This window comes from Amphiura filiformis, chromosome 10, assembly GCF_039555335.1.
Source record: "Amphiura filiformis chromosome 10, Afil_fr2py, whole genome shotgun sequence".
NCBI lineage: Eukaryota > Metazoa > Echinodermata > Ophiuroidea > Amphilepidida > Amphiuridae > Amphiura > Amphiura filiformis.
The window spans coordinates 33,454,440-33,526,528 of NC_092637.1; the positions used below are offsets into that span (position 1 = coordinate 33,454,440).

The 72,089-nt window shown below is 35.8% G+C and overlaps 1 protein-coding gene and 1 non-coding gene across 2 annotated transcripts; one reads left to right on the top strand and one right to left on the bottom strand.

Annotated features, from left to right (window-relative positions):
- Positions 1 to 324: 324 nt before the first annotated feature.
- Positions 325 to 30,005, bottom strand: LOC140161810 (uncharacterized). The gene is made up of 13 exons (XM_072185107.1): positions 29,906 to 30,005; positions 28,678 to 28,854; positions 24,847 to 24,951; positions 18,403 to 18,798; positions 12,237 to 12,436; positions 10,658 to 10,836; positions 9,043 to 9,155; positions 7,045 to 7,388; positions 6,220 to 6,337; positions 3,179 to 3,201; positions 2,282 to 2,402; positions 1,388 to 1,452; positions 325 to 627 (listed from the first exon to the last, which is right to left on the bottom strand). Exons 1-13 carry the CDS (start codon positions 30,003 to 30,005, stop codon positions 325 to 327), a joined length of 2,244 nt encoding a protein of 747 aa, XP_072041208.1.
- Positions 30,006 to 45,985: 15,980 nt separating this feature from the next.
- Trnat-cgu (transfer RNA threonine (anticodon CGU)) lies at positions 45,986 to 46,059 on the top strand. Its single transcript has one exon. It is a non-coding gene; the product is annotated as a tRNA-Thr (tRNA).
- The last annotated feature ends 26,030 nt before the right edge of the window (positions 46,060 to 72,089 follow it).

A 72,089-nucleotide genomic window follows, 5' to 3' on the forward strand; every position in this document is an offset into this window, starting at 1 on the left:
TGTGGCCTTCAAGTGAAGTTCTCGGTTGTGCAGCTATGGTTCCATGTTTGATATAAAATTGGATCAAATGAGCCTATATTTACACATAATAATGGTTGCAATTGGATCTGTTTGTTCATGTGAGACCAGCTTTATAATTTTCAGCCTATTTTTAAGTTCACCTCAAATGACCGTTGACATGCGTGTGACCATGCATATCAACAATAAATGTAATACCCATAATGCAGCTATGAATCAAGTTTGGTTGAAATATGATTTAAACTGTTCATATGAGACAAAATTTTAGCCAAAAAATCTTACATAATGTTATTTTACAAGTTGACCTCAAATGACCGCTTGACCTCTATATATAAACTGCCCACCACCGATACATGTAAGATCCCATATAGTAGAATTTACACATTGGTGAGTACCACTCAGATTTGACACCCTTACACACGACCTGTGATGCCATAAGTTATCTTCCTTCTGACGACCTAAAATAAGTACAGTTTCCTCACCAGCTTCTTTGCTCCGTGCTACCTTTCTCTTCTCTATGCCATAGCAGGTAACCTCAATCTCCTGTTGGAGGAGCACGCTGCTTCTAACATCTGCAACCTGCCTCTTGCCTTCTTCAAATATCTCCTCCTCAGAGAGAAAATGGATCACTCTCTTGCAGGATTTTCAACATGTCTTCTTTCCTCTGGAAAGCAGCATTTGTTTATCTGAAGTATGCTTTCTTGCTTCAGAGAAAAGAAGGGTTGTTCCTGTCAAAGAGAGATAACCTGTCGCTTGGCGATGTTGTGTGGTGCCGAGATTTACTTTCTTTCAACCTTTGTGCTACAAAGAAAAACTCGGCGGCACTGCCAGTGTCAGTTTCATCTGAGAGATCGAATTACCTGGAATAAGAAATATAAAGTTCATCTGCTACTTTATTTGCAAGCTTTTTTCAACTGATTTTTGCAAAGTTATATTGTTGTATAGATATTGATGAAACACACAGGTCAGATCAACCATGATATACTTGGTGATTGAAAATATCACTTGTACTTAACAATATTTTATCACTGTGAATCTATCAGTCAAATCTTGCAAATGTTACAGCATTTTGAGAGCGCTCATATCATTGCTATAGTTACATAATGTCATCAGGGGCATAGCCTGCTTTCTTGGTCAAGGGAGCAAAATAAAATGTTGAGGAAAAAATCCTGGTAGCATCATCCTGATTCGGTAATATCTGCCAGTTAAATATTTATATGATGTTCCAAAGAGACTGTTACATGTTAAGTCTTTGAGCTTTCAGATAAGAATTTCATTTGGACAATGTGCATATGTAGCAAGCCAAAATTGGGTTTTATACTATTTGGCCATGCTTTGGGTAAATTTTGGTGAACAACAGACTCCTTACCCCTTCATTTTCCTTTCCGATTTTCTCTTTCATTGCCAGAATGTCACTTTCTCTTTCCTCTCTTGCTATATGTCAAGCATTCAAGATCTTGGCACCAGTTGGGGGCCAAAAGTGTGTAAAAAGTATTTAAGTATGAAAACAGTGATAAAGTTGGGTTAGGGAGTAAAGTGTAGATGCATTATTTGGAACTATAAACCAGACATCTCATGTGTTTTGAGGAAAACATTTTGGGTCTTTTGGCCAAAAATGGGGTTTATTTGGTGACAATTTTCCCCAGTAGATTTCAAATATGTTATTGCACCTATTAAACCTTTAAACATTGTTTATTTAATGATTTAAATTTTTTGGACAATAATAGGGTTATTCCGTTAAAACAATCACTTTAAGTATACATATAACTTGATAAATATTTTCGTAATGTTTACCCAAAATTTGGGAGTCCCTGTGACAAATGATTCTCTGAAAATTGGCCAGTTATGGTAAAATTCCAGGTTCTGACATTCATAAAATTTAATATGCTGTGCTGGTATTAAATTTAAACTAACTAGTTTCATCATTTTTTAGGTTATCAACTAAAATGTGTCCCTACACTTCTTAATTTTTGGAGGCATGTAAAAAGTATTGGTACATGTATTTGGCAAAAAAGAAAATCAAACTCAAAAAACCAAACAAGCTTTTGAGATGAAAATGCAAATTTGTTGTGTCCAAAATAGTTGCTTAATAAGTTCATCTTCAATTTTGCCTGAATGGTAATGTATTTGATTACAGATTCATAATCTGCATAAAATTTCACCATAGAAAAAGTTCCTTTGTCCATAGTATCAGTAACTTAATGTTCAAACCATTTTGGCTCCCAAATGGTAGCAAGATCTTGAACGCCGTCATATCAATTACCTTTGGCTATATTGACAATGTCAGCATGCCAACTTTCAATATCTGTCCTGCTGTATCTGTTTCCATTGGCAGCCCAAAATTCCTCCCACTGCTGCTCAGCTTTATCCATTCCTTTTTCCACCTGAGTATTCAATTAAAACAATAACACCAAAAACAAATTTGGCACATTAACACCTCACCAACATGACTAGTTAGTTAACAGCACATACTACGGTACTAGTTAAAGTAGTCTTCTATGATAAAGTTTATGTGAATTTTACCAATGCCTTAAATAAGACACAATTTCATATTTGAGTAAATTCAACTTCATTGTGTACCATTGTTTTACCATATTATATTGCTTAATAATTAACCCTGGAATTATGGAAACGTTGGGGTCTTATAACTTCCAAATTGTTGGTCTAAAGTATATAAAAGTATACATTATTTAGAATGGATATGACTTGCTGCATGAATCCAACTGTGAGGTCAGATTTGGGCAAATATGCTCATTTTTTGGCAAAAATCACCCCAAACAGGTTTTTTTGCCCAAATTTCTTCAGTCACCGTAACAAAAAAATTCTTGAGTTAATTTTTTTTGAATTTTGAGTAATTTTTTTAAATAATTTTAACTTCACCAAAAATATTTGTAATTTGGGTAAAAATCAGGCTTTTTATGGTTTTGTAGGCAAAACTGAGCATTTTCTAACCATTTTTGGTACAGATTTCTCAAGCATTACTTGAACTTGAACTCAAACATAACTTGCCTATAATATCTGTTTACTCATGGACATGTGTACAAGTTACATCATAAAGAAATGAGAGCAATTGAAATATGCTTTTACCGGTTAGTCAGTGTCTACATGAACATTCATTCAGACAACACAACAACCAGGATATTCTTGGGATAAAACCCACTGGACCAGGCTGAGCCATCTGGCCTGGTAATAATAATAATAAAATCCCAAGGAGTTGGATATTTCTTCCCTAATTTCTACTTAATTCTTTGTTTATTTAGGTGATATGTATTAAAGGAAGTTCCGTTAATCACAACATTATCCATATATGTTAGAAAAATAATTATCAAGCACATTCACATGGTTTTATTTAAAGCAAACTCATATTGACCATAAAATGAATGAAAACCAACTGTTCAAGCAACCTGTAATATTCAAAATTCCCCATCGAAGTTTTCTAGTGGCATGGTTATTTGTGCTCAATTGTTGCCAGCCTTCATTGTATTACTGGGACGTCATTGCACTAGATTCGGTGCCCGGAAATTTTGAATATCGCGTGTTGAGAGACGGGTGTATTAATTCATTTTTATGGTCAATATGAGCAATTGTTTCAAATAAAACCATGCAATTTGTGCTTGATAATTAACTTGCTAACATATAAGGCATAATGTTGTGTTTGCCGTAGTGTTCCTTTAATTCCTTGATTCACCCACCCAGAAAAAAGAGAAGTATTCCTAATAATTGAATATATGAATACAAAACCCACCCAAGTCCATGCTGTGGCCAAATTGAGTTAAGCATGGGAAATTGTTGCTATACATAGGCCTGTCAAATGTAAAAAAAACAACTCAAATTCATCCTCTGTGTCTATTGGGCATGTGAAAAATAGCATGTATGAAAGAATCACCCAAGTCCATGATTTGAGTCTTGTAACACTTTGATTGAAATCCAGTATGTATAAAAGTCTGCTTGTAACACATTCATTGCTGGAGAGTGACTTCTGAAGAAAAAAATGGGTTTAATAAAGGAAAGTGTGGTTTATATTACACGGCAGAATGCTTATCAACATTATACATACCTGTGTGCTTTATTTTGAATTATCTTACTAGTGGTAATCTCATTCCAACAGTGTTGTCTTTGTATATGATTAAAAAACCACCCAAGTCCAGAATTTAAAATGAACCCCACAAAGTCCCTCAAATGCTAATCGTCATACTTAATACAGTTTAACCCACTCATTTGCAGGTAAAACTTACCATATTGACCAGGTAAATACAACTGAAGGAATTAAAATGATACACAGGTTTTTCTCTCAAAATCACCTCCCACGGACTTGGGTGGGTTTTGTATTCATATATTCAGTTGTACCAGTCATTTTTTTTCATTTAATTGGGCATTTTACACCTTTGACACATAATACTCTGTCAATATGCACTTGCCCATGATTGGTCACATTTGTTAACCACCTTATTGAGAGCAAGTTTTACAACTGTGCACTGTCAGATTTGCAATTAAAACCATCTGTCTATGAGGAAAAATTAAAAAAAAATCTTGAATGACATCTAATCAAATAAAACATTTATTATCATTATCAATATCAACACTTACATCTATGTGCTTGTTTGCACAACTGTGCTGACATTATTAAGATCTTTCTTGTATTCCAGAAAATACATGTTCTGTTATGGTATCGACTCTGACAGTGGAGGAAAAAAATAAATAACAAGGAAACAAATAAAAAACTGATAATTAAAAACTGGGGTTTTGGATGCGAGTCTATATCCGACAGTGACAAATAACATTCTATGGACAAAAAAATGCAATTCTATTTCTTATGGAAATATTACAATATATGGCTTTAAGAAACCAATTGTTTTTCTCCTTTTCTGGTAAACTAAATGTCCTGATCCAGATAATCAGTAAATACTTCAGATTGATGAAAATTCTTCACTTTGCATTGGGTGTCATCTGCATAGCAATAAAACAACAATGGGGTTTGATCCCATTGTTTGGTACATATAATTACTTTCTGTACATGACTTCCATCATTACAGGTAGTCACAAATCAAGAACAACGAGACACCCATTGGTGCACCTGGAACTTTTCATAACATAACATATGGTGCTATAAACACATCTGTGTACTTTTTAACAACAGTAGCACCAAAATTGTGTACAATTAATTGAAAACCATAAATATAGAATGGGCTTGAGTCATACAATCCTGAAAAATGGAGTTATCAGTTTCTGCTACCAGAGGGCAATTGACAAAACTCTGTACAAGTTTCATAGTGAAATAATGGGATTTGAAACTGCAAAGATAAAATATCATCCTTGATCTTAAAATATGTGACCATAAAAACATTCTTTTAGCCATTTATCTAAATTCTTAATTACATAAACTGATACTGCTGTAGGCATATCTTGTTCTTTCACATGGAGTGTCATCTTAGAAGTAGAGTAAGCATACCATTTGGATGATTTTGCAAGCAGTATGTAGGTGTAAAGTAATATAACATTGCACAATCTGCATTTTTTCATTCCTTCCAACCCCTTTGCTCTTGTATTTTGCATGGTGATGGAAAATACATAATGCATAATTATGTGTAGTTATTTGATAGGCAATTTTGTTATTGTGTTGTTTAACAATGTTAAATGGATATGTTAGGATTGTCCAAATGTGAGTAAAAATTTCTTCCCATGGCAGCACTAATATCTTGAAATATTATTTTTTATATGAAAATACTATTGGTGGTAGCACAACCAATAGTATGTATAGGGGAGTCATGTGACATACTGGTTCATGTCTTTACCTTTGGTGCAAGCAGTCTTTGCTTCAATTCCCTGTAGGACAAAAAAAAAATTATCAGCTCTCCCTGAGGCTCATCTGATAAAGGCCAGGCAGAAGATCCATGATGAAAGACCTTTTTACAATCGGCTCCGATCAGGGTAATAAGCCTGATTGTTGGCTACACTCGCCTGTCCCGTAAAAATACCCCAATCAGCTACCTACAACAGGAATATGTTAGGCCCGTGTGTTGTGTTCAAAATGTGAAATCACAACTTTTTTTGATACAGCCCTGCTCAAACATATTTTAAATAAAAAGCACCCAACAATATGGGCAGTTTTTCATGTAATAAACTTAAAATACATGTAGATGTATAAAAAGGCTCAGAGAATTATGCAGTAGGTTGAACTTTATTAAAACAGTATGCACTTACTTGCAGCAGACATGTTCTTTGTCGTAGAATTCAACCTTGATAAGTAGCTGAATAGCTGTTCCATTTCTTCACCTGTGCCCATGCCTGCATCTTCTTGGTATCGGCCACCCCATTTGACCTGTTGGGTAGCAAGAACATAAATTGATAAGTGTCCTTTAAAAGGCAAAATTTAGAACACTAATTGTCATTTCACCAGGAAATTGTTCATTTCAATACAAATATAAATTTAAGAAGTATTTAATGTGATGTACATTATATAAATTTATCACTTAAACAACACAATGACTTGTAACATTTCTATTTGATATTTAAAAAAAAATGTGTTTCTTCTTATGGGTGCCTGTTACCGTTAAAACTCTATAACTGAGCAAATCATCGATACACATATACGAACAGGTAAACCTGCAAATGTTTGGTCTCAACCCCATTAGCTCAATTGGTAAAGCGCCGGACTTTGGTACAATTTCATGTTTTCAAAAGCGCTTGATAGTAAGCACATAATTATGCTAATCATCAAGTGTTTATGAAACATTTACCTTGTCTCAAGCAAAACACTGAACACACTGGTTTTAACCCATGAACAAGAGGACCTACTGATCTGTGTAGGCCTACTCTTTGATGATGCTCTCATTTGTTTATCTCAACTATTTCTATTCATGTATACATTTCAATAACTACCTAGTAATAAGTGCTTGTTGGTGGGGTAATAAAGAAAAATAATATGTCCACCTCTTAAGGTCTTACCCCAAAATAAGACCTGGCAATATACTGCAAGTTTCAATTATAGTGTCAGACATTGTCACCACGTGGAGTAAGTTAACTCACCTGACAGTCCCAGGCATGTGCTTTCGCATGCATGACTGAGAGGGCAGGCTTCATTGCTGTTGTCCCCCTGGCATACTCTGGTTTCTGTTGTTGCTTTTTAGCCCACGGCCAATATTTACAGATTACATCCTGCCACATGAACTGCACTCCTTCTTGCAGCATGAAGCTGGTGTGTAGAAAATGAGGATAGCCATACATTTCACCGCGGAACATATTTACTGCCTTTTGGGCCAATGTATGGCGACATCCGGCAACAGCCAAGCCTGTTTCATCCTGTTTAGCTTTGGTAGTGTTCTGTGCCCGCGCAGCTTTCCACACGTATCCCCACACTTGTTGTCTGCTAACTATTTATAGACATAACAAAATAGAGAGTAAAATATTAAACAACTAGCAACACCTTTCTTTGCAGTACACTGGCGCACATGTTACAGTGAAGTAATATTTCATCTATGACTGATGGCTTCACCCGATTTCAAGCATCTAGCATTCCCTATAAGTTTGGTCTGAATTTAATTATTCATATTAAAATTAATAAACAATAAACACTGTTCCAAAGAGCATGCACAGTGGATATAACAATGGCCAGATATTTAGCTTTAGCACAAAATATTGGTGTCATGAACAAATTAAAACACTATGTTCCAGAACATATTTTACAACTATGGAATACTTATTTGGGGAAGTACCTGTAAAACTTATCTTGATAAACTTGTTGTTAAATTACGAAAGTGGGCAATTAGAACAGTGTCATATAGTCATTACAGAAGTCATTCAGGACCCTTATTTGCAAAATATAACCTACTAACTGTTAAGATAAGTACTCACCCGAACTGGGCGTATTTATGTATAGATATTCTATGAATGATTTGCTTGATTTATTTAATGGTTATTTTACAAAGCACTCTGACATACACGGCTACCAGACAATACATGTAAATGATCTCAACTTGACAAATAATCTGATCATTCCATCCGAGCTACTGGGCCCACTTTTTGAAACAGTATATATAAAAAAGCAAAGACTTGCAAATCAGTTAAACATTTTCGTAATCAGCTTAAACGAACTATGATTTCAGTTTATGAATAACTTTTTTTCTTTCATTTTTTTCTGGGTACTGTCTGTCTTGTCTTATTGGCCTTGCATGTTAGATCTCATGTGATGATTTGTTTTTGTTATTTTTGCAACAAATTTTGTTTAGGGGTTGGTTTATTCAGGCCTCATTGGCCTTCCGGTCAACTCCTCCATATTGTCTCTTTTGTTTGCTGTTTGTTTTGGTGTACAATTTTTATATTTTGAAATAAATAAATTTGATTTGATTTTGTGCCCTATTTAGCAATGATCTTATCAATTGACATCCATCATGTGACCTGTACATGACCTCTGCCCTTACTTATGCTGACATCTTTTATGTGCCAATACACCCAAAGGCCATTGTGTCGAAGAGATCGACATTCACTGAAGCAGTGTATCCTTCGTATAAGAGAACACCAAACAAATCCCAACTCTAATCCTAACCCTAATCCTACCCTAACCCTTACCCTAACCCTATATCCTAACCCTAACTCTAATCCTATTAGTATTCAGTTCTCTCTTACACTAAGGACAAAGCATGCTTAAGAAATTATGTAGCATTACCCTTACTGCACAAATATAAAAAAAACTTATACTAAGTCAACCCTCACCCAATGTTTACTCTATGCATCTATGCAGTAAAATCATTGGGCCATTTGGGCTCTTGGATCTGACATTTTCAGGGCCTGTGTAACTGCCCAAAAAGTTGAAATATTTGAATAATAATGAAGATTTTCATGCAGTGGGCCCAGACTGAATTTCTTTGGCTGTGGGCCCTTGGGCCCTGACTCCATGTACCAAGTCAGTAAAAGAAATATCTGTTGCTCTTTCGTCAAATCCAGTATTAAAGTTTTGTAAACAAATTACATATTTTATAAATAAAATAACATATTTTACAAATAATGGTCACTTAAATTTCTTAGTACACAAATTTGGAATGCATCTTACTTGTCCTGGTGAGTAAACATCTTTCATGTGCAAATCGACATCTTCATCAGGTACGACAAACACTCCATCATGTAGAGAAGTTCGTGCACCTCTATTAAAGAGAGAAAACAAATGTCAACAAAACTTGAGAAATCTTGGATAAGTTCAATGTATAACATGGTTATGGTTTACATGTACAAGGTGTCCCATAAAAAGGTTACATGTAGAAAATGAACCGCATATTATATGGTACATGTACAACAAAACAATATCATTTTTTCAGTTTTATTTCTTAACTTATGAACCCAAAATGACAGGGGCGTCTAGCAAGAGTGACTATCTGGCTAACCATGAAAATATCGCTCAATGAAAGTTGAACACAACAAGTACACCTTTATTTTGTGATTTATTTTTCTTTATTACTTTGTATGTTTCTCTTATTTTTCATTGTTGCACTTATTGCACAAAAGAAACAAATTGAAAAATTTAATATTATGCAATGAAAATAAATCAGTTTTAGAGCTTCTTGACTCTTGGTGGTAACAAATAAAGGCAGATGGTCATTACATAAGAAAAGCAGTTCTGCACGCTGTACCTCATGTTATCATAGTAAATTGAATAACAATCTTTTGCATTTAGACCTTGCTTGGATTTTGTTGACTTGAAATCGCCCCTGTCTGTTTTTACATTTCTGACTGAACTCTTGCAATAAAACTAAAGGTTTTATTCTTTGTTTATCAGAATAAAATACTGCATCTGCCATGCTATGACTGGGCCTACCCAAGTGCCCTGCCAAATGCAGTGGCTGTGACAGTGATATGAACCTTGTGTTGCATTATGTCACATAAAGAGCTTGGTCAGATGGTAAATATATGCACCAGTGCAAACAGATTATTGTAAATTGACCACTAACCTCATGGATGTAATTATACAAGGGTCATACTAATGCAGGGTAACCAATAATGTCATCAAAATGGGACACAGTTGACAAAGGGATGAATTTGGGCATGTAGCTTCTTATAACATGTGATCTATTTTTTTAATAGACCAGGAATCAACAACCAAACAAACAATACACACAAATGGAAAGTGCTTATATTGTGTTAAAAATACCCAATTCATAATAATTCAGCAAGGTACATATATATCTGTGACGTACTGTTTGAAGTTATAGGAAAAAAACATCAAAAGTCAAAATTTTGACTCTACATGAGTCAAAAATTTAAATTGCTCTCATTTTGCTAAGATGGTCTTCACTTGTTATTTGATAAATTAAGCTGACCAATGACCCACAGGGTCTTCATTCCCAGTGTTGTAATTTAATGAACTCTGTCCCCATAATTGTTTACCTCATGAGCTCCTGTGTAGTTTAATGCAATAATGTGAAATCAAGAGTTGAGTTTCAGAGTACAAACTACAATTTACATGTTGCAAGGTACCTGGATACATAAGCAGGTATATCATGCATGCAAAAACAAGATGTTTCACCAAAACCAGTATACCCCATTCCTTCCAGTTCTGTCAATGACATCAGTGCATATTTCACTTGGCACAGCTTTAATACATGCAAGGAGCAAAACTAGAGAGAAATAAGTGAGAGTGCTGTCAAATTACCTTGGCACTTTCTTGTATCTGTATAGCTTAAAATTCCCATCAACATGTGCCGAGTGTTGATACTTGGCGCATGGGGGACATTTCATGGCATCAAATTGCCTTGCCTGGTCGAGGCGCCTCATGGAGTACCTGTACTCGCGCAGCACCTTTGCTAATACAGTCCGGTTTATGGGCAAGTCCTGTAAGGAGCAGAAAAATACTTCATGTTAAGTCAAGAAAGAGGAAGAAAGTTCTAAGTAACTGCAGCTATATTGTATTGAAAAAGTTCAATAGCAGATGGATACCCTTAAGCAGAAGACAAACTATACTCGATATATCTACCTCCAGTCACTGGCACTAGCTTTGAAATTCAGCTTGTTCTGAATTAGCTTAGCGTTACTTGGTGCGTGTACATGTATGATGTACATACTTTTACCACGCGATTAAGGTGCCGCATATGTACACGTAAGAAACCACGCTAAAGCCAATGCAGCACACGCTGAACTTCAAAGCTAGTACCGGTGACTTGACGTAGATATATAGAATATACTAAGTAATTAAACTTCTAAGTAATCCATTATGTGGAGGAGTATCAGAGCGTATCGCTAGAACACTTAAAGAGTTACAGGATTTGTGGAAATTTATCTACCCCCCCCTACTATAGTCAAAGTATAGATTTTCTGAAGCAAAATTTGATGAGTAATCTAAATATGGTCTTCCTTTTTATGTATGGGTTAGGGGCAAAATGTTTCAGTTCAAAATATGTTGAATTGTAAAAAAATTCCAACATACTTTGGGACACCCTGTATTCCGAGATTACCAAACAGCTGTGATTTTGTTTTTTTACAAAGTCAGTGAACTCCCCCTATCCTCTAACCATATGAATGTTGTTTACTTCCAGTTTATTACTGCAAGTTGGTAATAAGCAATGCATTAAGTAACCCATTTTTATCCGAATCTTTTTATTCCACCCTGTATAACTTAAAGATCATCCTGTATAATGAGTTGAAATGTATATATTTGAATTGCTTATGCCTTCAGCTTTCCAAATATGTATACTTTTGCTAGTTTAGGATTAATAATTGTGGAGATAATCTAATTAGAAACTCGATTGGTGTAAAAATTCACAATATTGTGACGTAACGCTAAGGGTGGTGAGTTCAGGACACAAGGCCCTAATATAATGCATTTATGAGAGTGCACAGTGTGCCACGATCAATGATTCTGGCATAGTGATAGTGTCCCCTTGAGAGTCAATTCCACAGATATATCACAATGTTAACAAGTGACATTTTGAAAATACCCGTAGGCCTAAACAAGGAAAAATACAATAATGGCATTGCCCACATGATGATTACAGTGGATAACAGAAAAGACAGAAAGGGAAAAAATAGATCAAGACTATGTAGTACACACAACTAGTAAAAATCATGACCAAGTGTAAAAATGAAACACATTACACAAAATGGCATTCGTCTCACCTGCAGTCCTGCACATACACATAGAAACAGGAAAACATAAAAAAAAACATCTGAAACATTCAAACAGATGTAATACAGTATCTTGTTTTACTTTATGTTTCAAATTTGTATGATCTTACCCATGGTCCAAAAGCTTGTAAGGCTTGGGCAAAAGCACTAAGAGAGGTTCCAGGCATATATTTGCAGAGAGTGTCAAACCATCGTATTAGGTCCATTTGAAACACATACTTGGTGTCTTTAATAGATCCAGGCCATAGGCCACTCCAAAGCAGATCTTCCAGCTCATGATTGTCATCTGGCCCACATGTGGGCAGAGCAGCTTTAATCCATGCAATTCATATAATAATAATAATATTTACATAAAAAATTAATAATAATAATAATAATAATAATAATAATAATAATAATAATAATAATAAATAATAATAATAATATGATAACTGGCATAGCTTCTCAATTTTGTGCATGATCCATTAGTCATTTTAAAATGCTGCAAGAAACCGGAGTAAAAATACACAGTGGCTCTGAGAGATTTCTCATGAAAATATAGCTTAATTTTGATAGATTGAATTCTCAGAAAGCCTACCAAGCAGTAATTTTTAAAATATAAAATTGGAAATAAGAGACACATTGTGAAGCATTGGGTTTAGCTTTATCTCCAATTGAAATTTGTGGGGAATGTCTGAATCCAAGAATAGTAGATAACATTTTTCATAAAATACACTAATTAAAGCTATTGCAGATGCTAATTAGGGGCTTTGCAATAATTATGAGCCAGGTGGTAAAATTTACAAGCAGCGTATCAAAAATTGCTTCCCCCCTCTTGGCCCACCCAAAAATTGTTTGTCTCCCCCTCCAGGCCTGCAAAAAAAATTCCCCAATTGCACATGCCAAATATTTAGGATCCCAATTTGCAAACCTAAAATGGTCTAGACATATATTGCGAGCACATATACATGTATATTTAATTGTTTTCCTCAGCCATTTTAGAGAGTTTTATTTAAAAGGGGCTACAACCAAAACAATACTTGCCCCCACCCATTTGACCCTCCCCATAACTATACAGCCTATTAGTACTGAGTACATGCTAAAACTAAAATTAAGTGCACAATTTGTGTGAAATCTCATAATGCCCAGTTAAGAGCCTAAGTTTTGTTTTACACACAAAATGTACATATCTGCTATGACATCTAATAGAACAAACTATTTCCCAACTGGTATAGATGATTAGATGGTATTCCTAAGTTGATTAAAACATAATTTCTTCCCCAAATAATTCATAATTTTGTTTAGCATTCTGTATAGCAAAAGATTTAAGCCCAATTGTTAAAGTAGAATTATCTTTCCATGACTTCAATTGGACAAGTTGTAAATGCAGTAGGCCCTATGTGTGCCTGAAAATATCATGTTTGTCATAGATTTGTTATCAATATCATTGTTTGTTATTATTATTATTATTATTATTATTATTATTATATATTATTATTATTATTACTATTTTATAGGAAACATACTATATTAACACGGTCGTTGATGACACCTGTGCATGTATGTAACATTATGATTCTCAATTCCTGGACATATTAAATAAGCATGTAACATTTTTGCGGATCTTGATTTTCCTTCTTGAACTGCTACCCTAAAAAAGGGTAATACAGAACAAAATATATAAAAATTATTTAGCAACATATTGAAAACATGATGACAGTGTAAATGTATCTTTGAAGATACATGGAAATGGAAATTAATTGCAAGTCACATGTACTGTTGATGATCAGCGACAACTGCATTCCGCCCACCTTATCTACAGGGACCATAACTCTTGATTTTTAAACTTTGAAGACAGTTGAATGCTTTAGATTTGATTTGATTTGAGTTTATTTATGCATATCATTTACAGAGTCACATTATAAAAACATAGAATATAAAAGACAATAAAATTACATTTAAAATTACAATATACAATACAATTGCAGATATGCATAGGATAACCCTTTAAGCCCTAAAAGGGCTTATTTCCAAAGGGTCCTTTAAAGCTTTTAAACATTGAACTCATTAACATCAAAAATATCAAAAAATTAATAGGATAACATCAAAATCAAAAAAATTTTATTGCACAAATTTTAAATCATAAAGTTAAATATGTGTACATCCATATCAAAACGATGCACCCACCGGCCCCCACATGTGTTCCACTTCACAAAACAGCCAGGAATGAACACCAGACCCACCCCCAAAGCGGAGGCCACACCAAACCATCCCCAGTCACACAATTTAGGAATACAAAGGACATTCCCCAACTATGTGACTCCGGGACAGCCCAAAGCGACCCCCAACCCGGAAACAAGTCCGGCATCCATTGCCATTACGTGAAATGAGACACATGCAGCAGCCAACAAGCGCACCGTCCCAACATGGATGCACACATAATGCAGATGTGTATGAAAAGGCAAGTCCACCATGATTTACTGGGGTTCAATGCCAGACCCCACCCCCACCAACCCGTACAACAAGAACACCCAAAAAGCACACCAACACCCACCCCCTCCCCCAGGTACATAGGGGAATTGCCTTTCCAGAATTTCACATCTACAAAGTAATATTTTGCAAAAGATACTCTTTAACAGCCTTCTTAAAGTTGACCCTATCAGTTATCTCCTTGATTGACACAAAATTAAAGCGGAACAGAGTGTTTTTTTGATTTTTTGATCAAAAAAATTAGCCTGCCTATACAGGAATTTAAGTCTGAGTTGACTTTTTTATGATGTCAGAAGCCATCTGCTCTCCAGACAAAACATTGTCAATTTGAAGGCCTAAATATTGCACTGATTTGGTGGCGGTAACAGTTTGCCCACAACTGGTGATTGAATAATCTTCATAACGCTTGATTTTGCGTTTAGTCCCGAAAAGGATTAATTCTGTCTTGCCCATGTGAAGTGACAGCTTGTTGTCAATGAGCCATTGATTACATTTTTCCAAGTTTTTACTAAGGAGTTGGGCAATCTTTCCAGGGCAAGTGTCAGAAACCATTAGGGCACTGTCATCAGCATATTGAAGCATAATACAATCAACAGCCATGGGCATGTCGTTAACATAGCATAAAAAAGGAGAGGGCCCAAAATACTACCCTGAGGAACCCCACAGGTGAGCTTCCTGGGGGATGACTGAACACCGTTTACATTAACAACTTGGGATCTCTGAGACAAATAAGAATCAAACCAGGCAGTGGATTTAACCCCAAGTGCTTTTAACTTTTTACAAAGGATCTCATGGTTGACACTGTCAAAAGCTTTTTGAATGTCTAGCAAGACCATGCCGGTGTATTTTCCTTCGCCCATTTGATCTCTTATGTAGTCTTGAAGATATATTAAACATGTATCAGTGGAATAACTCCCCGAACCCAGATTGGAATTTATACAAAAGATTGGTTTCAGTTAGGTATTCATTCAACTGTTTTAAACAGCTATAAACACACTACCATGTTGTAGATGACTCTATCTAAATAGATAAATGCATCTGTTGTTAGAACAGGTCATTATCTTATTACTGTAACACAAGATTCAACTTTATTTCTTTATTTTATATTTCCCTCACATGCTGTGGGTGGGAAAATATTTTTGTTGTTGTCGTGTCTGATTCTAAACCAATAGTGAATAAACCAGCAAATAATCATGCCCCAAACCTAGTACTGTGAAGGCCACAAATCCCATTGGTTCCCGGGCCAAACAACACACAAATTATCAGCATGACAACAACCTCTGACCAGGTAAACAATAAAATGGAATCGTCCATTTCTCAGCAATGGTAAATGAGTTTAACTTGTTGCACAGTGTTAAACTTTATTATCATTATTATTATACCGAGGTCCATATGCACAAAAAAAAATGATACCAGGTCTAACTTTAGACCATTAACTTGTTTTGTGCATCACATCTTGAGAGCAAAGTTAAGCCTATAACAGTACTCAACATCAAAAAACCACACTTTACAAAGCAGGTACCGGCAGGTATCCCACGGCAAAGCTACACCCCCATGGCAAGGTAGGCCCGTCTCTGAGAGGTCGGTGGTTAAACAGAAAAAAAAAAAAAAAAAGTTGTCTCTTATTCTGATTTGTTTCTTGCTTCCTTTACTTCCTTTCCCCTCACCAAAAAGCAGTGAGGGAATTAGGGTTAATGATATTAACCTATGCATCATTGGGGTATAGGTAACATCTTTGACAGGCTGTGCTTTCTATATTCAAAGATGGCATACACATCTGTTTCTTGTTAACCAAACCTGATAGAGCAGTACACTGAGCACTGTTACAACTTGAGGATTGTTTATCTCAAACATATAAACAGATTTCATAGAACTGGAACTCACTGTCATCTGTTGCTCATGAGCAAAAAGAAGAAAAATAAGCAGATAAAAAAGCGATATTTATCTTTTGCTTGGAGAAAGATTCTGAGCTATTTCTCATCTTGTGTGTGGTACATTTACACTAGATTCATTTAAAAAGCCTCACCATGCCATATGTCCATGCCCAACGCAGTGATTGGGTCAAATGAATGGCGTAGCCTCATTTTTATCATGAAATTTTACAATTAATTGGTGTTTGTTTCCCCCAAGGACTCAAATACCCCAAATTTTACTTCATAATGACACCATTATATACATGGTTGTATAGTGAGTCCCGATTCTCATCATCTATTTCTGAACTCAAAATCTGCACTATGCAATATACCTTAAGATAACTTGCATATAAATAAATGATTATTTAATTAATTGACTGATTGATTGATTAATGATTGATTGACATGGAAAGAACTATTGTACAAACCAGTAACTAATAAAATAGTACAAATCATAATAAGCTCATATCATAGAGATTTCTCTTAACTAAATAATGGAAACTAACCTTTAAAAGTTACAACTATGTAACATGAATCTGTTTGAACACGGTCAACTGTTCTTCTGAATTGCAGAGTCTGCATTTATCTGGTAGCAGCAATGGTAAATATTGTCCTAATGGATATAAATGTACATAAAATAAAAATATAAACAAATAATAAAGAAAGAAAGAAAGAAAAAAGAGAGAAAGAAAGAAAAGTAAGTTGGAGGATCAATAGAATTCGTATTCAAAAGTAAAATTTGCATGAAAAACAAAAAAAAGTACCCATGGTCTGGTGGCACATTCTACATGGCACAAGACCATGGATATTTCCCATATTTCGTGAACAAACAGTGAGTAACTCAGCATTGCAGTTAGAACGGGTAGTCGTAGAGTTCTTTTCTAAAAGAAATGATGCTTGTGGACATCTAAAAATTTCACAATTTCTTATGCTACAGACATGTGTTTAATGATCTTAGCTTGTCCAAAAGTGCCCACTCAACACTTGCAGTGTATGTCACAACCTTTAATTACTTCTAAAAGAAATACAAAGAAACGGATGGATATTAAGTTCAGCCACAGCTTAAGTTTGCCTCAAAAATGCTATGTTTTCCTGGCTCTATAGAATGTAACCCGAAATGCGCATGTCCCCAAAATATATCTGCAGCCAGTGTAGTTTCTCAATGCTTATTCTTAGCCCATTGAGTTATACAGGTTGCCCCTCCCAGAGTGTCCAATCTTGTAGTATTAAATTGGATTTGAAATTTTCAGATCTGAATTTGACGGCTATTTAATTTTGTAATGTTTATACATGCCCCAACTTTAGAAATGGAGTTTGTTGTATTAGTACACCAAATCGATTTTAAATTAATAGCATAATTACAGCACCAAATCCACCACAGAGCTTCACACTAAACCACTAGCCCTAGCAACACCTCTTTGGTTAAAGAATCGAGATAGCTAGTCGGGTTTCTTTTGTGTTACTTCTTTATTTGGGCTCCAAATGGTCAGAAACCCTTCCTAATAGTTGTTACTGATATTATTTCATCATGTTTGATAAAGATTTTAAACAAAATAAATTAAAATTTAACAGGAATCATAGAGTATGGCTGTAAGTTCCATGAAGTTTGGACTATGTAATTCAAAGAAGGAGAAGAAAAAAAGTAATATCACAAATTTGATACATTTTAATGGTTGGTTATGAACTAGGAGAATGGAAGACATATTTAGAAAACAGACTGATTTCAAGTCTTTGGTTTTTATGTTCTAGAATAATATCCTCTATATTGCACCTCATGCGTTTTGATGTGCAAAGCAGCATGCATGCATGTATAAAATTGCTTTAAATGTTAAATGTCACATTTTCTGGTCTGATTTCTTTAGAACATGGCTATTACATTAAAAACAGTACTCACTGAAAGGGATATACACCATGCCTTCATCTTCTCCTTCGTCTTCGTATTTGACCGACAATCCACTCGGTATAGGGGCATAAAAGCCCTGAATCCAATCTTCTCTGATATGAAATGGCATTTTCACCTTATGGTTTGCTGCATCACATTGGAAACATTGATGTGTTTGCAGGCATTCTGTGCATCGCACTGTGCACTTGTTTTCCCCGCACTGTGTGCACATCTTGTTGGATGGAGGAATCACTTCTTTCTTTAGAAGGGAATGGAAAATGGTTTCCCTCGCTGCTTCCCAATCTTCATCTTGGGCGATCATTCTATCTCCCCATGATTTACCTTTCCTGGGCTCTTTAGAGGGTAACCTTTGCAACAACTTTTCCAGTTCTTTTATAATGTCATCATCTATATGGGAAACAATAATATGTACAACATTATAACACATAATATTATGAAGTGAAGTGCTGGTAACCTCTCTTCTATGTCAAGTGATCTTAGTTTGTCATCATCTCAAAATATTCACAACTCTTCATCACATACCCCGTGCCATCTGGTTTACATCATCGTCATTGTCTTCACATGCACATTTTTCAAACATTATCTGATATGGACTCTGACAATTATAATTTTCACTCAAGTGTGTACATTTGATTTTTTGCATTTTTACTCTTATCAATTTTTACAATGTTTTTTGATTTGTTGTAATTTTATTGGCCTATTATTGCTTTGATGCATATAGTATTTTCATTTTTTGATTTCCATTTTTTTTGCATTTTGCACATGTTTGATATTTTGGTCTTCGCTCTCATGTTTTTCCCACAGATTGCATTTTTGGGTGTTAGTTTGTTATTCATTTTGTTTGGCATTAGATTATTTCTTTCATAGTGGTTTTTTGCTTTTGATGTCTTCCCATTTATTTTCTTTTGGTTTTGCTCATGTGATTTTTTGTATACAATTGTATAGTGGGACTATATTATTAGCCGATTTAGTTTTTGCTTTTCTTGTGCTCATGATTATGTTAGCCGGGTGGTATTTGCTTATTATTGTTGTTTATTGTTGTTCTCTTGTTCATTTACCTTTGCAATTCCAATCTTGTTTTTTTTTTTTTTTGCTTCAAATGTTTCCCTTTGCATTTTGCACAGTTTATTTTGTGGCCTTTACTCTCATGTTTCTCTTTTCTGTGCATATTGCATTTTGGGTGTTAGTTTAAATTTCTTTTCTGTGCATTTACATTTTTGTTCATTCACATTAATTGTTTGTTGCTCTTGGTGTGTGCCCGCTCAGCGACCAAATTTTAAGTAGTGTTAAAGTCAAAAAAATCTTCTAATTTATATTATAAATCTTGTTTTTCATTATAATCTGTTTTTATAATATGCTATTGTTATCTGCACTTTTATATTTTGTTTAAATGTTGTTCAGCGCTTTGTGATCTTTTTGAAGTAATGCGCTATATAAAAATAAAGTAATATATTATTGCATTATTATTATTAAATCTTGGCTACAAAATTAAATTTATTTGACTACAATTTTGAATGACCCTCGTAGATAATACAATGGTCCGATTCAAGAAGTTCTACCTCCATCATCACATCTCTGTTATCTTACGTGTCAGGATATTGAAATTACACATGATTATATTCTTAAATCATGGCTACAAAATAAAAGTTATTTGATAAAAATATGAAGCCATGAAACTGCACCCAAAAATTAAGTAAACATCATATTGTAGCTCTGGATAATCTCCATAAAAATGTTTTTAAGGTGCAGTTGTCCAACTGCTTATTCAGGATAGATATTTTGTTCTCCCTGACATGCCTTGGAACTTCAAAACAAAATAAAACATTTTTTATATGAGAAGAAATCATTGCAAAGTTCAACTGACACACACATGTTAATGAAATTTGTTCGATTTTAACTAGACCATTTTTAAGGGTAATTTGTAAAATAGAAATGGATGCATCTTGATGTGGAAATAAGATGAACAATTTGTTAAAGGTCCGTAACCCGATCGACAGCATCATCCCCCGATTTTTTTTTTCATTGTTGATGAGGTTTTGGTATCACATAATAGATACTATTTTTCTCATTACTATCCTGAAATTTGACGCTCCAAGTCGATGTATTTCCGGAGAAATCATGAATCACAGCGGTTTTTACAGGTATACCAGTTTGTAAACAATGGTAAATACTTTGGAATTCTGGGAGGAATTATGAACGAAATATCAGTCACCGCAAGACGGTGCGCCGTATATAGTTATGAAAACGGCAACGTAAGCGTGGTGTGCTAAATAGCTCAATTGACTATCGCGTTTGTTTTTTACCCGAGAGGTACCCGGTTCAAAACCCGGTCTCGGAAGGGTTTTTTTCCTCTCCATTTTACCCAAACTTTTTTTATATTCATTTGAAATGTACATATTGCAAGGGGAAATATATTTTGTTTCCTTTTTTTTCTGAAACGGTACGAAAAAAAAAAACATTTTCCGTTCAATACGGGCCGGGCATTGTACAGCATGTCAGCATTCGTCATTGCCTGCCCAGAATGCAATTCACGTATACCAAGGTATTGGATTGCAAATTTGGCTATTTATTCACATTTACACTGAAAATGCTCTCGTTTTTTTACAAAGCAGCATAAAGGAGGCGATGTTTGATATTATTATGTAATTTTAAAGACAATCCATATCCAAAACCAATAGGGTTACCCCCCTTTAATAACCTTGTATATACTTACAAAATACAAAACATGCACATTAGACTTAATTGATTTCAACTTATGACCCATTATAGTATGTTTGAACCAAAAATTGCTCACCCGATCGAAGTCAACAACCATGAAGTCTATTCTGAACATTTATCTTTTTTGTTGTGCAATTAAGACACGATACCCATTAAAAATTTTAATGCAAGCATTAGCTATTGAAATGTTCTAACAAAAATAAAGCAATTTAATCATTTTCAGAAGTAAATCTGTAATGATTTCCACATAGATTTGGCCTACCTTTTCAATCAAAATTAGCCTTTCTTTTCAGACCGTTTCTGACGTACCAAATCTCTATTGGCTTTAAACAACACATCTTTCTTTTCAATAACAACCAAAAATCACATTTAAATTCAATGAACTTTTATTTTGTAGCCAATATTTTGCAAAATAATCATGGGTAATTTAAACTTCCTGGCACATAAAGTAGCGTGAAAGTCGATTCGAGTTTATCGTCCCCGCCAGCGTCACTTTTTGGAAACCAAAAACACCCGCATCAAATTTTCAAAAATGCCAAAATAATTCATTATTTTCAAAGTATCAGTGTTTTCACCAGTTTTAGCAATTGGAAACATATATTTTTGTTTGTAAACATATGAATTCATAACTTGGAAGCAAAACCAGGCTCTTTTCTAACTTTTCTAGTCCCTACCCATATAAAACATTTTTATAAATAACATGTATGAGTGTGGCTTTAAATCAACACGCATTTTAGGTAAATAATGAAATCTGATGAAATAATGAAAAATGAAAAATGAAAAAGTCACCTCACCAACCTGGGAAAAAAAAGGGACGATAAACTCGGAATTGACTTTCATGGGCCTAAAATAAGAGTGGATTGACAATGAATGTAGACATTTTTGAACAACCCTTATAGACCTGTTGTATTTGCTCCATCTTGTGATCGTCAGTTACATTACTACATTTACCTGCAGTTGGATTCATTCCTCCATGTGTTGATTTGTACATTTTGGGCAACGAAAGTTACTCCAATTTTTTACTTAAATTTTGACTTCCAAGTTGCAAATAGTCAACTATTCTTGACTATTTGTTGTCATCAACCACTAACATATCTGAAGTTGTGCAACACTGATTCAGAGAAACCCTTCTCTAATGTTTTGGTGGCTCTGAAAAGTGCTGTTCTTTACATGTAAACATCTTTTGCAAACTAATAATATTTTGCATGGATAAAGTTTGGTTATGTTCAACAATGTGGGAACATTGGGTATATGCCTATTCAAAGTTTAAAAAGTGTAAGTTATGATGGTGGGTGGTGTATTAAAAAATAAGCATCCAAAGAATTGCTTGAGATGCATTTTGTCTCTCAATTATAGTCACTATATGCTTTGAAAAAGAGATCATTTTACTTTATCTCTAAGGTATAGCTACGAGGGGCGGTCAATAAGTTCGTAGAACAAGGTACTTGAAAGAGTACTAGCCAAATTATTTCTATCTCACTCTTGAGCATGGTCACTACAAACCTTAAAGCACCTGTCGTAGTTTTTCTTGAAACCTTCAACAAAATGGAAGTCTTCCGATAGCTCCTTGAGCCACTCTTCAGTGAAGGCTCACCAGCATTGATCACCAGCAAACCTGATATTATGAAGGTGGGACTTAAAATTCTAAAGTAAGTTTCACTAACTGGAGGCCATGTCTGAACCACAATGTGGTTATTTTGTCACGACAGAGTTACCCCTCTGTCGTGAATGGCAGCTTGCCAAACTAAGAATATAGCGTACAGGATACAATCCGAGAACAGTCACATTCCTACCATCAACCTTCTTCACATGATGGCTTGCCTCAATTTTGCTATAAAAATTGTATGATATATGCCTATGACTGTACTTTCATTTGCCAAATGATCTGTCATCAAGACTCTCCCTGGATCTCAGAAACAGCGATGAAGACCTTGCACTATGGTGACCGAGTGATGATCTTCTTAGGGGTGGGAGATCCAGGTGCTTCCACTAAATGCACTCGAAATTCCAGTGATTAATGTATGTCTTATCGCCTTTAGCCACATATAGAATAAACTTGCCTCGGTTCTCATTCTAAGTGTATAGAAGGTGTGGACCTGAATATGTCAATTGATATCAAATTTGTACATGAAGATTCTTGGACTCCATCTAGAAGACACCCTGGAATACCCAATGTTAATGGATTAATGTTGAAAACATATTCATCAGAGTTGTCATATTTTGTGGCTATCTCATCTTTTGTATTTGGCTTTTTATTCATTATCAATGCCACTGTACCGGCACGTATATCATTAGTGGTGACGTCAGCAAGTCTTTTGGACCTTGGATGATCTTCAAGGACGCTCATTCCATTCTTGAACTCTAAGAACCATTCCGTTGCTGTTGAATACCAAGGACTTCATTACCATTTACAGCAACTGTACATTGTTAAATTTCATTTGAATTTTCACCGCCTGGAGAAATTTCCATAATGACCCTGTATTCACTTCTGGTAGTACCTGTGAATTCATGGAGGTAGGCTTCCTCTGAAGAGTGTCCTGCCCACATACAGTGATGCAAAAATCTAATATCTTTGCAGTAATGTTTTGAAGGAACAAGCTTTCAAATGAGACCAAATTCAATAACGTGCGACAAAGAAGCATACCGAGTTCTACAAACATTGATGACCGCACCTCGTAAGTTCAGCCTGTACACGTATACTACTGCACAAATTGATAGTCAAGTCTACTTTGTTTCCACGATGATGTCCATTGTTCTGATAGGGACACAGAATTGGAGAAGGTTGACTGGGACTCTCTATACCGCAAACTACGATCGCACCATCGGCTTTAGGGTGAAAATTATGCTTAGTATGCGATGTTGTGCTTGAATGACAACGGATACGTTAAGAGCATTCAGAGGGAAACCGAATACCCCCAATTTTTGCTCCATGCCTGTATCAAGATGGCAGTCGAGTTCCGGTTTTCCTTCTCATGATTAGGGATATTAATGTATCCTGATTTCCATAAAGCTGGATAGATAAGCCCAAACACAAAGTTGTTTCCTTCACAATCATTTTCAAAATGATTGACTTTTTAAAACTCCTTTAATAAAATATGTTTGTCACTGAAATATGACTAAATAATGCTCAAAATGAAAGTGTTGCGATATTTGTCAAGTTTAAACTATATTGGGTGTGTGGGGGTGTGGGTGTATTGAAGGAATGTACACCCCCAAATACATTCTTAAAAGAACTTATATATTTTCTTATCACCATACTAGGAATAGGCCAGTGTGTCACTTTTAAAACTGGACCTTCGCCTAATCAAATGCTTGTAACTTTGCTTTTTGAAGTCACATTGGATTCTATATTGTGTCAAAATGTGCCGGATTAGATAGTGCATCTATTAAAAACACAACTTTACTCCAATATGGTTCAGTTTTGAAATTGTGATTATTTTTCCAAGTGTAAGGATACTTTCTTGGAGCAGTATAGTTTGTCTAACCTCAAGTTGAGACTGTTGAGAGTGCCATCAGTGCATTTACGCAGTTGAATGGCCATCAGACAATATTGCCCTTCTAACCCCTGTGCATTATGCACCAAGGGATTAGAATAGTGCATGCAATTAAAAACTGCCAATGTGAAATTCAAAATGGGATTATTCTTAACTTCAGACAAGACACTATAACAACCATAACTTATAATAAGTGATAAATAGAAAGGAACTGTATACTCACTGCCTGGATCAGGGATATCATGTGGTGGTGGTGGTACTGTTGGTATATTATCAGTTGGGTTGCTCAAATTCATTTCACATCTTGTATGATTTGCATTTCCTTTTCCTGTGAATTATATAAAGCCAGATATATATAGATGAGTCGACTACTGACATAAATGCCTGGCAGTATGCGCACGCATCATCACAATTTCCATTGTTTTCTGCCTGGCAGTATGCGCGCATCATATTTTGTCAGGGCTCGTGTTTTTAAAACTCCCGCCACATCAAAATAAGACTATTGAACAGTGTAGTGGTTGCATGGTGTTCACTCAAGCATAAAGATATACCGGTCCCTTACCTTGTTGATAAACATTGAGGTCAGCTCACCTATACACTGGCGAAGTTACGTATTAATCAGATTAACTACCACAGCAGTAGGTGAAAACAATTTTTGAATATACCGCGCTGCACTGATACGTTCACATGGTACCTCTGCATTGAACCATATCATGCTGATCACTTGCACCTGTAAGATTAGTATCTTTAAAAAGACCAGTATTGTATTCAATCTATGATTGCAGACATACACAGGTGACAGGTGATGAATGTAACCTGCTTAGTAGTGCAACGTGATATGTTCAAAATTGTTTTCACCTATTGCAATGGTAATTAATCCGATTAATTACGTAACTTCGCCAGCGTATATTATCTTTCTTTATTGAGGGTAAAGCAGTTTAAATGACGATTGCACTCTCCATGCAGGCCCTCATACAATTATAGGTTTTATAAATTATGCGTATCATTTGCTGGGAGTGAAATTGTACAATATAACATGTACTGAGATGCGTCTAATGAATGAGCCCCAACATAGATCTCAGTACAGGTACCTTATTTTGTACAATTTATCGAGCAACAGGTGATACACTTTTATTAAACTATTTCATACACATGACAAAAATTCCATGATTTTATAACAAAATTATCACTAAAAGTGTTTGAAAATACTTGAAGCAAATATACATGTAAAATTGTAAATGCATCATTCAACCCACAAGAAAGAGAATTGAACATGTCCGAAAGCACTGCATGTAGTATGTGGAGTGGGTGCCATGCATAAACAATCGATGATTGATTGTGTAAGTACCAGGGTGCTGAATCAATGCATGGTTCACAGTTATCTAACATTTTCTCTGATTGGTTCTCGCTATTATAAGAGCGTATGAAAGGAATACGAGTACAACACTGTTATTATTTAAATGTAAACAATAGGTACAAATCATCAAATAACTTTTAAAAAATACACAAAAAAAATGTATGTGATAACAATGGAACTGATTAAAAATACCTGCCCCCATATCACAAGAATAAACTTTTTAACCCCTATTTCAACGCTTTTTTTTTTTTGTCTATTTATTTTTTTGCCTAAGTGGAAGCAAAGAATAAATGAAGGAAGGAGATATAAAGAAAAGTTGTTTTCTCCAGGCTGGGTTTTGAACCACCGACCCCTCAGGGGCCAAGTACCATCTCAGGAATAAAAAGCAGTGCCTATTACTGTTTCCAGAGCAATGGTTTTGTGTATGTAGTTTGGGGGATTGCGAGTGGGATCACATGGTAGCAAAACTGTTAGAAAAGACCTGTGTAACACAATGTCCAAGCTAAACTTGCCTAAATAGAAGGAAAGAAGGAAGGAAGGAAGGAAGAAGATCAAGAGAAAAGATTTGGTTTGAACCACCCACCCCTCAGGTGCCAACCACCATCACAGGTATAGCAAGTTACATCAGTGACTGTCGCCTAGCAACAGTTTCATGAGTATATACCATGTTGGATGCATGACCTGTGTTGTGTTGTATTGTTTTGGATGGTCTAGTACTAGTAGTGTAAGCGTTAGAGTATTTTGTCATTCTAATATCCTCTTTTCATGGTATGTTTGAGTAAATATTCACAAAAAATGTGTAATTTCCATTATTTCAGTCGATTTTGATTTCAGTTCCGAGTTATGCATGAATATTGCAATGGGCTGTAATTTAATTTTGTTCAAACAAAACATAAATATAATTTTTTTTACACAAGTCACAAACCTTATGTTACCAGAGGTAGCTATTATTTGAACATTTTGCTCTTGACCAAATGCAAAATGTTTAGGTTATTTCTTCTTGTTTAGTTTGTTTTTGTCTGTTTGCAGTGTCTTACATGTATGTACAATGCATGATACTGACATTGGTGGGAAATGGGAGGCACTGAGTCTGATTGAGGCTGCTCTTCAGAGATTGTGAATGTTTTGGCGGTTTTCCCAATTGATTCAGAGCCATTTACCCCCATGATGTCCCTATGATGACATATCAATCTGTTTGTTTTTACAGTAGGCCTACCCTCGAAACAGGTGATGGGCACTGGGCAGTACTGTCTTAAAGTGGCATTTCAAGATCCATAATCTCATCCCCAACCTTTTGTTTTTCTTTAATTTCTACTTTTGATGTACCCTGTGAAAGATTAAGCTTGAGATACTTTAATTAATTAGAGTAAAATAAGGTGTGTTTTTTTATCTATTTACCAATCATCAAAATTCAAGATAAACAAACCCTGGTATTGTACTTCATCGAACAGAATCATTGATGCATAATATTAATGCTTTTATTAAAATTAGGCTGAACGTGTTATACATCTTATTTATAAATAGCCACATGTGTACAGGATGTTGAGCAGCCAATCAACCTCTTTACGTACTGATAAACAAAGTTGAAGATAGAGATGCTGGTATGAAATAGCAATTTTCTGTTTTATCTAGCTTTTTCATCCCAAAATTAAAAGAGGACATACCTGATAGTGAAAGCTAATATTTATTTGGGGGTAAAGTAAAATAAAAAATTGCATTCTGAATACGAAGAATGTCCTTCTGATATCAAATAATTTTGATTTTTGAAATTGCAATATAATACACATTTTATGGCAAATGATTAAAAATTGATATTTTGATATTTAACAGTATTCGATGTAAACTTTATAAATCTGATGATTTACACTTAAAGTGTATGTAGGTGGGATGAAAAGCCGATGATCAATTGAAAATGTTGACCTTTCGTATTGAAGATATGGATTTTTTTTTATGGATTTTTTTTTCCGAAACACCAAAATAAATTAGGTCTTTTTGGGAAAAAATCCATATCTTCAATATGAAAGGTCAAAATTTTCAATTGATCGTTGCAATTCCTCCCAGCTCCATAAACTTTAAGAATATAGATTTATAAAATTGACTTCGATGACTGTTATAAATCAAAAATGTGAAAAATATAAAATTTTAATAATTTGTCATAAAATTTGTATTATATCATGAATTTCAAAAAATGAAAATTATTTGATATCAGAAAGACATTCTTCGTATTCATAATGCAATTCGATATGTCTAATGTCACAAAAAATACTGACTTGTTTGTGACTTTGTTTCTTTATTTTCCTGCACAGCGTGTCTTGTTGTCTTTTATGATGTCATCTATTGCACTTACCACTGTTATGTTTTTGTAATTACTAGTATTCTATGAGGTATATGCATTTTCATGGAGCTAATATTTCATATGATTGTACCGGATGCACTTTGAGGTGGTTTACCTACAACTTGCATTTAATACAAATATTATTATTACTATTTTTATTATTATTATTATTATTATAAGATGTTTCAACAATTTTAACATTTCAGATGTTTTTAAAAAAATCGTGTGGCAAATAAATTTCAAATGTTTGTGCAATGCCTCTGTGGGGTTGTGTAAAATGGTTGGGCAGTATCCTCAGTTAGCAGTAAATGTGTGTGGGTGGATAGGGGTATGTTTGTGCAACTGAAGTACATGTTACTTACCCTGTTTTCTATGTCTGTGTGTCCTGGGCTTTGTTGTTGTCTTCAACTCTCCTGTAAAAGGATTGGGCCTCTCAGAAATAACTAAGATTTTCTTTGGTGGTTCTCCTAAGCATCTCAGTTGTTCATCTTCACTGAGTTTGTCAAACTCTGTCAATTTGATACCTTTCTTCCTTGTAGCTGTAAAATGAAGAATTTAGAATTATAGTATTTTTTTCTTTTACTGACTATGCTTTACAAAATACCAGTACCTATGTTCATGGGAATCTTCAAAGTTAGCAAATATTTTAAACTGTTGCGATTTGGTAGTTTACAGCATCTTAGTGAGGTTTGGCAAAAATTGCATTGATCATTTCATAGCGAGCATGTAGAAGAATTCAAATATCATATTCCTTTGTAGGTCCTGTGGGTCTTGAGTTATGTTGTAAAAAAAGGTTGAAACAACAACAACACTTTTGTAAAATGTATATAACTCATTCATAAATCAAGCAAGTTTTCAAAGTATATGGTTTGTTGAATGAACTTTGCAACAAAGTGTTTCTTTTTCAATAATATATTGGTTTAAATAATGAAAATCGATTTGGCTGCTTCGACCAACAATACCTACATGTAGTCTACCCTTAAGGTTTTATCTACCTGTACAATTATTCTGAGCAATTGTTTACAATGAATATGAGTTAAATGCCGAGATAATAGTGAAGACGGGAGAGAAGAATACTATGGTCAACAGTGTCAAATGCAGCACTCAAATCGAGAAGAATCAAAGCTGTGATTTGGCCATTGTCAAGTGATGTGAGGATGTCTTTATTAACTTGAAGTAGAGCAGTTTCTGTTCCATGGTAGTGTTTATAAGCCGATTGATAAGGATCTGATAGGAAAAATGTATTGATATGATTTGAAATTCTGTAAGAAACAATTCTTTCAATTGTCTTTCCAAGAAATTTGAGATTGAATATAGGTCTGTAGTTTTGAAGGTATTAGTTTTGTGGCTCTAATTATGAATGTGTCTTTTTGGTGACAGGGGCTACATGAACTTGAGGTGCATGTGCATTTAATGGATTTATGAACCAATGATAAATGACCATTGACCAATGTGTACAATCTATATATGTAAGTATACATACAAATGTTGGACCGCTCCTGCTAAATGATGTGTCGGCAGAGGTAGCAGTGCTTGAAGCAGTAGCAGTAGTGGCAGAGGTTGTACATATTATTGCACTTGAAGCAGTACTTGAAGTAGCAGTAGTAGTGGTGGTAGTACTTGTACATGTTGCTGTACTAGTGCTGTTAGTAACAGCTGCTGATGACACAATGTTGTCCATATCACTCATGGTATTACGCAAACAGACAGCTTAATCATGCAGCTCATGTACATGTATCTATCCTGTAACAGGTATTTTTTTTAGGAAATCAAAACAATCTATTAGATTATTAATGTAAGGTAAGATTTATAACTTGTGCAAGGGGGGGCAAAGATTTTTTTTGGGGGCGAGGGGTGGGGGCAAGCAATTTTGGCGGGCCGAGAGGGGGGGGGGCTGGGGGCTCCTAATTATTGCACAGCCCTCATCAGATCACATGTGGGTTTGAAAAGTTGTGATAATTGCATATAGCCATCTGCAATCTATGTTGTAATACGTACACACAAAAACCTGTCATAATGGAATGGAATTTTTTTCGGGTGCGGGGGTGGGGGCAGGGAGGCCAAGTGAATTTCTGGGGAGGGGCAAAATCAACAAATTTGGCTCAAAATTGCCACAAAAAGCTGAAATTTACATAACGCTTTTTTTTTGCCTCAAAACGGGGCAACCCCTCACATATGAATGAACGCCATTCATACATCAGAACAGTGATTCTTATTTCATGAAAATAATAACAAAAATATATACATGTAGGCCTATCTTTAAAAAAAACCCAATGATTTGCCTCATTTTCCGTACCGGTACCCTGAGATCGCACATCCTGACCACCGGGCATGACAATGCCCAGCTCTCATCAACCATTAATGCATGACGTACACACCAAGGGGCATAAACAATCGTTTAGTCATGAAAATATATGAATGAACCCCGTATGTATGTACATATACCAGAAGTCCAGAACATTTTGTGATTTTTATTTCATCAAAATAATGATTTCCTTCATTGTACCTACCCTGCGACCGCACAAACAGTTCACCGGGCATTTAACATTGTTTATGCCCAGCTATTAACCAACCACGCACACACTGTTATGTATACGGTACCGGTATAGCGAGTAGGCCTACATGTATGATAGGGTTTTCAAAAGCATTGCCTTTGTGTTCTTGTAATGCCAAAACGGGGGTATTTTCTCAAAATTGTATAGGGGTGGTTTTTCCTGTCAAATTATACCCGTTTTAGTAAAAAATAGCATAAAATGTTCTTGAAATTTGGCCCAAAGGGGGTCATTTTTAATTTCAAGAACTGCTAATGTTCCAATTAAACTTGGTCCACCAGGATCGGCGCCTCATACATGTATGTATAATTTGCCAAACAACAGGGTTCGGTTTTTGACGGCAAAACCGTTTTTGATCGGCAAAACCTGTTTTTATGGAAAGTGGCAAAAACTGTTTTTGCCCTGTTTAAGCATGCAAAAGGGCAAAAACTCGCATTATACTGTAATCACTCAAATATTAAAATTTATAAAAAGTAACACAGCTTTTAATGAATCATTCGACATATTGTGGCCTGTACACCATCCGCGATATAATCAACTTTTGAAAAGCACCCTAAACAAGGATCTAACCCTTGGCTAAAACGACACCCTAAACAGGGATTTCATTCCTAACATCAAATTTCATACCCTAAATTTCATTTCTGCGTATTTAGAAATTGCAATTTTGCTACCCTTTTTTCCAATACCCCCGGTATTTCATGTTTTTGACACCCTAAACGCGATATGCGCGTATCGTGCCTGCCCACGAAAAACTACTCTTTTTACGCGTTTTCATTATCGCGGATGGTGTACAGGCCACAATGGGAGTGACCCCCCGGGATCCAACCTCGATCGTATAACGCGAACACATGATTTTGGATACAATACTAACCAATCATGAGTGCATTGGTTGGATTCGCTTCCGCTTTACTAACACAGTCGCACACACTGCGTCATCTGAAAGACATGAGCATAGCGACGCTTATAATTAGGGACTCACATTATGACTAGCTGCTGCTGTGAACTTTGTCCCTTTGCGTGGTAGCCTACAGAGGCATTTGCAGAGAAACAAACCAGAACCAGAACCAGAACTGGCGTATATCGCGCATTCTTAGTCAGTGGGAGTGGTCTATTAGTAGACACATAATCTGATTGGACAATCGCGTGATTTTGGGTGTCGTCTATCAGGCGGTAAGACGACCTCACGCCATCATGAGTGTTGATAACGCGTAACACGCTCATAGAGGTGCGCGCGTCGTGTCGCGTTGTATGCGTGAGACGCAATGCGGAATACTCGCACGCCGCTAGCAGAACGCGCAACAAAAGATGTGAAGTTGTAAACAAGTTTCGTTCATTTTAGAAAAGGGGGAGTTTTTATGACGGTAACTTAATTTTTCCTTTAAAAAATAATTTACAGTTATTAAAATAATATTTAGCTGACTAAGAGTAAGAATGAGAATAAACGATAGGAATTTTTATTTTGCCTATCCTCTACCTATGATAGACGACAGGCAGGTCCAATATTTTTATTGTAGTTGCGCCGGCATCCACTACTCAAAATATTGGACCTGCCTGTCGTCTATCACACGGTAGAGCATAGGCAAAATAAAAATTCCTATCGTTTATTCTCCAAGTGTATGCAAAAATTTGTCATGCTAGCTCAGGCTGTCTTCATTCAATTGGACCTTCCACTATAGTACGGTACTATAGTAGTACTGCCGTGTAATACATGTACGTGTAGATGGATGATAAGCTTATCTACAATGCAGTAGCTAGCCACTAAAATAGGAGACACTGACAGTGCTAGTGACTGACTAGTCATGCTAGTACTGTCGTAGTAATCAGCTAATGCAAGACAAAGGGTTTAGCTCTCACTTTACCCCCCCCATTTTATAATTATAATAAGCATTGATAAGATCATTGAATTACATGTACCTGTGTGTCTGAAGGGCGCGTAAAACCATCACACTGCACTGCCTAGAATCGTGACAATGCTTGTTCAATCATGATTTGTTGATATCATCATGATCATGATCGGACACATGGCTTCCCGATCGAGTCCCGGAGTCAAGAAGTTATTTTGTATACACGGCCATGACGGCTAAATAATTACCATAAGTATACCCATCCAAGATCAAAACTGAATTCTTTACAAATCTGCAGTCAGTATACCGAAATTCCGACCGAATTACCCACACCGAAGCGAAGCACAAATTACTGCATTGTGGCCAAATGCAAATGGTAGCACATCGCGATGCAAAAGCGTGCGCCCGTATGACTTGATCAGGTAATTGCTATATTCAGCTTGTCTCCCGGGTAAGTTGCACCAAACTGCTTTATACTAGCACAATGATGCATATGTACAGTGCTTCATAGTAGCACTTTCACGAGGAGACCAGGTTGATTCATATGTACCTAATGTTTGTCCTACATGTTTCTCATTTTAGTCCAGTCAAACACCAATCTTTAATCCTATTGCTGAAGAGGATAATAAGCTTCTACGTATGTATATAATTAGTAAATAGCTTTAGTCTTTGTTTGTTTTGGCTAAATCCTATTCAAGTGGTGGGTGAACCAACAATTAACAATGAGAGGACATTCCTGAACCTCATTGACTTGGGGATGATTTGAAGTGACCGCCAATTATGACCATTTGATATTTAATACCAGCAATGTGGAAAATGAGAAATAATATAGCACCAAAATAATGTACCCTTTTACTGAAGGAGCAAAGTTTAACAAGCCATTACTCCGCTTCTGGATATCGTTTGAAGTCAAATGATATATCATTGTAAAGCTTGTGATTACCATATATATCATAATAGTTTCTAAACACGGAAGAAAACAAATTTGACCAGGAGCCAACTTTCCCAGCCAATACAAAAACGTTTTTAAAACGTTTTAAATAAGTTATATTTTAGGTTTTGGTTTAGGTAAAAACGTTTTAATAACATTAAAATGTCGGGTTATATAAAGGTCATGAAATCGTTTTGTATGAAAACACACTACAACAATAATTTAAAAATGTTTTCGAAATGTCATTGTAAACTATTTTTGCAAACATTTTTGGCCAACTATTTTGTCAACACTTAAATAACATTATGTTAAAACATTTGCAGCCAGCAAACACAGAAATGTTCTTAAAATGTTTTTTACAAAACGTTTTAATAACATTTAAATGTCGGGTTATATAAAGGTCGTAAAAACGTTATTGTAAATATTTTGGGCAAACATTCTTTGCAAAATATTTTTTTCATCCCCAAAATAACATTCTGAGTAGAATGATTTGTACCAAGTTTTCAAAAATGTTTTTGGAATGTTATTAAAACGTTTTTATACCGTTTATATAACCCGACATTTAAATGTTTTCTGTAAAACATTTGTGTTTGCTGTGCAGTAAATTACCAACAAATTAATGTTATTTAACTCTCTTCACGCGGGTGTCGACTGCAGACGACATGTTTCAAACAAATTTTAAAAATTCAAAAATTTCAGAAATGTAAATTTGCATGACCATATTTGGATTCAGCATGAAAAATGCATCAAAATGAGTACAAACAAGCCTGGTATTGGTTCATTAGTTCTTAAAATAGCTCTTGCCGATTTGAGAAAATATTTCAAAACTTTGAACTTTTTCCGTTGAAGCGAAGGACTAGCACGCAGAGCATTATGAAAACGTTTTATACCATTAATGTACCCTTTATATAACCCGACATTTAAACGTTTTCTGACAACCTTTTATAACCTTTTGCGAATGATGTCGAAAACGTTTTGTGTTTGCTGGGTTTACGAGTGTTTCGTCGTGGACGGTCACATATATAAAAGTGTATATATGAAATATATTTTCATGACTAAACGTTGTTTATGCCCTCAGGCTAAAAACCTCTGGCATAAAAAATCGTTTAGTCATGAAAATATATGAATGAACCTCTAATGAAACATGATTGAATCCCTTTCAACAACGAAAACAAGCCTAAGATCATATAATTCACATGATTATTTCATGAGGAATCATTGCCACTCAGCCTTACAAAAACTTCGGTGATTTCTTTGTTGATATCAGCAATACAGAATAAAACGGCAATGTTTAGCCGCTACCTGCGTAATACTGAATTCAACTTGTAAGCTTGTATGCCAACACAGGTTCCAGGCATGACGAATTTTACGCGCTCTCACGTAACGCGTAGTCGCTACAGTATACGCTACAGTAAAAGTGTGGATTAATCACGGATTAATTAACAACGGTTGGCTACTGTACAAAGTATAGGAAGAGTTGTTGAAAATGAAGTCACTGCCTCGAGGAATGCAAAATAGACTGTGAACAAACGTGAACACAAGTTCGCTATACTGGAAGACAGAAATAAAAAGACTAGTTTGCGTCTGACATCATCTGTCAATCAAACTCGAGCACAGTTTGTTTGTCGTGATGATGTGAGTTGAATGAACGCGGCGATAAAACTGGGCGCCTTATTGTTACTTTTGCACCTTCAAACATACAAAGCATCTCAAAAGTTAGATCTTTATATATAGTAGGAAACTCTCTTTCGCGAAGGCACCATGTTATCAATGCCTAGAAAAGTTGCCTTTTGCCTTGTAAAAGTACGTAATTTTTCGCCATTTTGTGCTATTCCTTTTCTCCGATCGGCACCAGATAAATCGACCTTCCTTTTACGCGCTATTAACCAATCAAGGATCGCAGGGAATTTGATTGACAGTGACGTCAGACGCAAACTAGTCTTTTTTTTTATCTCTGTCTTCAATTATATTTCACGTGATACATCTGTGACCAATCACACTCTTGAACGGCACCAATCTGACGAATTGATTCTTCAACTAACCAACACCTCAGTGCCAGAAGTTATTAAGTGCAATAGATGCCATGTGTAGCTGCCATGTGTAAATAATTAAAATATACTGCGTGTATATCGCCAAATATTCACACGGCAGCTAGCTATTGCACTTACCCACTGAGCAGTCGTAATGCTGTCTATATTGCATCTCACCACATTCTTATTTCCAGGCGGTGGTGGAAGCGATATCGTCATTTTTGACGTCGCCATTGGATTAACACATAATCATGATATCTTCACAAACAATTCTAAATTTGTTATGTGGTGTCAAAGCAAAATTATCTTACTCTAAAACCGTTGGGGTACGACAATGTACCACACTGTAAGTATGTTGTTTTTCAATTTATAACTGCTAACCGTGTATTTTGAATGGGGCTGTCAGCCTTGTATTTTCGCCAGCCTCGAACGTCACGTGTCACATGTCGCGTGTCCTATGCCGCCTGCTTATTTCAACTGTTATTACTGTTTTCATTATCAGGTTCTATTGTGTTATGGTTGATGAAGCGAAGTAAATATTACTTTATTACGTTTTGAAACAAAATCAAATGTCTTTTATTCAATAAAGATAATTTGTGGTGTGATCAAGCAAAATCAGTCTGAAGTCGGACATATTCAATTTTCAATTTCTTACAGGATTGTACAGCTAATTGTAAACATCATTTGCAAAGCTACATTTTGCAGAAAACTCCATTGTGTTTGGACAACTAGTGCAAAAGTTGTGAGCAGTTAAAGAGTTTCCAACACAATAGGAAACAAAAGGAAATACTTCTCTTGTTTGGCTATATCTCAAAATCAATATTTCCGACTTCCGACTGAATTTTCTTGATCACATCACATTTAAGAATGTCTGTCTTATGTTTATTAAGGAAAATTGTTATTTTTTTATGTAAATGCATGTAATAAAAGACGGAAAGCAATTTAATCATGAAAACAACGTCGACGTCATTGTCTTATGTATAAAGCAGGCTTCCTCAAATAGATTTGTTGAAGCGCCACATGAAATAAAAGAAAACTGTAATGCGCCACTCAATGGCTGCGAAGCCATCGCGGTGATTTAGTACCACGGGGGGAGTCAGAGGGGGTGGCCCCCCTCTGAAGCTATTGATTTGTTGAAATTTGAGGTGCAAATGACGTCACTTGGTGCAACATTTTGTACTATTTTAGCCTGCCTTTACATTATAACATGGGAATCGCATTGTTTAATGTTGAAATGTAGAATATTGGAGAGATTCCTGATGGATAAAGTTTTGATTTGATTTGATTTTTAAAAAGTTTTTTTAATCTAAACGGCGCTGCGGGCCACTCGGGAAGCCACAAGCGCGCGCGCCGCTATTTGCGGACCCCTGGTATAAAGGGACAGGTCAAAACTTAAGCCGAGAAAAAAAGACAAATGTGGAATAGGGGTTTACAATTTTTAATGTTTAAAGAAGAATACTTTGAAATCGGGGGAACACGACGTTTGTCTGAATTCCCCGGGGTGAATTTAACCCATTCCTGCTGGGGTAATTCCATCATTTCTGCTTGACATTACCAGTCAAGTTAGCTCAATCGATAAGGCGTGAGATATGGTGCCAGAGATTGCGGGTTCGAACCCTGACGCTGGCTTGAAATTCCCCTGGACAAGGAATTTACTGCTAATTGTCTCGTTGTAACCCATGCTAAACTCGGGGAGATGACCCTGGTTGGGAAGGTCAATTGTGGAATGTCTAGTGTGTGCGCTCTTGAAGCTGCAAAGTCCATGGGTTGTTGTTTAACGGTTTATGGATGATATGGGGCCGTTGTCAGGGGCTATTTTAACGTGCCTCCTGGCACGTTCGTGCAGTGAGATTGAAAATCCGTGCAGTGAGAATTCAAAATCCGTGCTTAAAATATATATACGCCATTAAGATTCAACACTGCGTTTTGGGCCAAAAATAAATTTGCACGCTTTGCGCACACTGCTGGTCCATCAAATACCAGTCGTCACCTTAATTTTGAGCTAAAATAGTCTGAAATTAAACATTTTTCGCGCGCTTCGCGCGAAAATGTCCCAGTAGAATCGGCACAAATTATGCTCGTCCTTCCCTCTAAATGTTAATGCTTCAGCATCTTATTATGTTCCGGTTTGAGCCCAGAATCATGACAATAATTGTCCAAATTTTTAAACCCATTTGAAAAAGCACACCGCTAAATCAACGCGCCATTCGTGTAACCCTAGTGATTAAAAATACAAACACTGTTTTGAGGTATTTTGGGCTGCTCTTTGGACTAATAACCAGAGGGAGTGGCGTTTATTGCTTGAATAAAAGTGTAAAGATTATGCATAAATTATGAATCGCCATTGCCAAAGTCGCATTTGTACAATTATCGAGAAAATCGGTCCGCGAATTAAAAAGTGGGCAGAAACAGGTTTCCAGCCTTAGTGTTCAAGCCAAAAACAGTGAGGGTGTTGTTTAAAATAAATAAATAAATACATTTTGGATTTATAAAGCGCCTTTCTCCAGATCTTAAAGGACTCAAAGCGCTGTAATTTCGCTGCAATGGTGAATCATCGCAATCAGATCGCATCAACTAGGTTGCTGCCGAACGGCGAACACCTATCCGCATTTAGATTCTATTTTTGTCCATGAAGCAGATAATTGGGTCGACTTGGAAATATTATTGCGCTCCCCTTGGCCCGATGGCCCGACGAAAGTCAAAAAGCAAGGACGCAGCCTGGAATGGCGTGTAGGCGATGATGAGGCAAATTGATAACACCTCCGGCTCAATATATTGGGACAAAATCGATAAAACATACAGTAAAGTTGATCGGGACCTCTTCTTTTGAGCCCATTTATGACAAACATTCACCATAATTATGGAAAACTTGGTGTGAAAAACAGGCTTAACAATGGCAAATGCGACTTTTCTCAACCTATGCTCGAGGAATCCCCTTTAAGACCATATATAATTATTGAAAAAATTAAAGATTTTGTCAATGCGCAAAATTTACCCTCATTATTGCCATATTAAAATTTAGTATTATAATGTGGGAAATTTCGAGCGCTAATCGCGTCATGAACTGTAGGGTAAGAGCCTCCGCCACATGTGTTAATGACATAGACAAAATCAGGACAAAATCAACCAAAAGCTGTGCATCTTTCTTTGGTCAGGTTTTAGGCCACAATACGTATCCACATTTGGCTCATTTTATCATTAAAATTGCAAATTTTCGCGCGCTTCGCGCGCATTTCTTTCAGTAAACTAATGTTAGTGGCGTATTACCGGGTCAATTTGAAAATGTTGCCGCCCCCACCTGACTGGTCCGCCTAAAACTAGCAGTCTACGCGAGATTACAAATGTGGCTGGTCTACCTAAAAGAAGTACGTAATGTCACAAAATGTGTCACCAAAATGAGAGATTTTAATGCGTGATATTTAAAATCTCGAGCATAGGCAGCGGAAGCGGGGGGAACTTCCCTAAACATCCTAATCAAAGAAAAATTTAAGCAATATTTGCCCTGTGAATCTTCCCTTTTAGTCCGAAAAAGTACTGTGTTTTGGGACAAAAATAGGGTAAAATTGCAAAATTTGGCCAACAATACCGAATTTTACACCTTCAATGTGGGCTAAAATCCAACCGGCTCAAACTATGTTTGCACCTTTAGATTTTCATCCTTCCGCCACCAATGCTTGCCGACGTGCAGTGACTTTTTTTGACTAAAATAGCCCCTGGCCGTTGTGGTCAGCTTAAAAAACTTTTAAGTGTGTGGATCAACTGCTAGCCGTTGTGCATGTGCGTAGCTCACTATAAATTGCGGCGCATTTTATGCTTGATTTTGCTAAATGCGTTTTCTCAGCTTTCATTGAAATATTTCATTTGAAATCCGTACATCGCCTGTCGAAGACGTGATCACAATCTCCCTCACAGGATGTGTGAATTTCAAATGGATTCACCCATTCAGGTAACCCCCGATTGTGTGGGAGATTACGGTCATTCGTTTATTGTATGAATTTAAGCTGGGATTACATATTCTGCATATGTAATTTATTCTGGCTATAAGCTTATTTGCTAGAAGGATGTATGTATTAATGCTTTATTTATTTATTTATTTATTTATTTATTTATTTATTTATTTATTTATTTATTTATTTATTTATTTATTTATTTATTTATTTATTTATTTATTTATTTATTTATTTATTTATTTATTTATTTATTTATTTATTTATTTATTTATTTATTTATTTATTTATTTAATTCGGCTGAAGCCAGGCTAATCCCAATAGTGCTCAGAGGCTATTAAATTCAAGGGATGTCATCCGGATATGACGGGACAGGGATATGGAAAGAAGTCCGATTTTAGATGCAGGAGGAAAACCGGAGCACCCGGAGAAAAACCTGCGAGGACGAGCATGGATCGGCAACCAAACTCACATGTGGCGCCACGGGGAATTGAACCCCGGCCACAGCGGTGAGAAGCGAGTGAGAAGGCCACTACACTAACCCACCCTCCCATTCATGCTATTAGCATTGTGTATATGTTTATGTTTCTGAACATTGGCAAATATTTCAGTCTCAAGTAACCTTCAGTCTTAAGTAACCTTCTTCTCAACATAACGACAGCCCAATCCATTAATGCTCTGCGTGCTAGCCATGCGCTCCAACGGAAAAAGTTGAAGTTTTCACATATTTTCTCAAAATATGAAGAGCTATCTTAAGAACTACTGAACTAATACTAGGCTTGTTTGTACTCATTTTAATGCATTTTTCATGTTGATTCCAAATATGGTCATGAACATTTACATTTCTGAAATTTTTGAATTAAATTTTTTTTTGAAACATGTCGTCTGCATTCGACACCCGCGTGAAGAGAGTTAAACAATATAACATGTCACTATGCCTCGAGTATTCATAATTCGTCAGTATAAATATAGAGTACAATAACTCAAACGCGAAAGCAATTTAATCAATTTATTATTGTGTAATAACAATGAGGTTTGTAATAAAAATTGTGTAATAACATAGAAGTAAATAATTTAAACTTTATTTTTTCCAGGAGCTAGCCAAACCAAAACTATTTTTACAAAATTTTAAAATGTTCAGTAAAAAGTGCATTGCTTTCGATATTGTGATGTGCCCTGGGTGATTTAATTTGATTATTGATCTTTGATTATTTCATGAGTGATTGGGAACCCCCTCTTATTCATCAAGTTGATCAATTTTTTTTAAAAATTATTTCTAATTTTGTATAGTTGGGAATCCCCATTTCGAGAATATTCATTGTGTTGCACAATTGGGAAAATCCACAAGATTATAAAGTTGATATAATATCATATTGGAATTCCCCACAGGGAGTGATGTAATGTGAAAGGTTAATGTTTATAATTGTTCTTGGGAATTTCCCAGATTACATCATATGTTGTGAAGATGTGAATTAAGTAATTGGCTATTAATAGAGTGGTACTGTTGTGTTTGGTATATAAGCTTTATAAAATTTTACACAATTGAGTGTTGAGGTGGACTAGCTTGTGCTTACAGTCCATTTCCTTCAAAGAAAGGAAATTGCGAACCAGAAATATTTTATGTAGTCAAGATGCTACATTCCAGTAATATCGGAGAAGATCTACAATCCAGGAAAAAATAGTTGACACACTTGCACCAAACAATTGAAATGCGTGCCCTATCAAAATTAGAGAGGCGAATGAAACATGCATGCACTATTATGTGAAGCACAGACTCCACTCCCCGCTATATCTCACCCTTCCCCACTCCCCATCTTTCAATGTTGGATGGTCTCACGGGCCTGTTGACATCATGGCGTGGTCCAACATTGAATTGGGGAAGCGAGGGCGGATATATACATGTACCAAAATACTTTCAAAGTATGCCAACCTTTTTTCCTGGATTGTAGATTACGTCAAAGTGCGTACCTCTTCCAAGAAAGGAATATATTCTTCTGTCGACAACACATCTGTAAGTGAAAACAGGGGGACACCTGCTGCAGGCCTGTTTTCCATTAGAAATTGTGGAGATAGTAAACTGTGCGAGGATTTTTTGCAAAGGATTTAAAAGTCTTCAGTGAACTTAGCTGAACATTGATCTTTGCAGGTGAATCAGGACATACACCAGAATTTGAAATCAACAACACGAAGAAGGCTGCAGGCTAAGTAAAATTAGCCTGACTGATGTATGTATTTATGCTCACTCATAAGATTATATTTAAACCATACTTTTCGTTTGATTAAAAGACTTAAGGGATCTAAAATGAGCGTTTATTGCGTTTCGACAGTATTTTTTGTGGGACATGAGAGCACCTCAGACCTATCGAATTGCATTCTGAATACGAAGCATGTCTTTCTGATATCAAATAATTTTCATTTTTTGAAAATCACAATATAATACAAATTTTATGACAAATTATAAAAATTGATATTTTCCAAATTTTGATATATAACAGTCCTCGAAGTAAATTATATAAATCTAATGACATATTCTTAAAGTGTATGTAGCAGGAGGAAAAGCCGACGGTCAATTGAAAATTTTGACCTTTCATATTGAAGATATGGATTTTTTTCCCAAAAAGACCTAATTTTTTTGGTGTTTTGTGAAAAAAAAATTCATATCTTCAATACGAAAGGTCAAAATTTTCAATTGATCGTCGGCTTTTCATCCCACCTACATACACTTTAAGTATAAATCATCAGATTTATAAAGTTTACTTCAAGTACTGTTAAATATCAAAAATATCAATTTTAATGATTTGCCATAAAATGTGTATTAAATTGCGAATTTCAAAAATCAAAATTATTTGATATCAGAATGACATTCTTCGTATTCAGAATGCAATTCGATATGTCTGATGTGCTCTAATGTCCCACAGTAAATACTGTCCAAACGTTCATACCCCAGCCCTTAACTTAATCAAACAATGTTATTTTGTTGGGGAATCTGAAGTGAATTTGGATAAAAAGGTGTTTGGGCCTTGAGTGATTAACGACTCACAACAATATTAACATGTAATACAATAAATGAATGGCAAAATAACGAGAGGTTATGCTATAATTTTCACATCCCCTTGTTGCAGAAACTGACTAATTTTAATTAATATGAGGTCTTCAGTTTTCAAAGGCTTATTTCAAAGCTCATTAAAATGAGTAAAGCATAGTATTGGTTCAGTGTTTCTTGCTCTTGATATTTTGAGAAAATATCTCAAAACTTCAGCTTTTTATGCTGAAGCCAATGTGGCTAGCACGCAGATTAAAGATTGGAATGTTTTGGAAGAATAATGTGGCCTCCAATGTTGAATGTTGCTGTTCTTGAAAGAGACCAATTATGGTCAATGGAGTTTATTGGCACTTGTTATTTGCTATATTACAGGAAAAAAATTATGACGGGTGTCTTATTGTGCAATTGGTACAGTATTCAAATGTGTTTGGTTCTGGAATTATTGAGTGCTCCGTTGCCCATATTCTGTGCTTGAAATAGTCATTCTTGATCGGCTATTAAGGGGGTACTACACCCCTGGCCAATTTTGTGCCTATTTTTGCATTTTTCTCCAAAATTATAGCGCATTGGTGACAATTAAGATATGCATGTTGTAGGGGCAAGGACTACAACTATTGCTCTGAAAATTTAGCAATTCAAGGCAAGTAGGTATTGATTTATTGATCAAATACTGGTTTTCCTTCATTTTTGACTGCAACTCCACAACTGCTGTCTGTGCCGAAATAAAATTTCCAGTGCAGTAGTTGTAGTCCTTGCCCCTATAATATTCATATCTTACTTGTCACCAATGCGCTATAATTTGTGAGAAAAATGCAAAAATAGGCACAAAATTGGACAGGGGTGTAGTACCCTTAAGCCCTCAAAAATACAATAATTGTCGGCGGTGCAGTTCTTTTAGAGATACCAAGTATTAAATGACACGATTTAATCTTTATTAGATTGGTATCTGCGTTCGCCAATATGAACAGTTTCTTAGCATATTCTTAATGCTTGTTTTGGGTCGGCAAATCAACAATTGTCCATTTAATAGTATGTAATTTAAGCGAGAATATTTAAAGTGTAAAAAAATTTAAATTGTTTATAAATTGCTTAAAAGTGAAGAATAAGTCATTCAAATTATCATTTGGTATTTTTGAAATGACAAATTTGGCAAAAAACGAAGAAAACAGCAGTACTGACAAAGTTGAAGTCCCATTCAAATACATGTAGCTAATTTAGATACTGTCTAAATTACAGATTTGTGTAAAATGTCTTATTTTGTCTTAAATACATGGCTTTCGGAAGAACCACTCGCAGGCTATGTTAGCACATCTATGACAATAACAAAGGTACCAAAATCTGAATTTTGATGATTTTGATCATCCGGATGAGCAAATCACTGAATGGGCCTTTAAACGAAGACTTGATATTTGGACAAAGATATTAAAAGATATCGAATGTTGAATGTAGGAAAGCAATTGGAGACCTCCGAACTTAAAGATCATATTGAATGTATTTCGAAATAAATGACTGTTAAAGGTTGATATGTCCATGTAGTTTTAATGTAAGGAAGGTTTTATCCATACAACATTAATACTCGATTATTTCACTATGAAATTTTCACAGAGGGTGTAGATAGCTTCTTGTTGCAAAAAACTAACACTAACTCACTTTAGTTCTAAAAGTATTCAATTCAAAAATGTATATTAAATCACGAATCCACAAAGACGGCCATTAGGCCTATATTGATAAAAGAACTGACTTATATTAAAGTCACTTCTTATGTATAATGTTCAGAACAATGAAAGTCATACGTGTCCAATTTAAATCGTATTGAGATCATTTAAACACATCATAGTGAAGGGGAAAAAAATCAAATCATAGCAGGACTGCTCCAGTTCCATTGGAATAAAAACAATAATCCCAATCGTATGTGCTGATGCCACTCTATTAAATGCGTTAAATGGTTTTAAAATAAGTTTGAAGGTCGCCTTCGATATTTTTTTTTAATCAAATTTACCATCAAACTGAATTCATACTCCGATCGCTAGCATCAAGCGATACAATTTTGCACATGAAATGAATCAATAACAAGCAGCGACCCGGCCGAGTCCCTGGTCAACTTTTAATCGCATGTGAGTCTTAAACGTTTGAAGACTTCTGGCTTCAGATATATCCGGGAGCTTTCAAGGAATTATGAACAATATCAATATTTCTGGCAATGTTCGGGTATCTGCACTTCGCAATTTTTTAAAAGCCCTCAAAATACAATTTTTGACTTTACAGTTGTTTTAGAGACACCCAGTGCTTATATTATACGATTAAATCTTTATTAGATTGGTACCTGCGTTCGCCAATATGCACAGTTTCTTAGCACATTCTTAATGCTTGTTTTGGGTCGGCAAATCAACAATTGTCCATTTATTGTATGTAATTTAAGCGAGAATACTTAAGGGATCTAAAATGAGCGTTTATTGCGTTTCGACAGTATTTTTTGTGGGACATGAGAGCACCTCGGACCTATCGAATTGCATTCTGAATACGAAGCATGTCTTTCTGATATCAAATAATTTTCATTTTTGAAAATCACAATATAATACAAATTTTATGACAAATTATAAAAATTTGATATTTTCAAATTTTTGATATATAACAGTCTTCGAAGTAAATTATATAAATTTAATGATATATTCTTAAAGTGTATGTAGCAGGAGGAAAAGCCGACGGTCAATTGAAAATTTTGACCTTTCATATTGAAGATATGGATTTTTTCCCAAAAAGACCTAATTTTTTTTGGTGTTTTGGGGAAAAAATCCATATCTCCAATACGAAAGGTCAAAATTTTCAATTGATCGTCGGCTTTTCATCCCACCTACATACACTTTAAGTATAAATCATCAGATTTATAAAGTTTACTTCAAGTACTGTTAAATATCAAAAATATTAATTTTTAATGATTTGCCATAAAATGTGTATTAAATTGCGAATTTCAAAAATCAAAATTATTTGATATCAGAATGACATTCTTCGTATTCAGAATGCAATTCGATATGTCTGATGTGCTCTGATGTCCCAAAATAAATACTGTCCAAACGTTCATACCCCAGCCCTTAAACGAAGACTTGATATTTGGACAAAGATATTAAAAGATATCGAATGTTGAATGTAGGAAAGCAATTGGAGACCTCCGAACTTAAAGGTCACATTGAATGCATTCCGAAATAAACGACTGTTACAGGTTGTTATGTCCATGTAGTTTTAATGCTACTATGGGCTATTTGCGGGGAGGAGATAAGTTTAAGTGACCGCTTATGGGTTCGAATTTCAAACAGCCTAATCATGAAGCTCCCGTGGCCAAGTGGTTAAGGCGCCGGTCTCGTAAACCTGAGGTCCTGGGTTCGATTCCCAGGCGGGATCACTTTTCTACTTGTCTCCTTTATTACTTGCGACAGCGAACCTGGTGAAAAATTACGTGTGTTTAATGTAAGGAACTTGTTTTATCTATACAGCATTAATACTCGATTATTTCATTATGAAATTTTCACAGAGGGTGTAGATAGCGTCTTGTTGCAAAAAACTGACACTAACTCACTTTTAGTTCTAAAGTATTCAATTTAAAAATGTATATTAAATCACGAATCCACAAAGACGGCCATTAGGCCTATATTGATAAAAGAACTGACTTATATTAAAGTCACTTCTTATGTATAATGTTCAGAACAATAAAAGTCATACGTGTCCAATTTAAATCGTATTGAGATCGTTTAAACACATCATAGTGAAGGGAAATAAACAAAAAATCAAATCATAGCAAGACTGGTCCAGTTCCATTGGATAGCAATAATAGCAATCGTATGTGCTGACACCACTCTTTAAATGCGTTAAATGTTTTTAAAAAAAAGTTTGAAGGTCGCCTTCGATATTTTTTTTAAATCAAATTTACCATCAAGCTGAATTCATACTCCGATCGCTAGCATCAAGCGATACAATTTTGCACATGAAATGAATCAATAACAAGCAGCGACCCGGCCGAGTCCCTCCCGATTTGAAGACTTCTGGCTTCAGATATATCCGGGAGCTTTCAAGGAATTATGAACAGTATCAATATTTCTGGCAATGTTCGGGTATCTGCACTAGCTTGTACCGGGCGTCTCAATAATAAAAAACGTGATTAAAAAAACAACAACTCATTTTCCATTTCGTTCATATTTTTGAAAATCACAACTTTTTCCTATTATATAATTGTGTGGATTAAGCCCTCAAAAATACAATAATTGTCGACGGTGCAGTTCTTTTAGAGATACCAAGTATTAAATGACACGATTAAATCTTTATTAGATTGGTACCTGCGTTCGCCAATATGCACAGTTTCTTAGCATATTCTTAATGCTTGTTTTGGGTCAGCAAATCAACAATTGTCCATTTATTGTATGTAATTTAAGCGAGAATACTTAAACGAAGACTTGATATTTGGACAAAGATATTAAAAGATAGCGAATGTTGAATGTAGGAAAGCAATAATTAAAGGTCACATTGAATGCATATCGAAATAAATGACTGTTAAAGGTTGTTATGTCCATGTAGTTTTTATCCATGCCATGACATTTTCACAGTGGGTGTTGATAGCCCCATGTTGCATAAAAGTGGCACTACATGTAACTCACTTTTAGTTCTGAAGTATTCAATTTAAAAATATATATCAAATTACGGATCCACAAAGACGGGCATTATATTGACAATAAAGAACTGACTTATACCGTAGTATACTGTGATACGGTACTTCTTAAAGATACATTCTTATAATGTTCAGAATAAAGCGCAATTCATACGTGTCCAAATATGTCGTATTTATATCGTTTAAACACATCGTAATGAAGGGATATCGGCAAAAAACTCAAATCATAGTGGCCCAGTTACATTGAAATGAAAATAATAATAGCAATTATATGTGTTGATGCCACTCTGATAAATGCGTTAAATGGTTTCAAAATTAAGTTTGAAGGTCGCCTACGACAGTTTTCAAACAAAATTTACCATTAAACTGAATTCATACTCAGATCGCTAGCATGTAGCGATACAATTTTGCACATGAAATGAATCGATATTTCTTATTCAGTGAAAAGATATATCTGGGAGATTTCAAGGAATTATGAACAATATCAATATTTCTGGCAATTTTCGGGTATCTGCACTGGCTTGTATAGGGCGTTTCAATAATTTAAAAAAATGAGATTATTATTATTATTATTATTAGACAGCATTTATGAAGCGCCTTATCAAAGAGATCAAGGCGCTGTACAAACAGACTTTAAAAAATTACATCTTAAATTACAACTTACATTACACATACTAAAAAAATTGCATACACTGTTAAGCTACAATTTAAATATACACATGCTAAAAACATATATAAACAGGTGACAAGCTCACTATCAAGAGGCAAGTAGAAAGTTAACATATTGGAAAAAGGTGGGTTTTGAGCGATTTCTTGAATCTATGGATGGAAGGGAGTTGGCGGATGTGAATGGGCAGAGAGTTCCAAAGGCGCGGAGCAGCTGCCGTGAAGACTTTGTCACCAAGTGTTCGTTTTGTGCGTGGTATGGCAAGACGTAACTTGTCGTCACCAGATCTCAAATTCTCTCTTGATGGAACATAAGGAATGAGATACTCGGTGAGATAAGACGGCAGTAGTCCATGGATACCTTTATAAGTGAGCTGCATGAGTTTGAAAACTATCCGGGATTCAAGAGGCAGTCAATGGAGTTCTCTGAGCAATGGAGCTGATGAATGTCTCCTATCTAATCTAAACACAATCCGCGCCGCCCTATTTTGCAGAGATTGAAGTTTCTTCAGATCTTTGGATGTGAAGCCATACATCATAGCATTTGAATAGTCAAGTCTGTATAAAATCAGTGAGCGGACAAGTTTGTGGCAGTTGTACCGACGGATCCTGTAGATGTTACGGAGGTGGAAATTGACGGACTTCGCCGTATGTTTCACATGTCCTTTCACTTGTACTTATGGATGATAGCACCAAGACAACATGTATACATAACGAAGAAGAGCGGGCCAACCACAGAGCCCTGTGGAATCCCATAATGGAGAGCGTGATTGCTAGATGAAGCATCTCCGACGGATACGCGAAAAGAACGATTTTGAAGATAAGATGATATCCATGCAAAGGCTGTGCCTCATATTCTATAGGTGTGCTTAAGCCCATTCAATAGGATGGCATGGTCTACCGTATCGAATGCGGCGGATAAATCGAGTAACACAACCGCAACAGCATTATTTTCGTCCATAGATCTTAGTATATCAGTTCTAACACGAAAGAGGGCAGTTTCTGTACAATGCAGTTCTCTGTACGCGGATTGGAATGGTTCTAGGAGGCCATGGGAATTGAGATGGTCTTTAATCTGGCTACACACGACCTTCTCTTTAACTTAGACACATAGCTTATATTTGACACTGGGCGGAAAGATTAAATTACCTTGTTTGGGACACCCTGTACAATTCAGTTATGCACGAGGATATTACAAATAGCGTTTACCACACTTAGGGGTATTATGAGATTTTACCAAAATTGCGCCCTCAGTTTTGGTCAAAGTCCAGTTTTTAACATTCCCTCATTTCAAATCTATAGTTTTGGTTTCTCTTTTGTTCAGAAACCAAAAATCAAGGGATTAAAAAGTAGAGCTGATCTGATCTGCAATCATAACACTATTATGCTGGGAGGGCACAGTATAGGGTATATAACCAGAAGTATACAATAGCCTATTGTGCTAACATAATTATTATCATGATTGATATCGGAAATCTATCCCGCGGACGACAGTTGATGCTCTCTGTCGAAGGTAGATGGCATATTACACTCACGAGTTCTAGGCCTAGAAATCATATACATGCGCGTATACTGAAGGATGGGGTGGGGTGGGGGAATTTGTTTGTTTGTATGAATCATAAACGATGCATGGAGATGATTTGATTATGAATTAGTTTATTATCCCCAGGAAGCACAACCCATACCTCTTTAAGAGGGGCTCCCTCCCTATATAACCACCGCTTTCCTAAATTACCCCTTTCCCCCCCCCCCCCCCCCACATTCGATATCTTCATCTCCAGCCCTCCCCCCCCCTCTTTTTCACTTCCAATGCTCTCTCTCTCATATGTTTCTCTCTCTCCCGGCCCATGTCCCCTTGCCCTCCACCCCCACACACACACACACCCCAATCTTCTCCCTCTATCTTCTACTTTTTGCAGTAAAATTGCTTCAGTAAAAGTCATTAGGTTATTAGAGGTCATATAATGGCCTTCCATCGATTCTGGTACATGGGATTAAGGACATGAATCGATTTTGTTTATAGCACCTATACAATTACAGTAGTGGCCCCTTTTGTAATGTCGAATGCAAATATTTCGATGATCTATATATTTTCACAGTGAAATCAGCTTAGGCTATTTCGTAGTCTCAAGCCAATGCTTTCAAACTAAATCAATGCTTTCAAATGTAGACTGTTTTGTTCGACTTCTCTGCTCGTGAATATTGCACTGCGAAATTTAAACATTTCTTTTGTATACTTAGATCAGGTAACTCGAAAATCCTGTAATTTTATTCGTCACACCACTTATAAGAAACTGAAACCAAAACCGAAACTACCTGTCACAAATGTTTAGTTTTAAACAAAAGGTAGAAACAAAGAGTTCGATATCTTGTGATTCAAGTGGTTAGGCAGGACAATAGGAAACCACGTGACCAAAACCAAAACCAAAACTAAAACTATATATTTGAAATGAGGCATAGTCTTTATCCATACAATAATCAGCATCTAAATTTCAGCGTAACTTCCGGATCCAGAACTTAATTCCACAACACAGTTCAATTGCAGATCTTTGTTATGCACATTGAGTACACAGTGTTCAAAATAGGCCTAAGGCAATCTTTTTATTGTTTTACGAAATCTCTCAAAGCGCGTGCTATAGATATAAGCTCCAAAATAACAAGTACAAGTTTTGAAATATTTTCTCAAAGTATCAAGAGCTATTTCAAGATTCACGGAACCAATACTGGGCTCCTCTGTATTAATTGTACTTCTAATCCTGATTCCAAATATGGCTAAGAAAATGTACAATTCTTAAATTTTTTGATTTTTAAAGAAAATTTAAAACTTGTCGTCTGCAGTCTACACTCGTATGGAGTGGGTTAAAACACGAAGGTGAAAATCAACTCTAACACAATTGTTGTGATTGGTCATAATGGAAAAACGATAGGATCCTTAAAACTCTCTCATCTGGCAGGACACAGTTCCTTAACCCATGATATGGCTGTACAGTAAATGAATGACTTTTGAATATGTTGGGTACAGAAACTCACACTCCACAACTTGAGTTATCTGCTTGAGCTACAAGTACGTACAATAATTATGTGTGAATGTCTAAATAAGAGAAATTCACATTTTTCCCCGTTTTTTCTTGGTTGAAAGAAAACGATAAACAATAATAGTGGGCCTTAGTCGTTTTTCTTGTTGAAAGTAAACATAAGTACGAAAAATGATTGGGCGGTTATATACATGGACCTAGAATTCCTACTCATTTATTTTTCAGCCCGTAACTTTTCGTTTTGGTGAGATATACTGTTCATTTTGATTAGGTTATTACCATATTAACGCGATAATCAAACTGATTAGTTTCCGTTTTATTTTAACAAGTAAAATATTCATATTGACAAGATCTGCAGCTCATTTTTTGACAAGATTATCCATTTCATTTTGGCAAGATTCTGTTTAGTCCCCATATGTCAAGACAACCTACTTAAATTTGAAAAGTTGGATAATTTTAGAATTTGTGACTGGACGCGGCGAATCAGCCGTAAAGTCGGCCCGGTCAATTTTGTTTTATTTCGTGTTTAGAAAATATATACCACAAGCTTTAAAATGGAATATCATTTGACTTCAAACGATATCCAAAAGCGGGGTTATGATTTGTTGAACTCTGTTCCTTCGACAAAATTGCATTTTTATCGGTTCTACATGTGTCTCTTTTCTACATTTCTGGTAATAAATATCCAACAGTCATAATTGGCGGTCATTTCAAATCTTCCCCAAGTCAACGAGGTTCAGAAATATCCTCTCATTGTTCATTGTTGATTATACATACCTAGACAAAATACAATGCTTTGTTATCTACCACTTGAACAGGATTTAGCCAAAGCAAACAAAGACAAGAACTATTTTATATTCTGATAGCTTCCCTTGTCCAATTTGACACGTTTCTATTAAATAATGAGTAGATCGTTTTAAAAGTGTAGCGGTGTTAGCAAAATTGCGCTAATTTGCTAAAGAGCCAATCCCGCACCTTCCTCTAAATCTTGGCCCTCTAATTTTGATGTTCAAAGCTATGGCCAGAACGCAGAGCATTATACGAGTACACATTGCAATCTATTTTGTAATAAAATTTGCTTGGTCCATGGAAAAGATATTGATCATTAAGTAGTATGTCACGATGATGTGCGATAGTAATTCTGTATTCTCGATTTCAGAAGTCATCTTTCAGTAGATATCATTTGAAGCAATGGAACTTCGGTGATAGCGAGATATTAAGGTTGTTCCAATAAACAATTTACTGTGTAACACACCACAAATTTTCAGATAATATAACGATTGTAATGCTCCTGTGATGTTGTTCTTAAGACATAGCTATAAACTTGTCGTTAACTGTTGAACTGGCTAGGTGGAAAACTGGATTTTTGCTGTCATTTATTTATTTCGGATTTTGAAGGTAAGAATATGATGAAACAGCAACATTGAAATAAATTATGGCGTTGTATATTTTAGTTTCAAGTTTGTGCATTTATATAATTAAAAATGCTTTTTAACATGGTAAAGCATTTGTTTCAATTTAAAAAAATGTTTGTTGTTTGATTGCTTATGTTTCATAAGTTTGATTTTGCCAATGGAATGGCGCCGAATAATTAAATGTATCTTTTAAATAAAGGAGTGAAGCTCATGCAAACTGGCACTAATATAATGTATCTTTTATAACATATATGAAATATTGATATCGTAATGCATGGAACCTTTATGTTTGCATTTAAAGAAAATTATGCTATAATTAACAAAATTACACTGTAATGCACTGAAATCGCCCTGGCAAAACATAATCTTCAACAAGCGGTGCAACAGTCAAGAATTGTTTTAATTGATAGAGAATGGCGATGCATGTTTCATATTAGAAATAATAAAATTGTATCTTTTATTCAAATTTATGAAGTCACATGATCTCTCATATTTGTACTCTGACCAGCACATGTTGAAATTTGAATGAAGTTGGATGCAATAAAATTGTAACCAATTATTTTATTTTTATAGTCTAGTACCAGAATCATGTCTAATGCATTCTACATGTATGATATAAGTCATAGAATGTTCATAATGTGAAAATTTACTGGTTATAATAGTGTTCTTCGTAAGCCTGACATGTCTCTCTATAATGCTTTTTTTGTTTTAATTATGCTAAAATCATATATAATATCAGCCGTTTTGGGGCCCAAATTATTAAAAAAGTTTTAGATTTTTCAGATTTTGGTGAAATTTTAGTCTAAATTTAGCCGCCAGGAAAAAAAAATGCCCAACTGACCGGTCCGTCCGCCCGTAGAAAAGGGTTTTTTTCGTCGCCAAATTGACATACGCTAGAGAAAATGATTACCTTCCATTTCATTGTTATCAAAAAAAAGTCATTTGTTATTCAAACAGTGATAGCTATATCACCACGAGAGGTAATAAAAAAAAAATTCAAATACACTGTAAAAAATTTGCTTCAATTTTATGGAAATTTCCTGCGGCAAACAAAGTTGCTGGAACTAAATATTCGTACGCTACGTAATTATTATACGTGGTTTTACAGAAATTGTAACGGATTCATTTCGGTGAAACTTCCGAAACGAGTACATTGCGATGATAGAGTCAGTGTCGTAAGGAGGGGAGAATAAAGTATATTTTACCTATTTGAAATTATTAATAAGTCCATTTAGAGCATATCTTACGATACAGGTAGCTACAAAATCAATATAAATTTTATTATTGCTACACTACTACAATACTGGGCATAGTAAAAGCTGTTAGAATTTGGTTCCTTGGTTAGTGAAAATATTGCCTATATATCACATTCTATTAGCTGTTCAGAGCACAATTTCAAGGCTCATCTCAGGTATGTAAAATATTTAATATAAATTTTGCTATTGTTACGCGACAGATAAAAGCTTTACCTCCTTTAGTGAAATACATGTTAAACATCGTCATGTTCGAGTGAAAATTAAAGCGGAAATTAAAAACGAATAGAAACTTGTCAAATTTGACAAAGGAAACTATTCATCAGATGTGGACATAACAGATTTCTCTTCAAAATAAACCTGATATTCTCATCAAAATTACAAGAAATTCATCAAATTAATAACATAATATTAATAATAAGTTATTGTCAAAAATGACTTATCAAATTTGAGTATAGTGTGTCTTGTCACGAATGACCAAAACAATTTTAGTTTGTCTTGTCCGAGGGGGACTTAAAATAATCTTGTCAAAATGAAATGGGTAATCTTGTCAAATAATGAGTTGGAGATCTTGTCTATTTGAATAGTTACTTGTTAAAATAAAACAGAAACTACTTGAACACGTGATTTAAAGGAAGTCTCCGGTAATCACAACATTATGCTTTATATGATAGAAAATTCCACAGTCTCCATTTTAGACGCCACTTTTGAGCAGTCTTCGTTTATTATGTTTACCACAAAGTAAGCAGTGGAACTTTGGAGATAGCGATGAGGAGGTTAGCTCGATATACAATGTGTGAAAAAAATTACATTTTTCGACAGTGCAAATGGTGTACTATAGAATAATTGAAACATCACGTTCCACGATAATGTTCTTAGGGCATGATAATATAGATTTTTTTTTATCATTGATTAAATTAAAGGTCGAACTGGCTAGGTGGGAAAACTGGATTTTTGCTCTCGGGTATTTCGGGTTTTGAAATTCAAGGTCAGCCATGAGCAGAACAGCAAGTTTGTATAAATGAGTACGTCGTTTCCGATTGGCCAATCATCGTCATCAGAAAATGTTAAGATAGTCTCCACAGCAGCCAGTTTGGTTCCGCTCCCTCCACACAAACAGTCTGCCAATGGCCACTTATAACGCCGTTTCTGATTGGCTACACGTATATAGCCGTAGAGCTGTGCATACGGGAACTTGATTGACCTCAGTCTAGCTGGCGAGATGGCGGGTCAAACTTGCTCATGAATAATAAAGTAGCCGTGTAGCCGATCGACCAATTGAAAGCTTTGTTTGACGTCAAGCTGGATGACGTCGGCAGAAAACCGTTAGCGAATCAAAAAGGACCAGTTCGTGACCATTGGCAGACTGTTTGTGTGGAGGGAGCGTAACCAAACTGGCTGCGGAGGAGACTAATGTTAAGACTGAGAATTGGTTGTCAATCCAATCAGCGCTGGGCTTTAGCGCATGCAGCGGTTGATGGACAACCATGCGGTTACATAAATCTACACAACCTACGTGAGTACGCGCTGCGAGTCGCTGACAATTAAAAACAGTTTTATATGGAAATTCATTGACCAATCAGCGATCGTCATTTCACGGGTTGTCGCCATACGCTCTGTTTAGTGACGAAGGAGCACAGATCGGCTGGGACCGAGACTGGGGACCGAGACTGGTCAATCATTTACAATGATTCAAAAGATAATTTTGCGCGTCACCAATATTAAATAGGTTTTAATTAAAAAATATTAAAACCCTATTGTTGTTCGATTGGTTAGGTCTGGCTGGCTTGATTTGCAACCGCCTATAGGCCAAAATATATTATTGATAGTGTTGCTATTTTTTAAATGTATTAAATATATAATATATATCGTTATCGTAATGCATAACAATTATTGACATGTTGTCTTTGTTGATGTTTGCATTTTAAGAAGACAATACATGTTGCAATCGCAATTATACACCGCACATCCATATAACACCATGCACCACATCCATCGATCTCCACCCCCACGCAATTCTCCGCAGCCACCAACAACCACCTCCCGCCCGGACTAATGCCTCATATAACAGTGTTATGATGTTTGAATATCCATTTCCTGTCATTTTAAAAATTAATGTTTCTCGTTTACATCAATTCCTTTTTTAATGCTTATTATAAAATTTCAGATTTCAGACTGCATCTTTATCCTAAACCGGACAAAAGGCAATGATATAATTTACTTCACATCTTCTCTATGTGATAGCTGATGATATAACAACATGTTGCCTACACCATATTTAATTGGTGCTGTTTTGCTGAACACATTACGCCTCATATCAGGTAATCCCATTATGTACTGTACTTCCAATTCCAATCTTATTACAATTTGTTATATTGTGTCGAGTATGTCTGATTATTTCTACAACAGTAATTGTGCTCGTTTACTTTAATTCACAATTATTTGCTGTGTGTTGTGTTCATGAATTCATTAAGCTATGGCTACTCTTACTACTGCGTTGACCACGAATACATTAATCTAGATTGTATTTCGTCACTGGGCGGGAAAAACCTCATATGTACTTTTTGCCCTTGAACATGGATGAAGCAAACCATTCAATATAAAGTCTACACCTACAAGGCTTTATCCATGTTCAAGGGCCAAATGTACATAATTATGAGGTTTTTCCCGCGCAGTGACGATTTAGAACAAGAAACATAATTTACATTGCTGTCTCCATTATTAACTCTCTTCACGCGGGAGTCGACTGCAGACGACAAGTTTCAATTTTTTAAAAAATTCAAAAATTTCAGAATTATAAATTTTCATGACCATATTTGGAATCAGCATGAAAAATGCATTAAAATGAGTACAAACAAGCCTAGTATTGGTTCAGTAGTTCTTAAGATAGCTCTTGATATTTTGAAAAATATTTCAAAACTTGAACTTTTTCCGTTGAAGCGCATGGCTACCACGCAGAGCATTAATATGTGACGTGTCATGTCAAAAGCAGACACTTTTGGGCAGGATCGTAAATGGAGAAATAGCCACAAATCAGCCCGGGGTGATTTTTTCACAATTTGGGTTTGTTGCGAATTTGTGATGTTATTAATGTTTGATAGTTTCAGACCAGAATTTAACTGGCATCTTGTATTTTTTGAGACATTTTTCAAGGTAATTCCTATACTCTCAACATTGTCAATAGTATCTTTAAATGCCGATATCTCAGTTTCCAATTTATAATACCATAACTTACGACCTCAATATCTTCGCTTAGGAATGTCCGACTTCATTGAGGAAAACGGTGTTGTGGAGCAAAATATCTATATATTTAAAATATGTAAAAACCTCAAAATTGATAACCTGCCCAAAAGTGTCTGCTTTTAACATCACACGTCACATATGTTGAGAGATTAACGGTACAGATTTTTTTCTGATAACGAAGATAATGATGATGTTGTTGTTGATGACGAAGATGATGATGATAATGATGATGATGTTTATGATGGGGATCACCGTAAACAACTGGATATGCAAGGCAATTATTGTTTCTTGTCCAAAAATTAGGGGACATAATGTATTAGATGGGCAGCTGTAATTATGGCCTTCATGTATTCTTTAAATGTCTAAATTGTAGAATAATTAGCGGTAATTAGTAATGACTAAAATAAAAAAATATCTGATTTATTTTAAACAATGTTTCAAATCTATTAAAAAATCACTCCTTATTCAAGATTTCATATTAACTAATTTATGGGCTCTAAGAATTCTTTCAGACTTATCGTGGAAATTTCTCAAAATAATTTTAATAATTTTATTTTAGCTTTCTATACCATAATAGTGTCTACGATTATTAGGGCCTAGTGTAGAAAACCCCACGGAGTCCACGCTTTGGCGTATAAAGTAACCTCATACATAATAATTAGCGAACGGCTCTGAAAAGAGCCGTTCACTGAAGTCTTCAGTGAACGGCTCTTTTCAGAGCCATCAGTACGCAAAGGGTGACCTGCATTTCTAAAAATTAGTTACTTGAAAGTTCTAAACTTGTCCGACGGCGAACCCGTTAAAAACGTACCGATTGTTACGATCTCCCGTCCCATCCTAAAAATCATACATAATATCCATGGTTGAACGTTTTAAAAATTTCGTTTCTCGTGGGTTCGTAGGTTGGCACGTTGTAAGTAGGTATGTGTTTTATTTGTGTTGTTTTAGATGACAGATTTTATCATAACTATAATACTATTTATCATACTAATTCTGATTCCTGTTATAATAGGCTTATGTGTTGGCCATGAAGTCACCAATCTTGCTCTTGGTGATTCAGTTGAACTATCAACACCAAACTATCCATTCAATTACGCGGATAACAGCGATTGCATTTGGATACTTAACGGCACAACCGACTCTATATTCCATGTACAATTTCTTGAATTTTATACCGAGGAAGATTATGACTTTGTTTCCGTCGGAAGAGGAGATGTACCCGGGGATGATATAGTGCTGACAGTTAGCGGGGATATAGTGTCGTTTAATGTATCAATTACAGGACCGGCTATGTGGATTCGATTTACTTCGGATGAAATATCCGTAAGAATTGGGTTTATGGCTTATGTTTCAAATACACGTTATCCAGGTAGGTTATTCAGATTAAAAGGTCCATTCAGTGATTCCAGCGAAAGTGTAAAAAAAAATTAAAATTATTTATCAATTATATGAAGGATAAGTCATTAAATTGCCATTGGTATTTTTGAAGAGATTCATGTAAAATGTCTGATTTACATGTGTTACGAGTCGTGGGTCTGACTCAAGACGAAAAACACCTTTTCCCCAAATTCATTTAAGAATGCACAACAAAACACACTGATTAATTAAGTTAACAACATCTAAGTCTTTTAATCGAAAGAAAAGTATGGCTTAACAATGAGTCAACATAAACACATAAAATCAAACATACATACACTCTTTAGCAAAGTTACTTATCCTGCAGCCTTCTTCTTGTTGTTGATTGTAAACATGGTAAAGTTCATATTCTCAATGTTCTTGATGTATATCCTGATTCACTTGGTCTACGAAGATCACTGTTCAGCGAAGTCCATTGAAGACTTTTATATCCATTGCATAAAATCCTCGCACAGTTATCTCCAAATGGTGCCATTTTCACCTTTCACACAAGTTCTAATAGAAAACAGGCCTGCATTCAGCAGTTCTCCCCTGTTTTCACTTACATTGTGTTGTTTCATAAACCAGACTTCAGCAAGTCGACAGAAGAATATATAGTATATATTCCTTTCCTGGAAGAGATACGCACTTTGACGTACCGGTATATATTGTAGATCTTCTCCGATATAACTGGATATTAGTACATTGACTACATTAGATATGTCTGGTTCGCAGTTTCCTTTCTTCGAAGGCATATGACTGTAAGCACACTATTACTAGCCCAAAACAACATTGCCCTGTGTAGAATTCTGTTTACATTTGCTTATATCCCAAACACTAGAAAACCCCATTATATTAATAGCCAATTGATATTTTCACAATATATGATGTTATCTGGGACATTCCCAAGACCAATTAGAAAACATTAAACTTTCACATTACATCACTTCCTGTGGGGTTTTCCCCAACATGATGTCATATTTAGTTTACAGTGTCGGAGATTTTCCCAATTGTGCACCACTATGAACATTTTAGAAAGTGAAATTCCCAACTATCCAAAATTAGAAATGATTCAATTTGTTGCTGTTCAACTTTTAATGCATGAGAGTGGAATCCCTAACATGAAATAGATTTTAATTGTAAACAAGATAAATAATCAAAATAAATTACTCAGGGCACATTACACATGAATCTCGGCTTTCGGCTTAACCATTTGGCAGGCTATGTTAGCATATCTATGACACTAACGTAGGTGCCAAAATCTGAAGATTGATGATTTTTACGATCCTTGGGATGAGTAAATCACTGAATAGGTCTTTAAGTTTTCCCGTCACATGTTTTGTCGAGTAATAATTATGTGTCTCTTTCAGTATTGATTATTTGGCTGTATTTCATTATTATCTATTTTGTTGAAAAACAGGGATGCTTAGATCATTGTTACATATATTTTGCAAAAGATTGCGAAAGATTTGAGCACTATTGAGTTGAGTTTTTTTTTTATTAAAAGGAAAAGAGATTTGCAATTTTTATAATCACCAGGAACATGATAATGGAATTCTTTAATTTACATTACTGACTACATCCTCTAACCCTACAACTAAGACGAACTGCTGAAATTAATCAGCAGGGCATGTCTGATATTTTCAGCGTTTCATTCTTGATATTTCATGTTTAGAAATTAAACACCAACTGACCAATGTTCAGAAATTTGACACATGATGTTTAGCTTCTAAACGTGTTTATAAAGTGAAGGCAAAATATTATTGTGTTTAGAAAAGTGTTTAATCGCTAAACATTGTTTTTGCAGTATAGATTATGGTTATCATATCACCTTTCACTCACGGCCGTCATCATCTGCTGGTAGATTGTAGATAAAAGATTCAGTTATATTTGTAGCATCATTTTCACACGATTCTTACGCTTTTGCTTTTCCCAGATCCGTGCGCAAAATTTCTCTGTAAAGACGGATATGGTTGTTTTGACGAGTCTGTTCAATGTGATGGCAAGGAACTTTGTTGGGATGCGTCTGATGAACATGATTGTGGTATTTATATGTTTTATCCGCTAAAATCTTATCAGCTAAAATCTTATTCGCTAAAATTGTGTCAGCTAAAATCTTATCCGCTAAAATCTTATCCGGTAAAATCTTGTCAGCTAGAATCTGTCCGCTAAAATCTTGTCAGCTAAAATCTTAAGCTACAGTCTTGTCAGCTAAATTATTATCAGCTCCGTTATTATGTAATGTTCTAGGGAACTGTTTATTTTTGGTTGAAATTATTTGGTTTGTATATTCACAACAGACATGATTGGAGTACCATATCCTCGAACAAGTTCTATAAATTTGGCAATAATTACGAACTGAAATATGCTTAGTGCATGAATGTTTATCCTTTTAGCTTTTAAAAACATAATAAGTTTTAATGTCTTCTATTATTTTAATATTGGCGAACCCTTTCGTGTCTGAATTTGAGATATAATATTAGATTTTGAATCGAGGTGGAAGAAAGCACGCTTTTGTTCTTATATTTGACACGACGTTTCCTAAATGTGATGCGATCAAGCATGTTGTTTTGGAAACTCTTTAGTTGCAGTTTACGGCAATCAATGGTTATTACGCAAGCATTGTGGCACGTAAAAGCCGCCATTATCTTTGCGCTGACTTTTGAGCGAAATTGGACGAATTGGGTATCAAAATGCGCGTAAATAAATAATCCGTGTTTATATGAATAAATTTTGTGAAAATATCTATTACTTCTGAAGCTTTAGGCGTATTTATAACAGCTGCGTTACTTTTTGTGCAGTCCTTAGATCACGAGGAGGGGTGGTATGAGGGGGCCTGAGATTTTCGCGTGCATGGCATTTACCAATAATCTATAATCAATAATTTCTTTCCGGCTGACACTATTCTGGTCTCCAATTGCGATCAATACCGGAGCATCTTTGCAGTTGCTAAATGAAGTTCAATGAGATTGAATGAAAATTTGCAAACAATTATCAGTCCACTAATTCATTCGTAATTTATCTTCACACGTTTCCTAAGTATTAAAGTGTTCCCATAATACATTAATCTAATTTTATAAATATGCAAATAACACCAGAAGCATACCGACCGAGGGCAAGCTGTTCGCCGGCTTGAAATACTGGGACACAAAAGCTGCAAATACCATGGAAAATTTATGAGGGGTAAAATGTACAAAACGTTGTAATGGTCTCAATTGTTCTAATGTTGGCCCATTTTAGCGTTATATGATACAAATTAACCTTTTCGGTAAATCCATAAATCCTTGCCGTTAGCCACAGATGCAGTCATTTCACGTCACGCCGACTTGCAATGCGCAGTAACGGTGTTCGCTATGTGCCTGTAAGAGTGCAGAATGTTGATCGGGATCAGACCCTTTTTCAGGATATTCTTGTTCACAAAATAATTTCTTCCGATCTATTCATATCCAGTTCGATCAGGTTTCGAACATTTGGATATCAATAGAGAGACGCGATCACAACCTGGGAGCGATGAAAAAACAAATCGGTGTCTGGCAAGGGTTTTAAGGTGGTACTACACGCCCTGATAAATTTTGCGACTAATTTTGCATTTTTCTCAAAAAATAACTACACACTGGTAACAAAAGTTATGTATATTATAGGGGCAAGAAACCCAATTACTTTAATGAAATTTCAGTGATTCAAGACAAGTGGTTCATTATATATGTTTAGAAATGAGGTACATTCTTGCGGTACCTCTTTTCTTATCATAAAAAACGTACCGCTTGTCTTGAGTCACTGAAATTGATATACTTAACTTTTGTTACCAGTGTGTTATTGTTTTGAGAAAAATGCAAAAATAGTATCAATTTATCTTGCCGTTTCTCATTTGTTTGGGTGATTTGCGTGGTGTGATGTGGAAGATATGGCATTAGTTGTGTGCAGGTGTGATAGAAACACGTAAATTGCTCCTTTTGGTGAGTGTTTTGTATGCAAGTGGTAGAGATGAAGGGCTCTATTACATTGTTCACGCTGTAAAGTGAAAATGTTTTTTTTTTCAGATAATAGTCTGTGTTATAGGCTTTGTATACCTTGATGCAATAAAACAAATTTGTACTTTAGGCTTTAAAATAAACAATCATGTTGTAGAATTAAGTTGTATCCATGAGAATCAAAGGTTCAAAAGTAAGTTAATGTATAGACGAATCCAAATACACGCATTCCTACACCTGACTAGCAGCCTTTAGTTGGGTCCCCGTCGGCTACAATGCATCCAAAATGTGAAATGATTCGGCCTTGGCGGAAATTTAAAACTGCATTCCATCACCCGTTTTACACCTTCCGCGAAAACACAGGTAGACAAAAGAGAGAAGATCGAAGAGGGTTAATAGAATAACACAATAGAGATAATTCCGCAGGTAATCCCGTCGCATCTATTCATAGATGTACAAATGGATGAACAAAAGGACTATGTATGAATAGATGCGACAGGATTACCTCTATTGTATATATTATTCTATTAACCCTCCTCGTATTTGCATCTTCTCTGGGTGTTAGGCGGCTTTTATTTGCACAATCGGGCGCTCAAAACACCAGGTTGGTGCTAGCGGGAAACCAAAGATGGCCGACCAAATCCTGACCATGACTTGGCTCGTTGGATTCGTCTATAAGAATAACACAAGTGTATAGACAAGAATATCTCAAGTTCATAATCAAGCATAGCTCAAGCAAATAGGGAAAACAAAACAAAAATATAGATGTTTTATTATTCATTATTATTTCATATCTTGACATTAAAAGTTGTATGCAATAAATAAAAAGACAATTATTCATGTCTCATTGACATCGAATGTTGTGTGCAATAAACAAAGAAAATGATTTCTTGATTGAATGATTGCAAGTTGAATGACTGCAATTGTCTTACGCAATCGAATAAAATTGTTGCAATATTTGGTGTTAAACAAATGTCAGTATCTTTCCAATATAGATTTAATTGTCTTTCTTTTTTTGCAATTTATTATTCAATCTATTTCGATATTTGTTAATATTCTTGCCTTGAAAAGGAAAATCATTTGTAGTTTTCTGATGCTTCACATATATTGTTTTTGGAAAAATTACAAGCAAGTTGTTGTAATCATATGTGAGTGGACACTACGAATGAGCCGTTAACTCGGCAATTTGCATTCTGAGTTACAGTGTAAAATGTACGTGGAGGTCGTATTCATAGGTATCTCAATGAGTAGCGACAAGTATCTCATTAAACACTGTTTAAACCAATCAATAATCCTATTGCTGAAGAGGATAATAAGCTTCTACCTATTTCTATAGAATAGTTCTTGTCTTTGTTTGCTTTGGCTAAATCCTGTTCAAGTGGTAGATAACAACGCATTGTATGTATAACCAACAATTAACAATAAAAGGACATTCCTGAACCTCATTGACTTGGGGATGATTTGAAATGACCGCCAATTATGACTGTTTGATATTTATTACCAGAAATGTAGAAAAAGGACACACGTAGAACCAAAAAAGCTACAATTTTGTTGAAGGAACAGAGTTCAATAAAACATAAACCCGCTTCTGGATATCGTTTGAAGTCAAATGATATACCATTTTAAAGCTTATGATATATATTTTCTAAACACGACATAAAACAAAATTGACCGGGGCCGACTTTACAGCTGATTCGTGGTGTCCAGTCACATATTACATGCCGAGTGATTGGTACATGATTGGTGTGATTTTAAAGATTTAGTTTTAAAGTAAATATTTCAAAAAAGTCTAACTTTGTGTCCGGAGTCAAAAAGTCTTCAACTTTGTGTTCAGTGTTTTTATTGTCAATGTCTTCAATCTATTGACATTGACAACATTGGAGTCTATTTTTTTTAAATATTGCAACATCTTACAACTTGAATTCATAAGGGAAAGGGTTGTTTATATTGTACAGTCCATGGTAATAAAGAAACAGCTTATGAAAATTGTTTTAGAATGATAAGATTGGTAATATTAAAAAATGTTTATTTATCTATTTATTTATTTAAATTTTTTGCTTTTGTTTTTTGTAGATTGGGAATTATAAGATTTAAAACCTTATATTAAAGATGTATGTTATACTGCAATTAAACTTATTTTAAATGTATATCAAATGTATTAACCCTAGAACTACTGAGCCATATTTTCTAACACGAACTACGTAGAGGGGGGTGTTGCGACCCCTCTTAATTATAAACGTCATATACCGTTGTATTTGGTACTAATGTACGACGTATAACTATAATGGGTCTCCTCTATCCAGTGATACCAAAATAAGTACAAACATTCCCCATAATATCGCTATGACTTCATAATGTGAAGGCGCCCATGGAAATGTGTGAAATTCTGGCTATGTACGGGCAATGTAAGTATAAGTAAAATTTATTTTCGGCTAAAAATTTCTTCAAACAATTTTTCGCAGAATTTTCTGCTCAATATAAAAGGAAATTACTATTTTCACCTATATAACGAGTAAAAGGTCAGAAGCTCTTGAAATAATTTCACAAGAGCAAAATGAAAATCATTGGGGCCTCGCCACCCCCCCCCCTCTATGATCATCTTTGATGGCCGGTCCTACGTTCTATGATTTGATGGCTTTATATTATTTAGGCCTATATTATCTGTATGATGGAGAGAAAGAAGAAATAAATATCACTACCAAATCTACATCACAAGAGTCAACTTGTTTTATTATACCTGTAGCCTACCGATTCAACACCAATTCGCAACGTTTTATATGCGTATCGGCCTGACGTCAAATGACGACATTTGGGGTCTAACGCAAGGAATTATGGGATATACCGAAAAGGTCAATGTAATTTTCCTTCGTTGTTGGTGGTATTGACATTGCATTTGATTGTATATGGTTGAAACTAATTACTACCGAAGGAGACCAATTTTGTTCCTGTGCCCCCGCTCCCCCATCCTGCTTTTTAGATTCTCGAGTGCCCTTGCTGAACAAAATGTGGTCAACAATTAACATTTTTATTCGGCAAACAATATTTTGGGCCAGTCAGCGGGACGATTTGGAATATTTGTAACGTATAATGTCAAAAGGAGACACTTTTGGGCAGGTTAACAATTTTGAGGTTTTACATATCTTAAATATAGAGATACTTTGCTTTACAACGTCGTTTTCCCTCATTAGATGAAATCGGACATTCCTAAGCGAAGATCGTAAGTTCGTAAGTTATGGTATTATAAAATTGGAAATTGAGATATCGGCCTTTAAAAATATTATTGACAATGTTGAGAGTAGGATATACTTTGAAAATGTCTCATAAAATACGACATGCCATATTCCGGTCCAAAACTATCAGACAATATTTGTAACATTAATAACATCACAAATTCGCAACAAACCCAAATTGTGAAAAAATCACCCCTGGCATACTTTTGGTTATCTCTCCATTTACGATCCTGCTCAAAAGTGTCTCCTTTTGACATGACACGTCACATTTCCCCCCACCCCATGGTTCGGTGGTTCTGGTACGCCCCTGAATAATACAGGTCCTATTAAATGATTTTATTTCCTAATATTTCAGACACCTACTGCTTTGAAGAAATCTACATCAATGCGAATGGCGTCAATGTTACATCACCGCTATTTCCTGACTACTATCCTACAAGTACCGAGTGTACTTGGTTATTCCTAACCAATGACACATTACTCAATATTTTCATCCATGTTCTACACTGTGATATCGAATTTGGATACGACTTCCTTACAATCGGCTATGGAAAGAATATCACTTCCGGGTCAGAGGTCGCAAGGTTAACCGGACGTTCATCAGTCAGGATGATTGCCGTGAATGGCTCAGATATTTGGATGCATTTTGTTTCGGATTCTTCTGGATACCATACTGGATATGTACTTCATCTTCTACCAACTTACAGAGAAGGTTTTGTGATTGATTTGTTTCATTTTTTAAATGATTTTATAACAAAACAATAACGTGCCAAATACCTTGCAATAGGGTTGACAATAAAATGCCATACATTGGCGTGGGTGGGTGAGTGGGGGTGCGTATGCATTTCTATTACTTCCGAAGACTGGCGCATCACATCACTCCGTGCATGACGTGGACCTATAGACATGGGGTCTCGAAACATAAGTCCCTGAAACCAACGTAAACCAGGTCCTGTACCCTACTATCCCCACTAGACTCAACGTCCGTTTTGTGTTGACTTGGTGAGGACTTTATCGGTATTACTGATTTTGTGAGGCCATGACATAACAACACACCAACAAACAGACAGTCTACCTCCCAACCTGCGTCGGCGATAACTGTCTAGTCTGAAGGCTCCTTAGTCCGAAGGATCGCTAGTCCGAATTCGTAATTTACCATTCACTAGTCCGAATTCAGAAAAAGGTTCGCTAGTCCGAATATCCGGTTCTCTAGTGCGAGGGTTCGCTAGCCCTAAACCCTAACCCTAACACTAACCATTATTCTATATTCGGACTAGATTAGCGACCTTAATTTGGTTTTCGGGCTTGCGACCCTTCGGACTAGAGAACCTTTGGACTAGCGACCCTTCGGACTAGAGAGAACTCACGTTTGTATCTCATTCCCAATCTACAGTAGCCACTGTGCGGCGTCCTCTGCGAGTGAGGGAAAAAAAAATAGAATGATGATGGCGCTAACCATCTATCCAGCTCCCCGCCGAGAACCGCAAAATCCGAGTGAAAAGTCAGTTCACTTGGGTCCAGAGGTTCTTGGACAGGAGCGGTCACTGAGTGAATGTTTATAGCGCCATCATCACTCTATGTTTGTTTCTCATTCAGAGAGACTCCGAGTAGTAAGACTGACGTTAGACTGACGTTAGAAGGTAGATTTGACGTTAGAAGCTAGATTTGAAGGGAAAACAAGAAAAAAAAGATACTTTTGGACGTACAATTTGGGTGGGTGGGGTGCGTCTGCTACCTTTTGTTCTAGTTGTTTTTTGTTTTGGCAATAGCCCCCTCTTCAGAAGTACCCAGTATGCAATGCACTATTTTTTGAGAGGGGCTATACCTAGGGCCCTATTTGTTTATGTTTTGGATGTCACTGGTATGTATGGTAATACATAAAATGTCCATCTGAAACATTTTTGCTGTACGTGTACGTTTGCGCCATTATCGTCATTCCGGCTTAAGATGTGGGTGTGTGTGTGTGGGGGGGGGGCGGCCAAAATAATAATTGTTAAAAAGTGGCTGAAAAGAACAAAAAATGGGTCTTTTTTGCCGAAAAGTGTGTGTAGGGGGGACACGTCCCCCTGCCCCCGGGATTGACGCCCATAGGTGCAGGGTAGATGGTGTAATGGTATAATTATCATGACGCATATAAATACTGTATTATTATGTTCACACAGCTTCATGTGAAGATGGCGAATTTGAGTGTCATGATGGCTACGGATGCCTCAATAAGGCGTATGTCTGTGATGGGAGTTATCACTGTCTGGATGCGTCCGACGAATTGCGCTGTGGTAAATTTATCACAATTCTTTAATTCTTTTATTGGCAAAGCGATAAACCAATATCGTATTGTCAGGTCAGATAACAGTCTGTATAATATCAAGCTTCTTGGAGAAGGTTCAAATGTGAAATAATTATTCTCCATGTCTTGTTTCAATGATTATTAAAACGACACCTTGTTTGAACAAACTATCAAGAATAATGTTGGCAAAATGTTACTGAAAACATTTTATATTACTATATGTTACTATTGTTAGCAATGTTTAGGCACAACATCCTTTGTGGTCCTATAGCGCTATCGGTGCCCGAAGAGGTACCGATGGCACCTTTTATCGTACCCTGAACATTAGTGCATTCGTTTTGTATTTAAATGAAAAACACTATACCACTGTTAATTATTATGCTTGATACAATTTATTATATCTACAGGGAGTGAAGTTAAGAGTCATCGGTACCTAACCGGGTACCGATAGTTCTATAGGACCATATTCGATGTGGTGCCTTATCGGTTTCACATTCTGGCAACCCGTTTCCTCTTCTTTTGAACTAATTACTTTAGGCTTAAATAATTTACATAATTGACGGATTCTTTTTATATTTACAGACTATTGCAAGAACCGAAATCTTAGTATAGACTCCAACACAGTCTCCAATCTAACATCACCATTCTACAGCGAATACCTTTACCCAAAGAACCTAAGATGTGTTTGGACAATGGAAACTACTGATGCCATTAAAACAATAGTTATAACATTTCAGGAGGACTTCGATATTCACACTGGTGAAGATTTCGTCATTTTATCATATATTGAACGCGGTGTTACTCATCGTCTGGCATTTACGGACTCCAAAGTCCTGGTATTGTTTACATAAATTCATCGTCTGCTGAATTCATTTTTGAAACATCTAATTCTAATTCACCATTTTATAGGGGAACATTTGTGGCATTTATTTCGGCTGTGTCGTCTGGTGGTGAGTTTGTAAATGATGTCTGTTTTTACCAACGAAATTAATTATTGTAGCTTTGTGGCATATACAATTCAGACTCATTATTGAGAAATATGTTTACACACAAATGAAATCAACATGGCTGTCCGCATCTTCACATGCCTTACTATTATCACTAGACTTTTGTATTCACTATTCGTCTATGTAATTTTAAGTGGATTGGTGGTATGGGGGTGATATGTTACAGGTTGTTACATAATTCTGGGCCAAACTTTCCGCCCCACCGTGACCAAAATACATCCAATATAATAAACATTTACGACCACTTTCAATATCAAGTCTACACACACTGCACTAAGATAAAATGTTTGTGATGTTTTTTGTTTACGAAATTTAAAAAATCACATGAAGTGTACACATTGGTATTATGTTCTGTAAGCATATATATTACATTTTTTGTCCTACAGGAATGTGTGGAAAGTGGACGATACTATCCCCCGGCACCCCATCGCTTTTAAAATCTCCTTATTATCCCAGAAACTATCCGAGTGATCTCTCGTGTATCTGGTACTACACCACAGCCCATGCACACAATTGTATGTTCGCAATTTCATTTCTTGATTTTCACCTGGAACTTAACTATGACTTTCTACACATTGGAGCAGGCGATTATGTAAACGTAAACTCACCAAATGTGCTCAAACTAAGCGGTCAAAACGTACCCAATAGGCTGTTTATCAAGGAAACTCTGGTGTGGTTTAAACTCGAATCGGATTACTATATTGCAGAGAAAGGTTTCTATCTTCAACTGGAATGCCGCGACGTCAATGGTTTGTATTTATATGTATTTGAACAGTTTTCTACGGAAACACTTAAAACCATACTGTTACATTTGTCGAGGAGACGCCCTCATCTTTTGTCAACATTCTGATTTTTACATGATTATAGTAAGTAAACTACCATACCTCGACAAAATCAAGGTTTAAGTGCTGGAGTTTTGACAAAATCAGAGATTTTGAATAAAACGACGAATACGGTCTCCTTCGCTTCCCGTACATCTGTAGACTTTCTGTCATATTCTTTGCCAAATATCTTGGAGTCATCACAATTGACGACATGATTTGCCCTTGCGACATGAGCAGCTATGGCTGACTTAGTTTATCCTTGCTCGGATGCCCTGCGTTCTGACCGAGTAAACTTTTTCTCGTTAGCTTTCGTAACTTCCACTCGATGTTCTGCATGTCTAATCCCGAACAAACGAGAGGTCTCCCGACATAACTGAGATCGTAGTTTTGGCAGCCGATCCATAAATACAATTGCCTGTCTTTAGCTTGTCTCTCTTGTCTTTGGGGTGGACCAGTATTTTTTGAGGGTTTGAAGAAGCTTCATTGCAGTGTCAACTTTTTGCTTCTATAAAACTGTGGCTATCTCAAATGGGCTAATATACAACAAAAAACAAAAGCTGCTGAGAAATCTAGCGCTAAGAAAGATCAAAAGTACGAGGACAAAAGCAAGGGGATGGTATGGTCAGTGGAATTTCGGAACGAGTTCAAAGAATTTTCAAAAAGCACAAAGTCGACACTGCAATGAAGCCCCATCAAACCCTCAAAAAATACTGATCGACCCCAAAGACAAGAGAGACAAGCTAAAGACAGGAAATTGTATTTATGAGATCGGCTGCCAAAATTAGTTATGTTGATGAGACCTCTCGTTTGTTCGGGATTAGGCTTGCGGAACATCAAGCGGAAGTTAAGAAAGCTATTAACGAGAAAAAGTTTACTCGGTCAGACCGCAGGGCATCCGTGCAAGAACAAACTAAGACAGCCATATCTGATCATGTCGAAAGGGAAAATCATGTCGTCAATTGGGAGGACTCCAAGGTACTTGGAAAAGAACATGTCAGAACGTCTAGAAAAGTACTGGATGCGATGGAGATCAGAAAGAGGGGGGGGGGGCAAAGACCATGAATAGACAGAAAAACACTAATTTGCTAAGTCACGTATATGACCCACTTTTGAAGACCTGAAGTAGGACTACACACAACCGGAAGTCAGTGTCCCGGGAAAGTGGATCAGATGCTCACATCTGATGAAGTCCTCAGATGAGATGGACGAAATATTATGCAAGTAAAAACTTACTGGTTTTGACAAGCAAAAATTACCAATTGATTTGATGTACAAACCTGATAAATCTATTCACTGACTTTAAAAATAATGAATAATGAAAAGTCACCTACCCAATCTTCAAAAACAAATGTAACGGGAAATTGACATTCATTTGGGGTGAACTCGTATTAGTGTGCAGGGTAATTGATTGATTGATTGATTAGTTGATTGCTTGATTGCTTGCTTAATTGATTCAATAGCTTCAGCGGACTGTCATCCTAACGAGTTTCAATGTTGGACTGGATACGGCTGTTGGGAGATAAATGTAGTGTGTGATGGATTTCCACATTGTATCGACGGATCTGATGAATTCGATTGTGGTAATGTCAGTCAATTTGCACGTGTTAAACTTTTCTGTTTTTTTTGGGCGGGTGCGATTGTGAAGGGTTACTCATTCTTTCATTTTTCTTGACAATTTTTCATTTGCCCGCCCTATTCCTTTTAAAGGATTTTTGTTTTATTTGTTCGTTTGTGTATCTATTAGGACTGTTACGAATTGGGTTTGGCATTTTGTACAAGTTTTTCACCCTCTGGTTCAGCACCAATTATTTTCAGGAATACTGCCCTCATTTTAAGTTGGAGGGAGATTTAAATTGGGTTGTCAAGAGAGGGCGACAAAATTTAGTTGGGATTTGAGAATCAATTTTTGGAATCAATATTTTGCACCTGTTTTTTTTTTTCCTTTGTATGCTTGATGAGAGTTCTTAGACAATTTGATTTTTCTCATCAGTCTGAGTTTTGCCAGCTATGCATGCAGATCTAAAGGTAAAGAGTGGTGCATTATTACTTGAGTGATTTTTGGGTATTTGGAGAAATGAATTATTTTTGATATGGGTGAAGCTTTGGCTGTTTAATGTTTGACACACAGGTTGTGTTAACATGACTTGTTGCCTGGATTTTGTTTTTCTTAATGGACAAGATTTTTGTGATGAGTTTGTTATTTTTCTTGAGCTGTCGTTGTTCTGGAGATTGCTAGCCCTAGAACTCTGGCCATAGTATCCGTTTTTACTTCCACTAGGGCCAGAGGCACTTACATTGAAAAATTTGTTGGAGATGCTTGAACGATCCAGTAAAAAAAATCAATGCTTGATCGAACCAATACAAATGTGTGTCAGGTCACTAATTAACATGATAAAACCCACTTGAGAACACACAATCGCCAGTCATTTCTAAAGACTCATTTATAC

Coding starts and splice junctions, on each gene's coding strand:
- LOC140161810 (XM_072185107.1), bottom strand. CDS start 30,005: ATGAGTGATATGGACAACATTGTGTCATCAGCAGCTGTTACTAACAGC. Junction 3,202..6,219: donor AAAGAACATGTCTGCTGCAA/GTAAGTGCATAC, acceptor TATTATTACCAG/GCCAGATGGCTCAGCCTGGT. Junction 2,403..3,178: donor AGATGGCTCAGCCTGGTCCA/GTGGGTTTTATC, acceptor TTGAATACTCAG/GTGGAAAAAGGAATGGATAA.